Here is a 72,089-nt window from a genome sequence, read left to right as displayed (position 1 = left end):
TCTTGCTTTAGGTGTAAGGTCCATAAAACTGCCTCCAATTATAAGATTCATAAGATATCTCCCTACATTTTCCTCTAACTGTTTTATGGTCTTAGACCTAATGTTTAGGTCTTTGATCGATTTTGAGTTAACTTTTGTATAGGGTGTGAAATTCGGGTCCTCTTTCATTCTTTTGCATATAGATATCCAGTTCTCTAGGCACCATTTATTGAAGAGACTGTTCTGTCACAAATCAGTTGGCTTGATTGCCTTTTCAAAGATCAAATGTCCATAGATGAGAGGGTCTATATCTGAACACTCTATTCTTTTCCATTGGTTAATATATCTATCTTTATGCCAGCACCATGCTGTTTTGACCACTGTGGCTTCATATTATGCCTTAAAGTCAGGCAGCGTGAGACTTCCAGCTTCGTTTTTTTCCCTCAAGATACTTTTAGCAATTCGGGGCACCCTGCCCTTCCAGATAAATTTGCTTATTCGTTTTTCTATTTCTGAGAAGTAGGTTGTTGGGATTTTGATTGGTATTGCATTGAATCTGTAAATTAATTTGGGTAGAATTGACATCTTAACTATATTTAGTCTTCCAATCCATGAACATGGTATGCCCTTCCATCTATTTAGGTCTTCTGTGATTTCTTGTAACATTTATTGTATTTTTCTTATATAGGACTTTTTTCTCTTTAGTTAAATTTATTCCTAAGTATTTTAGTCTTTTAGTTGCAATTGTAAATGGAATTCATTTCTTGATTTCCCCCTCAGCTTGTTCATTGCTAGTGTATAGAAACACTACAGATTTTCGAATGTTGATTTTGTAACCTGTCACTTTGCTGTACTCGTTTATTAGCTCTAGTAGTTTTGCTGAGGATTTTTCAGGGTTTTCGATGTATAGTATCATATCATCTGCAAACAGTGATAGTTTTACGTCTTCTTTTCCAATTTTGATGCCTTGTATTTCTTTTTCTTCCCTAATTTCTCTGGCTAGAACTTCCAACATGATGTTGAATAACAGTGGTCATAGTGGACATCCTTGTCTTGTTCCTGATCTTAGGGGGAAAGTTTTCAATTTTCCCCATTGAGGATGATATTAGCTGTGGGTGTTTCATATATTCCCTTTATCCTATGAAGGAAGTTCCCTTGTATTCCTATTCTTTGAAGTGTTTTCAACAGGAAAGGGTGTTGAATCTTGTCAAGTGCCTCCTCTGCATCAATTGATATGATCATGTGATTTTCTGCTTTGATTTGTTGATATGGTGTATTACATTAATTGATTTTCTTATGTTGAATCATCCTTGTATAACTGGGATGAATCCTACCTGGTCATGATGTATAATTCTTTTAATGTGTTGCTGGATTTGATTTGCTAGAATTTTGTTGAGGATTTTTTCATCTGTATTCATTAGAGAGATTGGTCTGTAGTTTTATTTTTTTGCAACATCTTTGCCTGGTTTTGGTATGAGGGTGATGTTGGCTTCATAGAATGAATTAGGTATCTTTCCCCCCACTTCAATTTTTTGAAGAGTTTGAGCAGGGTTCATACTAATTCTTTCTGGAATGTTTGGTAGAATTCACATGTGGAGCCATCTGTTCCTGGCCTTTTCTTTTTGGGAAGCTTTTTAATGACTGATTCAATTTCTTTACTTGTGATTGGTTTGTTGAGGTCATCTCTTTCTTCTTGAGTCAAAGTTGGTTGTTCATGCCTTGCTAGGAACTTGTCCATTTCATCTACATTGTTGTATTTATTAGCATAAAGTTGTTCATATTATCCTGTTATTACCACCTTTATTTCTGTGAGGTCAGTGATTATGTCTCCTCTTCCATTTCTGATCTTTTTTATTTGCATCCTCTCTCTTCTTCTTTTTGTCAGTCTTGCTAAGGGCCCATCAATCTTATTGATTTTCTCATAGAACCAACTTCCGGTCTTATTGATTTTCTCAATTGTTTTCATGTTCTCAATTTCATTTATTTCTGCTCTAATCTTTGTTATTTCTTTCCTTTTGCTTGCTTTGGGGTTAGTTTACTGTTCATTCTCCAGTTCCTCCGTGTGGACAGTTAATTCCCGAATTTTTGCCTTTTCTTCTTTTTTGATATAGGCATTTAGGGCAATAAATTTCACTCTTAGCACTGCCTTTGCTGCATCCCATAAGTTTTGATATGTTGTGTTTTCATTTTCATTTGCATTGAGATATTTACTGATTTCTCTTGTAATTTCTTCCTTGATCCACTGGTTGTTTAAGAGTGTGTTGTTCAGCCTCCATGTATTTGTGAATTTTCTGGCACTCTGCCTATTATTGATTTCCAACTTCATTCCTTTATGATCTGAGAAAGTGTTGTGTATGATTTCAATCTTTCTAAATTTGTTGAGACTTGCTTTGTGACCCAGCATATGGTCTATCTTTGAGAATGATCATGAGCACTTGAGAAAAAGGTGTATCCTGCTGTTGTGGGGTGTAATGTCCTATAAATGTCTGTTAAGTCTAGCTCATTTATTGTATTATTCAAATTCCCTGTTTCTTTATTGATCCTCTCTCTAGATGCTCTGTCCATTGATGAGAGTGGGGAACTGAAGTCTCCAACTATTATGGTAGGTGTGTCTATTTCCCTTTTTAGTATTTGCAGTGTTTGCCTCATGTATTTTGGGGCATTGTGGTTCGGTGCATAAATATTTATGATTGTTATGTCTTCTTGTTGAATTGTTCCTTTTATTAGTAGATAGTATCCTTCTTTGTCTCTTTTAACTGTTTTACATTTGAAGTCTAATTTGTTGGATATTAGTATAGCTACTCCTGCTCTTTTCTGGTTGTTATTTTCATGGAATATCTTTTCCCAACCTTTCACTTTCAACCTATGTTTATCTTTGGGTCTAAGATGTGTTTCCTGTAGACAGCATGTAGAAGGATCCTGTTTTTTAATCCATTCTGCCCGTCTATGTCTTTTGATTGAGGAGTTCAGTCCATTAACATTTAGTGTTATTACTGTTTGGGTAGTACTTTCCTCTACCATTTTGCCTTTTGTATTTTATATATCATATCTAATTTTCCTGCTTTCTACACTCCTCTCCACACCTCTCTCTTCTGTCTTTTCATATCTGTCTCTAGTGCTCCCTTTAGTATTTCTTGCAGAGCTGGTCTCTTGGTCACAAATTCTCTCAGTGACTTTTTGTCTGAAAATGTTTTAATTTCTCCCTCAGTTTTGAAGGACAATTTTGCTGGATATAGAATTTTTGGTTGGCAGTTTTTCTCTTTTAGTAATTTAAATATATGATCCCACTGTCTTCTTACCTCCATGGTTTCTGCTGAGAAATCTACACATAGTCTTATTGGGTTTCCCTTGGATGTGATGGATTGCTTTTCTCTTGCTGCTTTCAAGATCCTCTCTTTCTCTTTGACCTCTGACATTCTGACTAGTAAGTGTCTTGGAGAACGTCTATTTGGATCTATTCTCTTTGGGGTGCATTGCACTTGTTGGATCTGTAATTTAGGTCTTTCATGACAGTTGGGAAATTTTCAGTGATAATTTCTTACACTAGTTTTTGTCCTCCTTTTCCCTTCTCTTCTCCTTCCAGGACACCCACAACATGTATTTTTGTGCGCTTCATATTATCATCCAATTCCCTGAGCCCCTGCTCATATTTTTCCGTTCTTTTCCCTTTAGTTTCTGGGGTTTTTTTTGTTTTTTGTTTTTTTGGATTTCAGATTTTCCATCCCCCAGTTCACTAATTCTAACCTCTGTCTTTTGAAATCTACCATTGTAGGTTTCCATTGTTTTTTTCATCTCTTCTACTGTATCTTTCATTCCCATAATTTCTGTGATTTGTTTTTTCAGACTTTTCATTTCTTCTTTTTGTTCATTTCTTTCCTTCTTCATGTCCTCCCTCAATTCATTGATTTGGCTTTTGATGAGGTTTTCCATTTCTGTTCACATATTCTGAATGAATTGTTTCAGCTCCTGTATCTCATTTGAACTATTGGTTTGTTCCTTTGATTGGGCCATATCTCAACTTTCCTAGTGTGATTTGTTTTTTTTTTGCTGGCGTCTGGACATTTAATTACCTTAATTAGTTTATTCTGGAGATTGCTTTCACTTATCTTACTTAGGGTTTTCTTGCTAGATGAGTTTGTTGTCTATCTGTTCTTTGACCTTCAGTTCAGCTTTTTCTGGGCCTCTTGCTTAATTTTGTTTAACAGAGGGTAATTTTTCAGTTCTTGTTTTCTTGTTTCTTGTCCTGCTTCTAAGGTGCTTTTCCCTCCCCACCCTTAAGAGGGTCTACATAGGTATTACAGACTCCAGCCGGGTTTTTCTGGATTAAACTGGCCTCCTTTCAGGGGGAAGGAGTCACCTGGGTCAGTTTTCCCTGAGGGTGAGACCCAGCAGTTTGAAAGGTTTTCCTGTGAAGTCTCTGGGCTCTGATTTCTTGTCCTGCCCAGTATGTGGCACTTGCCTGTCTGCGGGTCCCACCAGCAAAAGATGTTGTGGCTCCTTTAACTTTGGAAGGCTCTCCCTGCTGGGGGCATGGTGGAGACAGAGGAAAGGTTGTAGGCTGGTTTTAATGGCTTCAAATTGCCAAGCCCTGGAGTCTGAATTCCTTGAGAGAGGGATTCCTCCTGAGTTGCATTTCACCCCTCTCCTGGGGAAGGCTCAAGTGGGAGACAGCCCTGAAAGCAGCCTGTTTCTGTGTATGCCTGGGGCAGTTGCAGCCTGTGTAATCCTGCCACTGAAACCAGAGGCAGCCAAGCGTCCAAAGAAACAGTCAAAAAAGCCTCTATTTCATCCCCTTTCCTCTTTTTCGGTTAGCCCAATAGGAGACCTCCACCTTGACCAGTTTTGCCTGAGCTGGGGGCCTATTTTTAGTAGTCAGAATTTGTTTATTAATTCCAAAATTGGTGTTTGGTTGGACTCAGTCCCTGCTACTGTTAGAGTCTCTTTCCTTTCCCTCTGGGAAGCCGCCTGTGGGAGAGGGGCACCAGGCACCATCTGCCACAGCTTGGGGAAATGCCCTGGCTTGGGGAACTCACTGTTCCAGAGGCTTGCAGCCAGTCCAGCTGGTCCAGACTGGGGTATGCTGTGTGTCCGGTCACTATTGTGGCTCCTGGAGCTGTTCTGTACTGTTTCTGATTATTTAGTAGTTGTTCTGGAGGACGAACTAAAATGTGCACATTACTAAGCCACAATCTTGGCCTCCCTAGGCCTACATTTTAAGTAGACTTGACCTATCCTTTGTGGGGTTAAGTTCCATATGAACAAACCTGAAAACTAGGGGCTCAGCCTATATAGAAGTAAACAGTTTCACCAACGTGAACAATCATGATGGGAAGCATGCAATGGGGGATGATGCTCAGTTTGAGATGGACATCTGACAAGATCAAAGGAAAGCAGCAACATCGACACATGTGTACATGATGTGGTCAACAAGCTCAACATTGAAAGGAAGAAGACCCAGGACCAGCAGCACCCTGCATCTCCTCCTCCTCCTCTTCCACTCTGTGCCAAATGATGAGATGACTTTCATCTGACTATATCTTCTCCCTGTTTCCTGTTCCCCTTCCCAGTTAAACAGATGAGATGGAAGGCCCTAAGCATCTTTTCCTAAGCAGCCCACAGAGGAAACAACTAAATTCTGGCTTCCCTGGTCATTTTTTTTGGGGTGCCCCCAAGCCAACCCCCTCTTTTTATTTTTATTTTTAAATTTTTTGGTATCAAATCATAATCACAACCTACCAATAACTAAAGTGGCAGGGAAATCTGGGAACGCATACAGAAGTTTGATGGGTTGAGCATTATTCATGTTCCTTGCCACTTGTCTCACTTCCCTGTATCCCACTTGTAGCTCAGTTTTGCAAGAGTCTGGGTTTGGAGTCTTTAAAACTATTGAAGGAAATGATAGAGATGGAAAAGAAGAGCTGTTTTCCTTCTGATTTTGTATTTGTCCTTGGGGACAGAGCACAGTTTGTGCAGCTTTGGTAGCATTCTCTCTGACTTTTTTTTAAGGTCTGCTCCTCCTCCTTCCTCTGGAGGGAGGAGTGTTTTGTGTCTTTGGTATTAGAGTTCATACTTCCATTTCTTAGCACATTTGTGCAGAAAAAGTTTAAACTGTATACATCAAAGGGAAGCTCTTTAGTAACTGTCATGGTTAGGAACAGGTGTCAATTTGGCCAAGTTGTGGTACCTGTTCATCTGATTGGGCAAGCACTGGCCTGTCTGTTGCAATGAGGACATTTCATAGGATTAGGTCATGATCACGTCAGCTACATCCACAGCTGATTCCATTTGTAATCAGCCAAAGGGGAGTGTCTTCTGCAATTAGTGATGCTAAATGCAATCATGGGAAGCCTTTTAAGGAGGACTCAGAGGAGACAGGTTCCATTCCTGCTTTGGCTGGTGAGCCTCTCCTGTGGAGTTCGCCCAGGCTATCCATTGGAGTCATCGGCTTCGCAGCCTGCCCTGTGGATTTTGGACTCTGCGTTCCTACGGTCACATGAGACACTTTCATAAATTTTATATTTGCAAGTGTTCCCTGTTGATTCTGTGTCTCTAGAGAACCCTAACTAATACATCTTGGTACCAGGAGTGGTTCTTAAGGAACACAATCTTAAAAATGGGTTTTTATGAATGGTTTGCTACTCTGACTGGCCTCAGAGACACTAAGGACTCTGATTCCCATAATCAGAATGACACTCCCAATCCATGGACTGAGTTGGCAAAGGAGATAGTCAAAATATCATCATTCGATTCTCCTAATGCTTCGCTTGTACGAAGCCAGACTCTGGGGGATAATTTTTTGACACCTTTACAGAGTTTTGTAGAAATAAGAGTTATAGAGATGTTGGTTGGTTGTTGTTAGATACACTGTCTACATTAAAGGGTGAAAGGGATGGGCTTAAGGCTTCAAACAAGAAGCTTAAGTGCCATCTGAAAGATGTAGAGGTTTCTATGAGTATCCTGAAGGAAAATTTTATTTCCTTTAGCCGTAGACTTGAGATCTCTGAAAATCAGACTCAGAATCTTATTGTTAGAGTAGCAACTTTACAACGTAAACTGAAATCTCAGTCTTGCATGGTGTCTGCCATTAAAGTGAGGGCATTGATTGGAAAGGAGTGGGACCCTGAAAAATGGGATGGTGACATATGGATTGATAATGATGTTGGGGGTGAGGTTGAAACCCTAGACCATGCTGAGCTTTCTTTAGATAAGCCTGTAATAGTCTGCCCTGAGGACATAGCCGCCCCACCTCCAGCCTGCCTTGAGGAATTGGCCACCCAACCTCCTCCTGAAGGGATTAGCCCTAGAGTTATTAATCCTGTTTCACCAGATGAAACTGCAAATGAAAGCCCTGAAGCAAATGGCTTGGAAGATATTTCTAATTCTTTTCATGATCCACCCCCACCACCCCTCATTTCTTCTAGACCTACAACTAGATTAAAGTCCCAACAGGCCCCTAAAGGTGAGGTACTAAGTATCACACATGAGGAGGTACATTATACTCCAAAAGAACTGTGTGAGTTTTCCAATTTATATAGACAGAAATCAGGGGAATATATGTGGCAATGGATTTTAAGAGTGTGGGATAATGGTGGGAGGAATATAAGGCTGGATCAAGCTGAATTTATTGATATGGGCCCACTAAGCAGAGATTCTGCATTCAATGTTATAGCTAGAGCAGTTAGAAAAGGTGTTAACAGCTTGTTTGGGTGGTTGGTTGAAACATGGATCAAAAGGTGGCCAACATTACCTGAGGTTGAAATGCCAGAACTGCCCTGGTATAATGTAGATGAGGGGATCCAGAGGCTTAGAGAGATTGGGATGTTAGAGTGGATTTATCATGCAAAGCCTGCTCTTACACCCCAGGAATGTCCAGAGGATGCACCTTTTACCAGAACAGTGAGAAATAAGTTTGTGAGACTAGCACCATCATCCCTCAAGAGCTCTGTGGTTGCACTTCTCTGTAGGTCAGATATTACTGTAGGAACTGCTGTCACTGAGCTGCAATCCTTAAACACAATGGGGATGACAGGATCCCGAGTTGGCAGAAGCCAGGTGGCAGCACTTAATCACCAAAGACAGGGTAGACGCGGGTATTATAATAGACAACACACTCAAAGGAAGCATCAAAATTATATGACACACAGAGATTTGTGGCATTGGCTAGTAAACCATGGGGTGCCTAGAAATACAATAGAAGGGCAGTCTACTAAATTCTTGTTGGAGCTGTATAAACAAAAGTGTTCTAGGTCAAGGGAACAGAAGTTTAACCTGAATTACAAAAACACAGAGTCACGGCCCCTCAATCAATTTCCAGACTTGAAACAGTTTACAGACCCTGAGCCCCTTGAATGAAGGGGAGGCCAGGTCCCTATGGGGGAGAAACCTGTTACACTGCCACAAATTTATACTGTTAACCTTCCTCTAAGTCTTCCCCAAGGAGACCGACGGCCTTTTACCAGGGTAACTGTGCATTGGGGAAAAGGAAATGATCAGATATTTCGGGGATTATTAGACACTGGTTCAGAAGTGACATTAATTCCAGGGGACCCAAAACGTCACTCTGGACCACCAGTCAAAGTGGGGGCTTATGGAGGCCAGGTGATCAATGGAGTTTTAGCTCAGGTCTGCCTCACAGTGGGTCCAGTGGGCCCCCGGACCCATCCTGTAGTTATTTCCCCAGTTCCGGAATGTATAATTGGCATAGACATACTGAGCAACTGGCAGAATCCCCACACTGGTTCTCTAACTCGCGCAGTGAGGGCTATTATGGTGGGAAAGGCCAAGTGGAAACCACTAGAACTACCCCTACCAAGCAAAATAGTAAATCAAAAGCAATACCGTATTCCTGGAGGGATTGCAGAGATTACTGCCACTCTTAAGGACTTGAAAGATGCAGGGGTGGTGATTCCCACCACATCCCCTTTAAACTCTCCTATTTGGCCTGTGCAGAAAACAGATGGGTCTTGGAGAATAACAGTGGATTATTGTAAACTCAACCAGGCAGTAACTCCAATTGCAGCTGCTGTTCCAGATGTAGTATCATTGCTTGAGCAAATCAATACATCCCCTGGTACCTGGTATGCAGCTATTGATCTGGCAAATGCTTTTTTCTCAATAGCCATTAGTAAGGACCACCAGAAACAGTTTGCATTCAGCTGGCAAGGTCAGCAATATACTTTCACTGTCCTACCTCAGGGGTATATCAACTCTCCAGCCCTATGTCATAATCTTGTTCGCAGAGACCTTGATCGTTTCTGCCTCCCACAAGACATCACACTGGTCCATTATATTGATGATATCATGTTGATTGGACCTAGTGAGCAACAAGTAGCAACTACTCTAGATTTACCGGTAAGGCATTTGCGTGTCAGAGGATGGGAGATAAATCCAACAAAAATACAGGGGCCTTCCACCTCAGTAAAATTTCTAGGTGTCCAGTGGTGTGGGGAATGTCGAGATATCCCTTCTAAGGTGAAGGATAAATTGCTGCATCTGGTCCCTCCCACAAGCAAAAAAGAGGCACAACGCCTAGTTGGTCCTTTTGGATTTTGGCGACAACATATTCCTCATTTGGGTGTGCTACTCCGGCCCATTTATTGAGTGACCAGAAAAGATGCTAATTTTGAGTGGGGACCTGAACAAGAGGAGGCTCTGCGACAGGTCCAGGCTGCTGTGCAAGCTGCTCTGCCACTTGGGCCGTATGATCCAGCAGATCCAATGGTGCTGGAAGTGTCAGTGGCAAATAGAGATGCTGTCTGGAGCCTTTGGCAGGCCCCTATAGGAGAATCACAATGCAGACCCTTAGGATTTTGGAGCAAAGCCTTACCATCTGCTGCAGATAACTAGTCTCCTTCTGAGAAACAGCTTTTGGCCTGCTACTGGGCCTTAGTAGAGACTGAACGCTTAACCATGGGCCACCAAGTTACCATGAGACCTGAGTTGCCTATCATGAGTTGGGTGTTGTCTGACCCACCAAGCCATAAAGTTGGGTGTGCACAGCAGCACTCTATTGTAAAGTGGAAATGGTATATACGAGATAGAGCCAGAGCAGGTCCTGAAGGCACAAGTAAGTTACATGAAGAAGTGGCACAAATGCCCATGGTTTCCACTCCTGCTGCCACATTACCTTCTCTTTCCCAGACCAGAGCTATGGCCTCTTGGGGTGTTCCTTACAGTAAATTGACTGAGGAAGAGAAAACTCGGGCCTGGTTTACAGATGGTTCAGCACGATATGCAGGTACCACCTGAAAGTGGACAGCTGCAGCATTACAACCCCTTTCTGGGGTGTCCTTGAAGGACAGTGGTGAGAGGAAATCCTCCCAGTGGGCAGAACTTCGAGCAGTGCACCTGGTTGTTCATTTTGCTTGGAAAGAAAACTGGCCAGAGGTGCGTTTGTATACTGACTCATGGGCTGTTGCTAATGGTTTGGCTGGATGGTCAGGGAATTGGAAAGACCATAATTGGAAAATTGGTGACAAAGAGGTCTGGGGAAGAAGTATGTGGATAGACCTTTCTGAGTGGGCTAAAAACATGAAGATATTTGTGTCCCATGTGAATGCACACCAGAGGGTGACTTCAGCAGAGGAAGATTTTAATAATCAAGTGGATAAGATGACCCGTTCTATGGATACCAGTCAGCATCTTTCCCCAGCAACTCCTGTTATTGCCCAATGGGCTCATGAACAAAGTGGTCATGGTGGTAGGGATGGAGGTTATGCATGGGCTCAGCAACATGGGCTTCCACTCATCAAGGCTGACCTGGCTACAGCCACTGCTGAGTGCCCAATCTGCCAGCAGCAGAGACCCACACTCAGCCCCCGATATGGCACCATTCCCCGAGGTGACCAGCCAGCTACATGGTGGCAGGTTGATTACATTGGACCACTCCCTTCATGGAAGGGGCAGCGATTTGTTCTAACTGGAATAGACACATACTCTGGATATGGGTTTGCTTTCCCTGCACGCAATGCTTCTGCCAAAACTACTATCCGTGGGCTTACAGAATGCCTTATCCATCGTCATGGTATTCCACATAGCATTGCTTCGGATTAAGGAACACACTTCACAGCAAATGAAGTGCGGGAATGGGCACATGCTCATGGAATTCTCTGGTCTTAGCATGTTCCCCATCATCCAGAAGCAGCTGGATTGATAGAACAGTGGAATGGCCTTTTGAAAACTCAATTATGGTGCCAACTAGGTGGCAAAAACTTGAAAGGCTGGGGTAATGTTCTCCAGGAAGCTGTGTATGCTCTGAATCAGCATCCGGTGTATGGTACTGTTTCTCCCATAGCCAGGATCCATGGGTCCAGGAACCAAGGGGTGGAAATGGGTGTGGTGCCACTCACTATTACTCCTAGTGATCCACTAGGAAAATTTTTGCTTCCTGTCCCTGCTACCCTGAGTTCTGCTGGTCTACAGGTTTTAGTTCCAAAATGGGGTGTGCTTTCTCCAGGAGAAACAACAGTGATACCACTGAACTGGAAGTTAAGATTGCCACCTGGCCACTTTGGGCTACTTATGCCTCTGGATCAATACACCAAGAAGGGGATTACATTATTGTCGGGGGTAATTGACCCTGACTATCAGAAGGAAGTAGGACTGCAACTACATAATGGAGGTAAAGAAGAGTTTTCTTGGAATATAGGAGATCCCCTGGGGCGTCTATTAGTACTACCATGCCCTGTGATTAAACTCAATGGAAAACTGCAACAACACAATTCAGGCAGGACCACTAATGGCTCTGAGACTTCAGGAATGAAGGTTTGGGTCACCCCACCAGGCAAAGAACCACGGCCAGCTGAAGTGCTTGCTGAGGGGAAAGGGAACATGGAATGGGTAGTGGAAGAAGGTAGTGATAAATATGAACTTTGACCACGTGATCAGTTACAGAAACGAGGACTGTAATGCTGTTTTGTTTGTGTTATACTATTTAAGTTGTAAGATATCAAGTTTAAGAATGAATGTTGCCCAAGGATTTGCACCCTATTCTGGAGAGATTTAATGTATTTCCAGTTATATGCAGGACAGTTGAGTATTGTCAGGTAAAAGAAAAAATGTGTGCTTATTTGTTTTCATTTGGAAATTAAATATGGTCTAAGGTGATATATATCTATAGGTGCCAAGTTGACAAGGGGTGGACTGTCATGATTAGGGACAGGTATCAACTTGGCCAAGTTGTGGTACCTGTTCATCTGATTGGGCAAGCGCTGGCCTGTCTGTTGCAATGAGGACATTTCATAGGATTAGGTCATGATCACGTCAGCTACATCCACAGCTGATTCCATTTGTAATCAGCCAAAGGGGAGTGTCTTCTGCAATTAGTGATGCTAAATGCAATCATGGGAAGCCTTTTAAGGAGGACTCAGAGGAGACAGGTTCCATTCCTGCTTTGGCTGGTGAGCCTCTCCTGTGGAGTTTGTCCAGGCCATCCATTGGAGTCATCGGCTTCGCAGCCTGCCCTGTGGATTTTGGACTCTGCGTTCCTACGGTCACGTGAGATACTTTCATAAATTTTATATTTGCAAGTGTTCCCTGTTGATTCTGTTTCTCTAGAGAACCCTAACTAATACAGTAACCAACTATTTTTTTCTCCTATCCCTCTCTGCTTGCATCTGATTGCTTACAGGGCCTATTGTACTTGGAATTACCTGGTGATTTTCTCTGCTCCCAGAACTGGTCTACACCAAGTAATAAGATCTGAGATAATGTAATGCCAGATAATACTTAAGAATGACCTCTGAAGAGCATTGAACTGTTTGAGTATCCAGGCTCAGAAGGCTCTATTTTACAATTCAAGGGCATCAGGATATTTATTGCTTTGGATTACAATTTTTTGTACTTTGAATTTGAAGTTGACTTTCAGATTTTTTTTCATTGTGGACTTTGTTTTTCTGCTGGAATAGATCAGCATGGGCTTGTAAACATGCTCTTCCTAGCTTTCTTACCTTCCAAATTGTACTCCCCTTACTTCCCTCCCCCCTCACTTCCTTTTTTTTCTTCTTTTTTCTCTGCCAGCCCATTTTTCAAATTCACATAAAAGGCCCCTCAAGTGTTGGTATATGATATTTGCCACTCAGATCTGAGGAGTGACTGTTTATTTTTAAAATCACTGCAGGCCTATATTTAAGCATGTTTTCTGTACAATTTTGAACAGCAACTTTTTAATTAAACATCTCCAGTGTTAGGGACATGAGAAATGTCTGTGGGGGAGTCTGCAATCTTAGGTCATCAGCGTTTGTCTCTCCAGCCCTTAGGACCTCTATCCTTCCCCTCTAGTTTGGGTTGTGCATGTTTGGAGTTAGTAGTGGGTGGTTTGTTAAAACTGAACTATTCTTCCTGGCTGTGAGCAGATAATGAAAGCCTCATTCTTTTCTTATCCCTTTGCTTTTTCATTCTCCCTCTTCCCTACTCCACTCTCCTATGACTGTCAACTGACAAAATAATCTCAGAGGAGTGACTTCCCTTGTAGAAAGACACATCCATCCCCTCATGAAAAAGATCAGTGAAGTAGCCGCTGGTGTCCTGGAAATTTCTGGTTGAATTTGGCATCCTGAGCCCTTAACTAAGAGATCAGATGCCAGGGTGGGAATAACAGGCCAATTGGTTAAGCAAGAAAGCTGTTTGTTTGTCTTTTGAAGTATGGAAAAGGGCCTATTTGTGAAAATATTTTAGACAGAAGGAAGAAGGATGTCTGAGGAACTTTGTTCTATTTTCTGCTACAGAAATGTGAGTGGTTCAAAGAGTGAAATTTGATCACATACCCTGTGATGATTGATGTCTCTCAGGAATAAGTTGGACCTCCAATGTTTTGGGGATGCTTTGAGTCCCAAAATTTGATAACCAGAAAAGTATTTGTGTTTGTTTAATTTATCTCTGCTTTATTTTAATTAAACTTCAAATTTCACTTAAAAATGAGGAGGGCATATTTATGCGATCTATTTCTGGTTTCTCCATTTTATTTTATTGATCTATCTGTTTATCCCCTACCATTACCACAATGTCTTACTATTGTAGCTATATATTGGATAGAGTTGTTCCTCCCACTTTATTCATTTTTCAATTGTTGTAGCTATTGTAGTTTCTTTGTATTTCCATATATATTTTAGAGTGTTCTTGTCTTTATTTATAAAAAATCTTGCAGAGATGTTGATAGAAATTGTGTAAAAGTATCAATTTGAGACAGCGACATTTTTACTAGATTAGATTGAGCCTTTCAATCCATGAATGCAGTATATGTCTCTATTAATGTAGATATTCTTTGATTTCTTTCATCAGCATTTTGTAATTTTCAGCACTACAACTTCTGTGCATATTTGACTAGATTTATACCTAAGTATTTCACGTTTTTGAGCAATCGTATACAGCATTATATTTTTAATTTCACTTTTCATAAATGAATAGCACTTATACAAAAATTCGATTCATTTTTTTAATTGATCACATATCCTGTGACCTTGCTGAATTCACTTATTAGTTCTAGAAGTTTTTTTGTAGAGTCATTGAGATTCTTATGTAAGCAATCATGTCATCTTCAAATAGAGATGGTTTTATTTCTCTTTCTTTACTGCATGGCTTTTGGTTGTTTTACTTGCCAACTGCAACGGGTAGAACTTCCAATACTAGGTTGAATAGTAGGGGTAAGACTAGACATCCTTGCCTTGTTCTCAACCTTAGGAAGAAAACATTTAGTCTTTCACCTTTAAGTATGATATTAGCTGTAAGATTTTGGTAGATATTCTCTATCAAATTGAGGAAGTTACCGGCTATACCTGTTTTTTTGATGTTTTATAATGGGTGTTGAATTTTTTTCAAATGCTTTTCTGTATCAATTCATATGATCATGTATTTTTTTTCTTTTGTTAATATGGTGGAATACATTAGTTTATTTCCAAATATTGAACCAGCTTTGCATCTCAGAAATAAACCCCACTAGATTATGGTGCATAATTATATGCATATGTGTCTGTATCTGAATTCTATTTGCTAACATTTTGTTAAGGATTATATGCATTTACATTCAAGAATGGTTTTCTATAGTTTTCTTTTTTTGTACTGTTTTTCCTGGTTTTGGTTTCAAGGAAATACTGGCTTATATAAAATGAATTGGCATGTGCTCCCTCTACTTCTATTTTCTGGAAGAGTTCGTGTAGAATTGGTGTTCTTTCTTCAAATCATTGGTAGAGTTCTCCAGAAAAACTATCAAGGCCTGGATATTTCTGTTTTGAAGAGTTTTTAAAATCTTATTCTATTTTACTTTTTATTGACACATAAAAAGATGTCCTTTTATATCATCTTGTTATATGTCAATAAAAACATAGAGAGATAGGCATACAGAGATAGGGAAAACTAACATATTCATCTTGGTGAATTTTCACAAAGTGGATGAACATTGTCACCATTACCCAATCAAGAAACAGAATATTATGAATTTCCAGAAGCCTCTCTTGTCCCCCTTTCCAGTCACTGTTCACATTCTCTCTCTTTTGGGAGTTTTAAACTGTGAATTTGATTTCACATTTCAAATTTGAAAACGTCTAGGGTTTTCAAATTTCATATTGGGTAAACTGTGGCAGTTGATGCTTTTTGAGGAGTTAAAATCTTTCATCTAAGTTGTCAAATTTATGTGACTTTTGTATATTAACTTCATATTTTGTAATCTTACTAAATTCATTTATTAATGCAAATGGTTTACCTGAAGATTATTTTGATTTTTCACACACATAACCATACTGTGTGGAAACAATTATGGCTGTATTTCTTCTTTCCAATCTTTATAAATTTTAGTCTTTTTCTTGTCTTAATGGAAGAACCTCTAGTGTGAGGTTGAATGAAACAATGAAAGTGAATGAAGTACCACAGTTGAGAATGTCAGTTCAAGAGACACAGATTCAAGTGATACAGATTTTAATCTTATACCACATTTTCCGACCTTTATAGGAGGACCCAAATATTGCAAGAGATCCAACAGGAATATCCTTTCCATCTTATTACAACACTCAGCAGCGATCCAGGACCCAATTTCTTTCACTCCAAAAACTCCATAAACCATACAATGAGCATAAGACTGCCCCAAATGAAAGATGAATTGAAACTAACATAGTCAAGTCCAGAGATATAAGAATGACTGACTGTTTATCAATAGTCTAAGGGGGAAATATTAAATTTCCTTTTTAAAACTAAGCAGAAGAAAACTATTGAAACGAGAAAAAAGAAAAATGTGAAGATAACATGAAGAAGATAGAAAGGCTAAATACAAGTGATTTATTTAGTCAGTTGTATGGCATGTTTGCCTGCAATATAAGCACAGCATTTTCTGTTTGGGTACAGTATTTATGGCTAATTCTTGTCATCCATGCCTCTCACACCCTGTGTATTTTATGAGGCTCAGCAAACTGGGACACATCAGGTAAGTGATCCCACCATTTAAACAGAAACTTCTCTGAGATGGCTCTCAACCATGGAGTAACTTTTACTTCTCCTTTAGCCCCTCTTTCCAGTAGCTCTTTTAATTCCTCCTTGCTCATGTAGCAGAAACTTTTTGTTTCACTGGGATCTGGATTTACAGGAACATTCTTTCTTACAAGCAGAAGGTAACAAATTTCATGTTCTCCCCAAATTTTATCTGATTTTGCCTTGTGATGATACATTGTCATAAATGACATGTCCTCTGGAGAAACCTATGACAAAAATTGGTGCCATATTAACAACACTAAAGTAAAAAATATAGAGAATATATAGGCAAATAGAGAAAATAAACACACATTCATTTCCTTCAAAAGAGTTAGTTACCAAAGCTTTAGTTCTATCTAACTAAACTTTTGTAGACTCAAGTCTGAATAGTAATCTGTTTTTGGCCTTTATAGTTTCAGTATATCTGTCTGGGACAGACTTTACAGAGATTCCCACCCTGCAATAGAAACTCCCATAGAAACTGACCAGCTTTGTAAAGAAAATATCCATTTTCTCTCAAAGAGCTTCTTTAATAGATAGAGGCAAAAACGAATGACTGGTTCACAGATGATCCTAGACAGTCTTTTTAGTCTAAAATTTCAATTTCTTCTTCTTTTATAGAAAACCAGATTCCTGTTCAGTTTCAACTCTACCCAGAACAAAAGAGAACGCACAATAGCTCTCTCTGTTGCTTGTTTGTGACTTGCGTTTTCGAAGCCAAGGACACAAATCATCATCAGAACTCACGTTCAACTTGCACCTAATTTTATACACTGGTTTAACTATTGGTACATCAGTTATTGGGCAGATATTAGGTACCTGTTCCTGTGGAATTCCCAACTCACTCTGTAGACGTCTCTGAGCTGCTCTCTTTATTCCAACAGCGTCTTTTTCTTCCAGTTCTTCTGAGTTGCATATTGGATGACTAGAGCAAGAGTCAGTAAAATACCCTGGACAGAATGCACATGGAAAACATTTCCTTTATTTCCTGAAAACAGAATATGCTAAATAAAAACACAAACCCTTTAGGAAACACAAAATGATCTGTAACAAATATAGCCTGGGAGAGCAGAAAGAGCACAGGGTTTGCTGTGAGCATCTGTATAGAGCCTGACTCTGATGCTTTCATGGGCAGTGAGAGACTGGATGGGGTATGTGACAAGGTAATGCATAATGCTGGGTACCTCGTACGGGTATGCCTAAGAATGGGTTGCCTTTATTGCTCACCTAAGGTAGATCCTTGAATTGGAATTTATCATCTCATGTATGTTCTGCTGCACTGAGACAAGGACTCGGTGTCATATATGTTTACACCCCAACAAACTATCTGAATATCATAAGAAAGGAGGAAGAGGAAAGTGTACTTGTGAGATGTGTGTGTTGGGGCAAGTGTTTTGACATGAGATGATACTGAGAAGGCAAGAGTCACATTTGCAAAGTAGGGTGCTCTTGTTTAATGAGTATAGTTTTATAGAAGGAATTGCAGCTATCATATCCTTGACAAAGTTTTCTTAGTGGTAAGCACTTAATTACATAAGTAATGGCAAGAACACGTGGAGTGAGAGGGAACCACTCCCCACATGAAGTCTCTCTCTGTTCCATCTCACTCCTCAGATAGTGAATGCTTTAAGTCACTTTACAAAAGTTTGCTTAAAACTCAATATACAATTACAGAGCTGGAACCCTTGCCTCACGTCTGTATATCCTGAAGGTGGCTTCAATTTTGATGTCTATCTTAAAGCAAGGAGCATTATTGGCATACTGTGGTTATGTGTTCCACAGTTAAACCTTTTTTCTTTTACATAGACAGGCACCTACAATCAAACTCTGCCTGCTGAGCCATCATGGCCCACCCCACAGTTAAGCTTTTAAATTAATAGCCCTAAATTTTTCTTATATAAACTTAATTCAGCTTCACAGATGAGCCAACTGCCTATAGCTTGGCCAGCAAATACAGAAATGAGTTTGGGAATGACTAGGATAAATCCACCGAACTTCAGAGAACAAGAAACTGAGAGGAGAAAGGACTCTCCATGGCCACAGTTTTTTATGCTGGGGGTAAGGGGTCCCATCCAGTTTTGCTTGTGGTAGGCAAGATATGCTTTTGAAAACTGTACAAGTCTCCATGCAAAAAATGTTAAAATGAAAACCAAATGATCCTTGGCCTTCTTTTTTGTTTAACATTTCTTCTTCTTTTACAGAAAACCAGACTCTTGTTCAGTTTCAACTCTACGCAGAACAAAAGAGAATGCACAAGAGCTCTCTCTATTGCTGGTATTCATGCTTTCTCCCCTTAAAGATGTTATCCCTACGTTGGCCACTCATGATTTTGTAAGTGCAAAAAATATACTGATATGAATGAACCATAATGAGCAAACTCGAGAGTCAAATGCTGGAGTATAGTTGATCAGAAGATAGAAAGTGGGTAGAGATTGGACAACTGATGTTTAAGGAGTACAGAATGCTTAATGAGGCTGATTGTAAATGTTTGGAAATGGAAACAGTACTGTGTCCATTATTGTCCATGACCACTATACGTGTGGTGGTGGTAGCACAACACTGAAAGTATAATTAACAAAGCTGAGTGGGAGTATGGTTGAAAGAGGAAGGCTAGTGCTGTGTGTGTATCACCAGAATGAAAGCTAGAGGATAAAAAGAGGGACTGTATAACTTAGCGAAACCTAAAATGGATGATGATGGTGGTTAATTGTGAAAAAATAAGGAAGTTCTTACGTGAACTAGAACAAATGCATGTCATTATTATTAATAATAGGGTGGTATACAGGAAAATATAATTAATGCAAACTATGGTCTATAGTGAACAGTGATACTGTAATATTCTTTCAGTAATTGTAACAAAGGCACTTTACCAAAGCTAAATGTCAATAATAAGGGGATGGGATTATTTTTTCGTAGGAAATGGGAATGTCATTTCGATTATGGTGGTGAATGAATAACTGTGATTATACCAGGAGCCATTGATTGTATACCTAGGATGTATGGGATGGTGTGTGAATAAAACTGACAATAAAATATATATATATAACTCTAAGTCTTGTAAAATAATCATTTCTCTCTTTAATTTTATGCTAAATATTATTTACTTTAATCTCCCAAATCCTTACATCGCCCATTTCTTATGCATTGAAAGACCTTTCCACTACAAAACAAAAATGAACCAAAGACTCACAGAGCTGTATTGTAAAAATCAAATAACCATTAAAAGAAACATCAGCATAATAAGGGTCTGTCAGTACTACCCATTTCCTCAGGGATGAACTAACAGTTGACGAAAGTGAGAGATGGACACTGGAAATCCAAATCATTCATTTCCCAGATACTTTCAGGCCAAACATGAAACCTTCCTCTTAAACTATACATTCAACTGACTCACCAGGAAAAGTAAGTTTAGTGTCTGCTCTCTGCTGTACCAAGAGTTTATTCTCTGTATTGAACAAGGCAACACTGAAGGCTCGGTGCAACAGTCCTGAAAAAATAAATGCCATTCATATGAACATAAAAATATGGTGTCAGTACAATTGTTTGTTTCACTTTTTCCTCAGTCTCTGTCTCACAGAAAAAAAATTAATATCGCAGAAAGTCTATGATTGTGGTGATGACCCAAACTGATGTTTCAGAATTTCCACCTAATTGAAATTTGCTTGACAAATTAAAGCTCCATATAAATGGTTTAAGATTAGCTGTTCCTGAATCTTCTCCTAAAGAAGACAAGCATAAGCTGATTGAGGGGGTCTCCTCATCATGAGAAATGCCTTAATTCTTTCCCCTCTCCTCCTCTTGCCGGCTGGAAAAAATGAGAAAATCTTGCAAAACGGACAAAGAGAACATTCCATACTACCTTTTTCGATGTTTTCATTCAAATGGCAATTCTTCCTAGTGTCTGTACCAATAACCTTATCATTTTCATCAATAATAATCAACTTTTCATCTAAGCGCTGCAATTGCTGCTTATCAAGCCAGTCAAGATTTCCTCCGGATAAAGTTGCTAGTTGTGATCCAACCTAAAACATATGTACACAATTACAGGTTTCTGTGAAAAATACTGTCATATAATTTTCGTTATTTGTTACTTTAGGATTTAGAGTACCTCTTTATTTATAAGTAACAAAAATAGTGTTAAAATAGGGCAGTTGTTAAATGTAGAACATATATGTATTTTTTCCTCAAGCTTCCCAGGAGTCTTTCAGTTAAGATTCAAATAATCAACCCCCACGGACGAAACAAATACTGAGGAAAAGCTCAGGTAGTGCTGTTTGCAAAATATTTGTGGGGAACAGGTCAGAGCCTGGACAAAACAGTGGATTTGGGTCAAAGATGGTGACATTTCACATACTTTAAGGAAAGCTCAATCTTTTTAGCCTATTATTTACCGATAGAAAGCCTTGTGCATCTCTCTAGTGCCAAATACATTCTTATTTGATGACTTTCTTTGAAAATATGTTGAGAGCCACTATTTTTAAATCAAAGAAATTTTTTATCATCACAATCGACTTTTTTTCTTTTTTTGTGAAAAATAACATATATACAAAAAGTAATACATTTCAAAACACATCACAACAATTAGTTGTAGACCATTTTCAAGAGTTTGGTATGGGTCACAATTCCCCATTTTTAGGTTTTTGTTACTAGCTGCTCCCAGACCCTGGGGATTAAAAGAAACATCAATATAACGATTGAGCAATCTACTCATTTGTTAATCTCTACGCTCTCTGTATAGCTTCACCACCACCATCTTCTCCCACTCTTTAGGGGTATTTGGGCTCTGTCCATTCTAAATTTTTCATGTTGGAAGGGGCTGCTGATAATATGAGATGGGGAATGGAACTAGCTGATGGTCTGGAGAGGCTGGCCCCTCTGCATTTCAGGATATATCTGGTCTAAGGACCCATCTGGAGGCTGTTACCCTGGTGCATGGAGCCTTTGTGGAATCTTATATAATGCCCTAGGTGTTCTTTAGGATTGGCAGGAATGAGAATCATCTTTTTTTTTTTTTTTTCCATGGGCAGGCTCCAGGAATCGAACCCAGGTCTCCAGCACAGCAACTGAGAATCTGTCACTGAGCTACCAGGGCACCACCCCAGAACCACTTATTTTTACATAAAATATTTTCATCATCCTTTCCCACTTTATTTTTAAAGAATTATGGTAGACTCCATCCTTTATCATTGCTCTCTTATTTTTAATAATCTACTCAACTTCTTAACAAATACCAAATGAGTAGAGACGGGATAGGTCAGAAACTCAGGCAGAACAATGTTGAACATGTTCAAATTTTTACCAAAAAAAAAAGGAAGAAAATCTCACAAGACAAATAAAACACACTAACCGTTCTTGGAAACTGGAGATTCCTGGATATCAGGCGTGGAAACCTAGAGAATAAAACAAATGCCCAACTTGAGCCAGAGTACTTTATATACCCTTATGATTTGGAAAGATATTAATTAGGATGATCTCAAATCTTTGAATTCTTAAGCACCAGAAATCATACTCCTTCTTTCTCTAGCTCTAGTTCTCATTCTTGCTGTTTCTCTCCTCCCAATTACAATCCAAGGACACTATAAAAATTTTCATTTGACTTGTGGATTGACAGCTTATTCTTAAAAGCACAAAGAAGAGAAAAACTGGAATTTTAAGTTTATTATAATTAAGCCATAAAAATCAGCAGCGAAGATCATATCCTGATTCAAGGTCTCAGAAAGTAGGAAGATACTTTGACCTGACTCCAGGACTCCTCACTAAAATAGAAAAGGTGCAGGGGACTCATCTGGCTGCCCTGGATCCACATTACTAGTAAAAACAGAGAGTGGGTCAGGTGTAATTTTAAATCACTAGGGTGAAATCCAGGAGATAAATCTTGGGACAATATTTATTTTTCCAGAGTGAATTGTATGTTTAAGTTTTCATTCAACATCATATTTTAAAAAAGAAAATTAAAATATTTCTGAAGGAACAATAAGTATCATCACTGAAATATAATGGAAAAAAAATATCCCATTCACAGGACATCTATAAGGAAGAGCAATAAGGAAAAGCCAAGACCTGAATAATACTCTAAACCAACCTAGCATACATAGTATACTTCACCCAATTACAACAGAGTATACGTTCTTCTCAAGAGCACATGGATCATTCTCCAGGATAGACTATATATTACGTCACAAAACAAGCCTCAATAAATTTAAAACATTGAACTCATATGATGTATCTCCTCCAACCACAATGGTTAAAGCTAGAAATGAGGGAGAAATGGAAAATGCACAAATATGTGGAAATTAAACAATATACTCTTAAACAACCCAGTAAGTTAAAGAGAAAATCACAAGAGACCTTCGAAAATACCGTGAAGGGAATGAACATGAAAATAGAGCATACAAAACTTACGGGATGCAAGAAAGGCAGTGCTGAATGGGAAATTTATAGCTCTAAGTGCTTACATTAAAAAAGAAGAAAGATTTCAAAGCAAAGACCTAACATCAAAACTTGAAGAAGTAGAAAAAGAAGAGAAAACTAAACCCAAACCATGCAGAAAAGAAGAAAATTTAAAATGAAATATAAATGAAATAGAGAGTAAAAAAATGACAGAATCACAAAACCAAAAGTTGATTCTTTGAAAAGATCAATAAAACTGATACACCTTTAGATAGACTAATGAAGGAAAAAAAGAGCGAAGACACAAACATTTAAAATCAGAAGTGAAAAGGGGGACAATATTTACCAACCCCACTGAAATAAAAGGAGTATAGAAAACATGATGAATGGCTGCATGCAAACAAATGAGATAACCCAGATGAAATGGACAAATTCCCCTGAACACAAAAACTGCCAACACTTCCTCAGGAAGAAAAACAGAAGATCTCAAAAAACGAATAACTAGTAAAGAAATTGATTAGTAATTAAAAACTTTCCAACAAAGAAAAGCCCAGACCAGATGGCACCACAGAGGAATTTTACCAAACATTCCATGAAGAACTGACATCAATCCAACCAAACTCTTCCAAAAACTTGAAAAAAGGGGTAGCACTCTAAAACAATCTACAAGACCAATCTCACCGTCATATCAAAGCCAGATAAGGATACCACAAGAAAAGAAAATTATAGACCAGTATTTGATGACTATAAGTGCAAGAATCTTCAACAAAATATTAGCAAACTGAATTCAGCAGTACATCACATTAATTTTTAAAAATAATTTTAAAACAATAAAAATAATTAAAATTTAAAAAGTACATGAGGTAGAAAATTCATCAATTCAATACAAATTTACATTTCATACAGTAAATGAATTATCCATATTAACTTCTTTTGTCTTTATTAGAGAAGTTGTGGGTTACAGAACAATCATGCAAAACATACAGATTCTTACATACCATCCTATTATTAACCCCTTGCATTAGTGAGGAACATTTGTTACAACTGATGATAGCACATTTCATAGTTGTACTGTGATCTGTATATAGCCCATGGTTTAACTTTGTGTTATGCAGTTCCATGGATTTTTTTAAAAGATTTTTATTGTTACCATATGTATACTCTAACATTTCCCTTGTAACTACATTCAGATAACTAATCAAGGGTATAAAGAACTTGTACACAGAAAACTACAAAACTTTGTTAGAAGAAATCAAAGACCTAAATAAATAGAAGGACATTCCATGTTCAAGAACTGAAAGACTTAAGATGCCAATCCTACTGGAAACAAGGGCTCTGGTCTGGGAACGCATCTCACTGCCTCCTGCTGGCCGCTACTCTACAATGTGCAGGAACATGGCCATAGCACCGAGACAGACCTTAGTGGCGGGATCCGTGGCAGCGACCGCGGAGTCCCCCAGCGCGCCGAACTCGGGTTCTGGGGGCGTCTCGCCCACCACCTGGGGCCGCTCCAGGCTGCGTGGCTAAAGCTGCCTGCTCCCACCGCTCCTCCGCGCCTCTCCGCGCCCGCCGCCGCGCGCCTTCCCAAGGCGCGTGACCCAGGAACGCGCGCCCAGATGCGCCTCCTTCCCTACCCTCCTGTCCCCCTGCGTTGCGCAGCCAATGAGCTCATCATTCTTACTCAACTTTTCTGGCTCTATCACTCTCCAATTCCTTGTGGTAATATCGTACTACAGTTTTGCAAGATTTTACCATCGGGAGGAACTGTGTAAAGGATAACATGGTCTCCTTCCATAGCATTTCTGTTTTTTTAATTGCATTTTATTTATTTTTTTATTTATTACACATAACAACATACAAACATTCTTACCATATGATCGTTCCATTCTTGGTATATACTCAGTAACTCACAATATCGTCACATAGTTGTATAATCATCATCGTGATCGTTTCTTAGCGTGCTGTTTCTTATACTATGCATGTGAATTTACAATAATTTCAAAATCAAAAGATTAATAAAAATTGTTTTTTGTTTTCTTTGTATCTAGAAATGTAAAGCAACAATGAAATACTTTTGATTTTTTACTTACAGGAACTGTGTCAAGTAGAAAATTACTTTTGATTTTGTCTCCAAACACTCTTTACCTGATTATTGTATATTACTCAAAAAGGCTTAAGATCAGCATGTCTTAAAAGGAAAGCAACAGAGTTATTAAAAGTTAAAGCAAAGTATTCATTTGAACTTGATAATATGTGCCTTAATTTGTTACAAACTAATTCAAGTTAATGCTAACTTAATTCCAGTAAAATACAGAAACTTTGCTCCAGTATAGTTCTTTTTCCTTCTCTCCCTCTGTGCTATAATTGCCATATCCAGTATGTCTATATATGTTATAAATCTGTAACAGCTGCAGAGATTTAATCAATAATCAAACCTCCTGCCAAAGAAAAGTCCAGGATCAGATGGCTTCACCAGTGAATTCTACCAAACATTTAAAGAGCTAACACCAATCCTTCTGAAACTCTTCCTAAGAATTCAAGAGATGGGATGAGGCCAGACTTATCCCGATACCAAGCCTGATAAAGATATCACAAGGAAAGAACATTACAGACCAAAGGTGATATATGAAAAGCCATCAGTGTTATAAACTGCATGTGGTAGCCTGAAGTTATTTGGACCCCAGGAAAGATCACGTACTTTTGGTCCATTCCTGTGAGTGTAGGCCTATTGTTGGGGGGACTTTTGATTGGGTTATTTCAACTGAGATATGACCTATAACGTTCAAGGTGGGTCTTAATCCCACCTTGAAGAAGACCTTCATAAGAAGATAAAGGACACGCAGAAAACAAACAGAAAAGTGAAAAGAGATGAGAAGACACACAGAGGCTCAGAGTAGAGGTCACTGAAGCCAGGAGATGGAATCAACGAAACCCAGGAGAAAAAGGAGAGACCAGCACACATTACCATGTGTGAGGCCATGTGACAGAGGATCTGAGGATCACCAACAGCTGGTCTTTGGGGAGAAGATGCGAGCCTGTTGATGCCCGTATCTGGACATTTTCTCGGCCTCAAAATTGTAAACTTGTAAGCTAAAAATCCTCCCTGTTAAAGGCCAATCCATTTCGGGTATATTGCGTTTCGTCAGCCTTACCAAAGCAAAACACTCCCTAAATAGAATGCAGGGGGAAAGATACCTGAGTATCTCAGTAAAAACAAAGAAGGCATTTGACAAAATCTAGTACACCTTACTGATTAAAAATAAAAACTCAGAAATTATGAATAGAAGGAATTTCTCAACATTTAAGAAAATCCACAACTCACGTCAACTCAATGGTGAAAGACTTAAAGAATTCCCCTAAAGATCAGGAACAAGACAAGGATGACACTTTCACCACTGCTATTCAATATTATACTAGAAGTTCTAGCCAGAACAATTTGTCTAGGTGAGACTAGTTGAGTTTCAATAATCTCAGGAATTAAATTCTGCCTAGTTTAAAACATAGAAAGTAAAACACCTATATAATGATTCAGTAGTCATAAATCATCTGTTAATACTTCATTTCTTTTACTCCCTTTTAATTTTGTCCATTCATAAATCTTGAGGGATATCTGGGTGAGGACTGTTCTAATGTCTTCATGGTGGAAAGGGGCATGTTCATTAAAGGGTAGAGTAATGAAACTAGTTGTTGTTCTTGGAGAGACTTGTCCCTCTGGGTTTCAGGGCTTAACTGGCATAGGAACAATCTGGAGGCCTATGGCTCTGAAAAATAAACTTCATAATTAAATTGAAAATTGTATGCTTTTGAGATTTTGTTGGTTTGTCCAGAGTGATGCCCCGATAAATCCCACAGTGATTTGGCCAGTGAATAAAAAAGTATTTGCAAAGTCCCCTTCAGGGAATGGTGAGAACTGGGGAAAATTCAACCTCCCCAAGTTGACTTCTTGATATTCTCACAAGCAGTGTGGACAACCAAAGCTATAGGCTGAGCCCCCAGTCTTGGGGTTTGTCCATATGAAACTTAACCCCACAAAGGATAGGTCAAGCATGCTTAAAATTAGGCCTAAGAGTCACCCCCAAGAGAACCTCTTTTGTTGCTCAGATGTGGCCTCTCTCTCTCCAGCCAACACAACAAGCAAACTCACCAACCTCCCTCTGTCTATGTGGGACATGACTCCCAGGGGTGTGGACCTTACTGGAAACGTGGGACAGAAATCCTAGAATGAGCTGAGACTCCACATCAAGGGATTGAGAAAACCTTCTCGACCAAAATGGGGAAGAGTGAAATGAGACAAAGGGTCAATGGCTGAGAGATTCCACACAGAGTCGAGAGGTTATCCTGGAGGTTATTCTTACACATTAAGTAGATACCACCTTGTTATTCAAGATGTAATGGAGAGACTGGAGGGAACTGCCTGAAAATGTAGAGCTGTGCTCCAGTAGCCATGTTTCTTGATGATGATTGAATAATTGTATAGCTTTCACAGTGTGACTGGGTGATTGTGAAAACCTTGTGTCTGATGCTCCTTTTATCTACCTTGTCAACAGACGAGAAGAACATATGGAATAAAAGTAAATAATAGTGGGAACAAATGTTAAAATAGATTTAGTTTGAAATGCTTGTGATCAATGAAAGGGAGGGGTAAGGGGTATGGTATGCTGTTCTAGCTTGCTAGCTGTCAGAATGCAACACACCAGAGACGGATTGGCTTTTAATAAAAGGGGATTTATTTTGTTAGTTCTTCAGAAGAAAGGCAGCTAAACTTTCGTCTGAGGTTTTTTCTTATGTGGGAAGACTTAGGGTGATCTGTGCTGGCCTTCTCTCCAGGCCCCTGGGTTCCAACAACTTTCCCCAGGGTGATTCCTTTCCGCATCTCCAAAGGCCTGGGCTGAGCTGCGAGTGCTGTGCTGAGGTATGCTGAGCTGCTCGGGCTGTGCTAGGTTGCGCTCTCTCATTTAAGCACCAGCCAATTAAGTTAAATGCCATTCATTGCAGCGGCATGCCTCCTAGCTGACTGCAGATGTAATCAGCAACAGATGAAGTTCCTGTACCATTGGCTCATGTCCATAGCAACAGAACTAGGTACCTTCACCTGGCCAAGTTGACAATTGAATCTAACTACCACATGTGTATAATTTTTTTTCTGTTTTCGTTTTATTTCTTTTTCTGAATTGATGCAAATGTTCTAAGAAATGATCATGATGATGAATATACAACTAAACAAGCAAACAAACAAAAAGAAAAGTGTAAGTTTTAACAAAAGGGGTAGAAGGTGGTGACATAACCTTGTTACATGGAGAAAAAACATTTTATAGGTTTCAGATAGAACCTGAGGTGTTCCTTAGAGTTTTCAAGAACAAAAACCTGGTGCCTACTTGGGACTTGCACACTGTGGCATTTTGCAATATCTGGCTGAAACTTGCATAAGAGAACCTCTAGAATGATCTCTCAACCATACTTGGATCTCTTAGCCACTGAAACTTTACTTTTATTTCTTTTTCCCCTTTTGGTCCACCAATCCCATGATACTAGTGATGGGCTTATCCCTGAGAGTCATGTCCCACGTTTCCAGGGAGACTTACCCCCTGGATGTCATGTCCTTGTGGAGGAGAAGATAGTGAGTTTATTTGCAGAATTTGGCTTAAAGAGAGAGACCACAACTGATCAAGAAAAGAGTTTCTCTGGGGATACCTCATAGGTATTAGCTATAAGTAGGCTTAGCTTTGTCATTACAAAAAAGAGTCCCATGAGGGCAAGCCTCAAGATCAAGGGCTTGGAGTTATTGCCTTCCCCCTACATGGGACATGACATCCAAGGAAGAAATTCTCCCTGGTGACGTGGGAGATGCATTCCAGGGAAGAAGCAGACCTGGCACCATGGGAACAACAATTCCATCCTGACCTAAGGAGGGAAAGAAGTATAAATAACTAATGAAGTATCAGTGGCAGAGAGAGTTCAAATAGAGTTGAGAGGCTACTCGAGTCTTCTCTTGTGCAAGCTTCAGTTAGACCTTGCTACCTATCATAACCTGCCAACCCCCAACCAGGACCATTCCACCCAATCCTAAAGAACATCTAGGGCAAGATATAAGATTCCACAAGGGTTCCATGCACTAGAGTAACTTTCCAGAAACCTACAACCTCCAGATGAGTTCCAAGACCAGATAAGTTCTGAAACCTAGCCCAGCCTCACCAGAACATCAGATAGTTCCATCTCCCTACCCCATATTAGTGATAGACAATTTCAATATGAAAAATTTAGAATTGCCATAGCCCAAACACCCCTAAAGAGAGGGATGGAAAGACCAAAGGTGATGGTGGAGCTATATGGAGAAGATAGGATTTAACAAATGAATATGAGTGCTGAATCATTAAACTGATATCCATTTTAGTCTCCAGTATTTTAGAGCAGCTAGAAGTAAAAGCCTAAAATTGTGGAATTGTAACGCATGTCAGACTCTGAAATATGTTCACTAATTGTGGTGCTGTGCTTTGAAACTTATAGTTTTTTTGTATATACGTTATTTTTCACAAAAAAAGGCAAAAAGGTTATTGCAATGATAAAAAAAATATTTAAACCCTCTAGCCTCCTATATTCTGGAGCTTCTGGAAGGAAAAATATGAGAGGATCATATGGTAGTCCATGACACACTCTGGGATCTGTTCTTTAACTACTCGTTGACGAGTGCTTTGGAAACTACTGCTTTTTTATTTCCTTGCTTTATATATATGTTATATTACACACAAAAAAGAGTTAAAACTAAAAGAAGAATTATCAATGCTATTAATTTTATCTTTATTTCCTGCTGTGGAAGAATTAGTTTTTCTATGAATGTATTATAACTTCCCTGTTCCTACAGGGGAAATAAAAGATCAAGGGCTTGGCTTATTTAATTGGTAGCCCCGATTACTTATAAGAATAGTAAGAATTCCTCATGTGGGGAAGTTTAATAATTCCACACTTTCTTTTACCAGCCCCTCAAGGGACCTTACAAATACTTTTTCATGTTATACCCAAAACACTCTGAAATGCATAAGAGTATTACATCAAAATTATAGTAAGATATCATTCCATATTCTAGGTTCTCTGCGACATAAAGCTGAATTAAGTTGTTTAAATAAACTGACAAGTAAGTTAAGTTAGTGTGCCACAGAAAATTTAAATTTTGGATAAAATAAATATCTATTCCTTTGTTCTTAAAAAGGAATAAAAGGTCTTAAAATACAGACAATGACATCTTTTATCCTGTATTCTGATTTATTTTATCCCTACCCAGATCAACTTGATTCACATCTCTAATTAAACTCTAATCTCTTTTTCTTTTACTTTAAAAGTGGCTGTATGGAGTCAGGAGGTTAATCTGGAGGTTATTCTTATGCATTAAATAGATATCTCTTTTTAGTTTATTGTGTATTGGAGCAGCTAGAGGGAAGTACCTGAAACTGTTGAACTGTGTTCCAGCAGCCTTGACTCTTGAAGAAGACTGTATAACTATATAGCTTTTACAATATGACTGCATCACTGTGAAAACCTTGTGTCTGATGCTCCTTTAATCCAGAGTATGGATAAATGAGTTAAAAAACGGGGGGGGGGGGATAAAAATAAATAATGGAGAAGATAAAGGGTTAGAACTGGGTAGATTGAAATACTGTGAGTCAATGAGAGGGAGGGGTAAAGGGTATGGAGTATATGAGTTCTTTTTTTTTTCTTTCTTTGTATTCCTCTTTTCTGGAGTGATGCAAACATTCTAAAAATGATCATGGCGAAGAATGCACAACTATGTGATGATAAAAAATGAAAATTAAAAAAAAAATTTTAAGTGGCTGTCTGGAGTAATGCTGAGTTTCAGAGCTTCAATACCTTAATTCTGAGTCTCAGACATCACACAGATACCCCAAATTCCAAAGACCTACCAAGTCATACACAAAGAACAAAGCATCTCAGAACTTAGAGAAAAACAGTTAAAGCTCAGGGATATATGTGACTGCTGTAAGAACTTCTAATATAGGCCTTAATTTTTTATAAGCATTTTCTAAATGAAGCTACTTTCAGAAATAAAAAACGTTTGACTGTTGGCTTATACTGGAAACATCAGCCAGAAACTATTGAAGTTTTGTTCTGTACCACTGTTTTGGTTTGCTAAAGATCCCGGAATGCAATATAGCAGAAATGAATTGGCTTTTGCAAAGAAGATTTATGAGTTTCCAAATTTAGAGTCCCAAGGTCATGAAAATGTCTGAATTAAGGTATCAACAAGATGATAGATTCCTGGACTCTGAAGAAAGGCCACTGGCATCTGGAACACATCTGTCAGCTACAAAGGCACATGGCTGGCATCTGCTGGTCCTTGCTAATGGTTTGTTGCTTTCCACTTCAGATTCCAGGGTCCTCTCTTAGCTTCTGCAGGGAAAATTCTGGATTTCATCTCTTAGCTTAGCATGTTCCTAGGTATTTTCTTTTCTGTCTCATGGTGTCTATGTTTCCTCCAAAATGCCTCTCCCTTAATGGACTCAAGTAAGTGGATTAAAATCCACCTTGAATCGCGGGGGCCATATCTCCGTGGAAACAACCTAATCAAAAGCTCCCTCCAAGTACTAGGTGTGCCATCCCAAGATTGGATTAAAAGAGCATGGCTTTTCTGGAAATCATAACAGCCTCAAGCCAGCACATTCAACCCTCTGGACCCTCAAAAGACATGTTCTTTCCATATACAAAATGCATTCACTCCATTACAATACCACAAAAGCCTTAAACCATTTCAGTATAATACAAAGTCATAAACAGTACAAAATCTCATTAAAATCACTTACAGATGTGGACTATTCTAAGATGAAATTCTCCTCTGGCTGTAAACTTGTGGAACTTAGAACAAGTAATCTGCTTCCAATATAAAAAGGACTGATGGTCATAGCAAAAATGTTTCCATCTCCATAAGGAGAAATTGGAAGGAAAACAGGGGTCACCAGACCCAAACAATTGCGAAAACCTGCAGGGCAAACTCCATTATATTGCAAAGTCTGAGAGTCATTTATAGAATGTTTTATCCCTGGCACTTGAGAGAGTCAGTCTCATCTTTCCAAGGACTTATGCAGTAGACCTGCTCTCTTCCAACACTGGGGAGAAGATTACAAAATTGGGAAGAACACCTTGTTCTTGACTCCACCTCCTCCAGCATCTGGGTGGCATCCAGACTCTCTGCCATCTCTGGAGTACACACTCTACCCCTTCAGAAGAGTGGGATGGTGGCCAGGCTCTCCTGAATTGCCAAGGAATGTGCCCCACTCTTTCTGAGGCCTGAGGTAGCAATCCTCTCTTGAACAGCAAAGCAGTAAGCCTGTCCTCTGCCTCCAGGGCAAACTCACCCTCTCCACATGCATGAGTGAGTCTGTTCTACTGGCCCAAGATTTCCTGGCTCCAGACCTTAGTTTCCATGGTACTGTCTTTGAAGTCCTTTTTCCTTCAATCTGTCTTTTCTCTCCATTTTATTCTAGACTGGCCATGGTTCCATGCATACTGATCTCACAAAAGAAAGTTTGTTGTGTTGGCATGCAGTATAAGGAGTCTCAACTGTCAGACAGTAGGACTTTACACAAATTCTTTCTGGATAATTATATTTCCACTCTTGGCTTTTTCTGAAATGGCTAACTGTTTCCACAGTTGGGTAAATCTTTATATGGGGCATGATTCTCTGGGTTCTCACTTTCTGGAAGCCCAGAATTTTCCAGACATTAATTTCTGGTTGCTTTGTAGCCAAGAGTTCAGTTCTCAATTCATTTCTTTCCTCTCACATTTTACTATAAGTTGTAATGAGAAGCAAGGCTGTATTTTCCAACTTAGTTTGGAAATCTCTTCAGCTTAATGTCCAAGCTTGTTCACTTTCAAATTCTACCTTCCATCCAAAACCAGGGCTCAAATGTGCCACATTCTCTGCCACTTTAAAACAAGGGTTGCCTTTCTTCCAATTTGCAACCAGACCATTTCTAAGATCTCATCAGAAGTATCTTTAGAGTTCATATATCCTAGAACAGTCTCTTCAAGGCAATCTAGGCTTTCTCTATCAAGCTCCTCACAATTCTTCCAGAATCTTCCCCTTGTTCATTTACAAAACTATTCCAGCAGTCTTGGGTTTTGCTAATCACAGAACCCCACTTCTCTAGTACCAAAATCTGTTTTGCTTTTCTAAAGCTGCTGGAATGCAATATAGCAGAAATAGGTTGGCTTTTACAAAGAGGATTTATTATATGACACATTACAGTTCTAAGGCCATGAAACTGCCTGAATCAAGGCATCAAGAAGATGATACCTGGACTCTGAAGAAAGGCCACTGGCATCTGGAACACTTCTGTCAACTCGGAACGCACATGGCTGGCATCTGCTTGTCCTTGCTCCTGCTTCATTGCTCTCAGCTTCTGATTCCAGGGTCCTCTCTTAGCTTCTCCAGGGAAAATTCTGGATTTCTCCTCTTAGCTAGCATCTCCTGGGGTATTCTTTTTTTTTCTGTCTCCAAGTGTCTGTGCTTTCTCCAAAATGTGTCCCTCTTTAATGACTCCAATAAGTGGATCAAGACCCATTTTGAATGGGCAGGATCACATCTCCATGGAAACAGCCTAATTAAATGATCCCACCTAACAACAGGTCTTCCCCCACAAGATCGGATTAAAAGAACCTGACTTTTCCGGGATACATAACAGCTTCCAACCAGCACACTCACCTTTACACATTTTCCAGGATTATGTTAATTAACAGGCAGAACATGATTTATATACTTGCACTGTTTCTCTTTTAAAGTCCCTTTTTGTTGAAGATTTTTTGACTTACAGCTGACTTTCCAGAGATGCATTAGGGCAAAGCTGTGTAACTGACAAGTAGATTTCATTGTTTCCATGGTCTGTAACCTTCATTTTTCTTTTTTCTTTTGCCATGGGCAGGCACTGGGAATTGAACCCGGGTCTCTGGCATGGCATGTGAGAACTCTGCCTGTTAAGCCATCGTGGCCCGTCCTATAATCTTCTTTTAAGAATAACAAAACCATTCCTAACAGTGTCAGTAGACAACAGTAGTTGTCTAACATCATGCAGATCAGTATGAGGATATAATATGGACAGTGAGAACACTGTCTAGTCTTTAGGAAGTTTATATAATCTCTAAATATTTGAATAACATTTCACTCTTAGTTAACAGAAGGATAGAAATCTTTTTTGATTATTGTAATACCTCCAAACACTCCCTATGTAATATCATCTCACTTTTACCAGGTAAGAGAGCACATCCTTTGCAAAGATTAAAATAAAAGATAATCTTTAGAGTTCGATTTTGAAAGGGCAAATGTCTGAAGTTGTCAGGTTTGAACACTATGTTAAAAATGAAAATGGGTTACTGTGAAATAAGATTTGGTCCCTTATTTAACCAAAGTGACAATAAACAGACTTCTAAAATAAATGATGATAATGTCAGCATAAAAATCAACAAGATTATTATTCTGATATGACATAAAATCTGTATCTTCTAGAAAGAATACTCAGATGGTTAAGAAAACTTTTTATAATCTTTCATTAAGAGCAGAACAGCAATCTGCATTATTTTTTCATTGTTTTCATTTTTATTTTTTTATTGTGTAATATAATATATATACGAAAAGCAATAAATTTCAAAGTACATTGTAACAAGTAGTTATAAGACAGATTTCAGAGTTTGATATGGGTTAGAGTTCCACAATTGTAGGTTTTTCCTTTTGGCTGCTCCAAAGACACTGGAGCCTAAAAGAAATATCATTATAATGACTCAGCAGTCATACTCATTTGTAAAACCTTATCTTCTGTTATAACTCTATCTTCTTCTGTGATCTTTCTCCCAATCTTTAGGGGTATATGGGCTAAGGCCATTCCAACTTTTTCATGTTGGAAAGGGCTGTCAATAATATGGGAGGGGGAGATGGAACTAGTTGATATTCTGGAGAGGCTGGCCCCTCTGGGTTTCAGGACTTATCTGGCCAGGAATTCATTTGGAGTGCGTAGTTTTCTGGAACATAATCATAGTGCATTGAACTTTTAAGGAATCTCAGTTAGAGCCCTAGGTGTCTTTGTTTTATATTTATTTTTTTATTGTGAAAAATAGCATATATATAAAAAAGCAATATATTTCAACTCACACTGCAAACAATTAGTTGTAGAGCAGATTTCAGAGTTTGTCATGGGTTACAACTCCACAATTTTAGTTTTTTCTTTCTAACTCACCAAGACAATGGAAACTAAAAAACAAATCAACATAACGGTTCAGCAGCCATATTCATTTGTTAAATCCTATCTTCTCTGTTATAACTCCACCTTCTCCTGTGACCTTTCTCCCAATCTCTAGGGGTATTTTGGCTATGCCCATTATAACTTTATTACATTCAAAAGCACTGTCAATAACATGGGATGAGGGATGGAACTGGTTGATGTTCTGGAGAGGCTGGCCCCTCTGGGTTTCAGGACTTATGTGGCCTAGGAACCCATCTAGAGGTTGTATGTTCCTCGAAAGTAATCATAGTGCATGGAACCTTTGTAGAACCTCAGATAACGCCACGGGTGTTCTTTAGGGTTGGCAGGAATGGTTTTGGTTGGGGTTTGTCAAACCATGGTAAATAGCAATATCTAGGTGAAGCTTGCAGAAGAGTAGCCTCCAGAGTAGCCTCTCAACTCTATTTGAATTCTCTCAGCCACTGATACCTTATTTTGTTACAATTCTTTCCCCCAATTTGGTCAGGCAGGTATTGTCGATTTCACAGTGCTAGAGCCAGGCTCATCCCCGGGATTCATTCCCTAAGTTACCAAGGAGGTTTTCACCCCTGAATGTCAAGTCCTACACAGTGGGAAAGTAATGATTTTTCTTATAGGGTTCAGGTTAGAGACAGAGAGGCCACATCTGAGCAGCAAAAGAAGTCCTCTGCAAGTTACTGTTAGCCATTCCTATAGGTACGTTAAGCTTCTCTGTCACATAAATAAGCTTTGCAAGAGCAAGCCTCAAGATAATGGGCTTGGCCTGTTGACTTGGGAGTCCCTAGTATTTGAGACATTATCAGGGTTTTTCCCAGTGGTAAAGCTTAATAGTACCATTTTTCCTCCTGTCCCTCAAGGGACGTTGCCAGTGCTTTTTAATGATCTGTTCAACATACTCTGGAACGTATCAGGATATTACATTAAACGCTACAGAATTGCAAGCCCTCATTCTCATTCTGGGGTCCATGAGTTTGGGTTGTTTAAATCATCTATCTAGACAGGTTGAATTAGATTATGTGCTACAGAAAATTTAGTTTTTGGATAAAATAAACTTCTCTTCCTTTGGAATCTGCATTATTTTTAAGAGAGACTAAACTCCAATTTTGTGTGACTACACAGTTTGACATGAAAAGCTCTTAAATAATGTTATAAGCAAGACTATCAAATTTTTTATTAGTGTTGAGTAAAAAAAAAAAACAGAACTCACTTTCTCAACTATTCTATGACTTTTCATATCGATTCAGATCCTGTCTCTCACATTAACTAGCCATTTACCAAACGATTTCCTTGTCAAACTTCCCAAATTTCAGTCAGCATTGACCACAACAAACAAAATTCATTTCCACAATTTCCACAACTTTTCATATTCACCCACGCTTTGTCCTATACATTCTCAAGGACAAAACTATGCCCCTTTCTTTAACAAATCACATTCTAAATACTTTACTGCTTTAGTTTGTTCATGCTACCAGAAATGCAAAATACCAGAAATTGATTGGATTTTATAAGGGGCATTTATTAAGTTACAAATTTACATTTCTAAGGCCATTAAAATATCCAAACTAAGGCATCTGGAGAATGACACCTTGACTGATGAAAGGGCCAATGATGTTTGAAGTTTCTCTGTCAGCTGAGAAGGCACAGGGCAACATCTGCTAGCTTTCTCTCCTGTCTTCCTTTTTCCAACAGCTTTCTTTGGGATGTTTTCTTCCTGCACCTATAAAAGTCTTGGCCTGAGTGGGCTCTGCAGGTTTCTTCCAAAACGGTTTACTCTTAAAGGACTCCATAAGTGACCCCACCTTGCATGGGCGGAGACACATCTCCACGGAAACAACCTAATCAAAAAGATCTCACCCAACAATATTGAATCAGGATTAATATGGCTTTTAACCATATGGGGTACACTATGGCTTTTCTGGGGTACACTACAGTTTCAAACTGGCATATTTACATACTCACATACTTTGTCAACAAAAGGATCTTTCATACTGTCTTTAAACTTCCTACAAAGCATAATTACTTTAAAAGTAGTTTGTCAAACTAATAATTTCATTAAACACAAACTTACATTTTCACCATCTTAAAGATCTAATAGATATGATGCTCCTTTTTTCTATTGGAGGTTAAAAAAATCTTTTTGTTTTCATAGTATCCTAAAATAATGAACGTCCTCAAAAGCCTCAAGCTCTGGAAAATATGCAACAGTGGTTTAATTTTCTCCAAGTATAACTCCAGGAAACTTCTCTATATCTTTCAGGGACATTTTCTCTTACTCTCTGAAATTTGGAAATTAGATCTTATTCTATTACCATTATCCTAAAGCTATTTATATTTTAATAATGATTTGTTTGTTGCAGCTACTGTTGCAAAGGTATGATTGGGAATTAAAAAATAATTTTAAATTGGGGAATTCTCTCAGAACAAACATGGCCTACTTCACAATATTTCATCTGTGCCCCTCATTTCTCATCTCCAGACCCAGTAGAAAGAATTCTAAATCAAGCCTACCCTTACCCATCCTTCTGTACCCAACCCCTCCACCATATCTGTCTTAGCTGGTTAGGCTCTAGGGGCAGGGTTAGGTGAGATGGAAAGAATGAGGCTTGGTTTTAAAAAATTTTAATGAAGGATTTAAGACCCTTAAGGTGGTCTTAGTGTTGATGAGAGTTCTTATGCCCTTCTTTTAATTGTTTCTAATTATTAGATAAATTTCTTCTAAAGCTCCTAAAGCAATTGAAAAAGCCTTTGCCTTTTCCAATTGCTTTAGGAGTAAGCATTCCTCTACCGCCTTCAGGAAATTCCACGGGGCTGATTTCTTCCCAATGTTTAGGTTTCTCTACTGTTGTAATAAAAACTAACACTTTGAACCCTGGTGCCTAGATTGTTTCCCCCCTCTGGGACTCCAGGAGTACTACTATATATGTGCTTATTTATCTTTAAGAAATCTGAATACAGCTCTTTTAAGAGCTTTGTTTGCCAATTTGGTATTACCGTTCGGATACAGGAAAATAAACACTGCACAAACAGACAGAAATAGAAGATAACACACACACAAAAACCCACTCAGAAACATAGAGATAGAAAACTCACTGATTGGAACCCTACTTTTCCCGGTGTGCTTGAATATTGTAATTTCTCCTGGGCCTCCCTGTTCATCCACTGCTGTAGGCTCTTGCCAATGAGGTAGAAATTTTGCCAGAGGCTCTGCTGCTGATTTTAGAAAGCATGAGTACACTGCTGTGTATGGGAGGGGGAGATCATTTCTATCTCAGGGTCTTTTGCCTCGATAAAGAGGGATACAGGGGAAGAGGAATAAGGGAGCATCCTCCTTTCCTGATCTATTGGACCCCTGGTTACAGGGTGGAGGTGGTTGTTAATCTTTACAGGTAAATTTTATATTTTTTCAACATTGATTGCTGAGAGAGACAAATAAAGGATTGAACATATATCTTCTTGCTTCATTTCTCCTCTCATTTGCCCAAAGTTTCCCATTTCTCAGAATTTCGATAATCAATAACCAATTAGCAACACTTGAACAATGCAAATACAATAAGACATAATGACTAACAAACTTAAACACTTAACACTTACTATATATGTAACTAACACACAAATTAATAACTAGACCAAACATACTTATTAACATTATTAACATTTAAACAGGTATTAAACATTATCCCTACATAACACACCAGTTAAATAGTTAAGCGGGCATACTCAATTTCATTAAATACCAATTAATTGTTGGACTATTTACTTTCCAGGAGCATACTCCACAGACAAAGTCAGGGTAGGGCCCCAAATCTTGTACTGAATGGTAGCCAGGAAAGAGAAAGGTATAGAGATCAGAGCAAGGGAGAACATTCTGGAAGTGGGACCCAGGGCTTCAAGCCCTAGGTCTAAGGACTCAAAACTGCTGGACTAACTCTGCTTTTAACTTGATGACCCATTCACTCAATCAGACGTCTGACCTGGAACTGGAAACTATTTTCTCTCTTTGAAGCTTTTTAAGATGCCAATGGTCTGGAGTACCAGCAGAGTAGAAAAAATGCAGCTGCCAAGCCTCCAGGCTAAAAGGGTCTAGCAGTTGCCAAAGACTTAAGTACTACATTGATCTGTCCCTTCGGGGTTCCAAAATATCAGGCATTCAGAACCCCTGCTTCTTAGGTATCTTTCTCCCTTTGTAGTCACCAAACTGATACTGGACAAAAGCAGAGGGTTCTCTGCCTGATGTACACAGCAGCCAATCCATGATACTGGGGTTTAAAAGAGAGTAAGCATTCAATGCTACACATGAAGCAGGACAGCAGATGGCCTATCGGCCTCCAGATCTGTCTCTGTGAGTTTAAGGAGTTCAGGGTCCATATGGATTCAGACAAGGTGGGTAGGGTGGATTTTTTACAAAGCATACACAGAGCTGAGACTGGGTTACCATAACCATTACAATAGAAAATACAAACAGGACTAGACTAGGCCAGAATAATCATTACAATAGCAAGTATAAACAATGGTGAAACTAGTTGCGTTTCAGAAGCGTTAGGTATTAACTTCTGTCAATTCTACAATACAGAAAAAAAAGCATTTATATGATGATTCAGTAATCATAATCATTTGTTAATTCTTAATTTCTTGGTTACAAAAAAGCATTTCACAAAACACAGCACCCATCCATGATAATAGCTCTCATCAACCTAGGAATAGAAGGGAATTTTCTCAACACAACAATGGTCATGTGGAAAAAACCTACAGCTAACATCAGGTTTAATGGTGAGACACTGGATACTTTGTCTACAAGACTGAGAACAAGAAAAGGATGTCCTTTCTTACCACTGTTATTCATCATCATACCGGAATGCTTAGCTAAAACAGTAAGACAAGAAAAAGAAGTGAAAACATGCAGTTGAAAAGAAAGAAATATGTCAGTTCAAAGAGACACTAAAGAGATGTCAACCCACTCCAATGCAAGTGCTGGTGTCCCCAGTAAAAGCACAACTCACATAGGCACTGGACAGAACAATGTTTACTCACGTAGAGAAGAGAGAGAGCAGGGCCATTTTCAGTTCAGTGAATGGGTCTCTTCTGATGCTGCAGTGGGGCTACCTCATCCCTTCCCTGCTAGGAGCAGATATATTGGTGAAGTTGGTCAGGTGTCACATGACATACATGATGAAGCAATTCAAAGAACTTGTTGTTCCTATGGGACAAGGGAGGATCACCATACAAGGAAGAATAATTTTGACTGAGTATAATAAGCTCACAGTGTATTCCCCAAAAAAGGGATTGTTCTGGATCAGGGTTCTGACTGGGCAAACCCTGGGAGGCATGGCAAGTCATATAATGGCTGCTTGCCCAACGGTCTACTTCCCTTCACCCATACCAAGCTATAACAAATAAAATTGCAATAGCATGTCACAATCAGTAGGACCAGTAACCACCTCAAATTTGAAGGTGGAGATGGATATGATGAACAGTCCAAATGATGATGATTCATTTGGAAATCTTCCTTATCAGGTTTATATGGGATTTAATTGTGGCTTCCAGGAGGACCATTCCTAGAAATATGGTCAGACCAACTTGGAGTCAAGTTTTCAACCAAGAACCCCAAATACTTAAGTAGTCAGTTACAGAAATTAAAGAAAGAGCTCAAGGGGGATTGCAGCTGTACAGACAACCACCTCACTTGAACATGAATCCTTTTCAGTTCATTTCAAATGGAGACATGTTTAAGAGCATGGCCAGCCAGGGGTGTCATGTCTGATTGACTGCAACTCCCTTCGAGACTGTAGTGCTATAACTGAGAAATTCAGAGTTAACAAATGATTATGATTCCTGAGCCATTATATAGGTGTTTTATTCTTTCTATCCTGTAGAACAGGCAGAAGTTAACATCTGAAATTACTCAAGTTCAACTAATCACAGCCCTGTGTACACTTACTATTGTAAAGGCAACAACCCCACCCCCTCTTGTTTGAATCCGTACAAACTATGAACTTCTCAGACTTGGGGAGACAGATTTGTGGGCTGATAGGCCATCTGCTTTACTGCTTCATCCATAGCAATAAACTCTCTCTTTATGAAACCTTGGGGTTATGGATTGGCTATTGAAGCATCAGGCAGGGAACCCTGCATTTGTTTGGTATCATCACAATGAATGGGCACCAAATCTTTCCCCTGTGAGACATGCCAGACAAAGCCTTAATAATGGCCTACAGTCAGGCCTGAATAATCACACCTAGTTTCTTAGCTAGAAACCAGATTCTTCAACTCCATCCCTTGATTTTTCAGGACCTATGTGAAAAACATAAGCTATCTCATCCTAGACCTGATGAGTTGGATGTGTAGCCAAGAAGTTAGGAATTAACAAATGATTATGATTATTAAATCATTATATAGATGTTTCTTTTTTACTTTCTAAGTGTATTAGAATAGCCAAAAGGAAATACCAGAAATTGTCAAACTAATCTAGTTGCCTTGATCTTAGATGATTGTATACCCTTTACCTTCTGCCCTTGTGATTGTAAAAACTGGTGACTGACCCTCATTTGTACCCATTTTGTTCCAGTTTTGTGACTCTGAAGTCTTGTGTTCACCAAAGACAGCTCCTAATGTTTATTAATGAAGAGTCTTGGGTCAACTCAAAACTAAGGCCCCCAGGTCCAAAGTTATCTTGATAACTGAAGCTGGAGCTAACCAAAATGGGCCCACCTGACATGGGCAGTAGCTCAGACTTTGTGCCAGTTTGAATCTATTATGTACCCCAGAAAAGCTGTGCTTTAATCCTGATCCAATCTTGTGGGGGCAGCTGTTTCTTTTAATCCTGATTCAATATTGCAGGACAGAAACTTTTTATTAGATTATCTCCACGGAGATGTGACACACCCAATTGTAGGTGTGACCTTGTGATTCGCTAGAGATGTGACTTTATCCATTCCAGGCGGGCCCTGATAAGTTTACTAGTCTTTAAAAGGGGAAACATTTTTGGAGAAAAGACAGAAATGACAAAGCTGAAAGAAACTTCAGAGAAGAGCTGACAGGCAGAGAATAGAGACAGGATGTTTGAAGATGTTTGGAGCCCAGCAGGTATATCATTGAGATGGTAAGCAAGCCAGAACCCAAAGAGAGCCAAAGGAAGCCAAGAGATGGAATGCCAACCCTGGTAAAGCAAAGTGAGTTAACCCCACAGGAACAGAGGCTGAAAAAAATGGAGCCAAAGAGCAAGGGACCAACAGATGCCAGTCTCGTGACTACGAGCTGTCAGAGGTGTTCCTGACCCATGGGCCTTTCTTGAATGAAGGTATCTCCCTGGATGCCTTAATCTGGACATTTTCACAGGCCTAGAACTGTAAACTTGTAACCTATTAAATCCCCCCCTTTTAAAAGTCATTCTAATTCTGGTATACTGCATTCTGGTAGCATTTATGAAACTAATGCAGATTTTAACCTATAAGTTATCTATACCTAATTATAATACTAAAAATCATGCCCATCATCATATTAAGACCACCATTTTCTTACATATATTCTGTGACAAAGCATGCTATCAATCTGTGCATGCCCACTAATTAGATCACCTCTAATTACACCATCTGCAGTTATTGTGCTCATTATCCTAAAACCTGCCCTTTTTTGATATTATAAAACTATCAGAATTACTGTACTTATAACAGGGAGATTTTTGCATTGATAGACCATCTGCTTTCCTGCTTCCTGCCTGGCAATAAACTCTATCTCTTTGTGCGACCCTGGGTGTCTCAGGAATTGGTCACTGAGCATGGGCAAGAGAGCTCACCGCCTTTGTCCAATAACAGATGTTGAGGGGCTGTGTCAAAAAGCATGTGTCATAACACGGAGCACAGAAGAAGTGCACTCTCACAGGACATATACAAAACCTATGGAAACAAAGAGTTTCCAATGCTAAGGTATCCCAAGCAGAGCATGCATTCAACAGGCAGTCAGTTTATCGGGGTTGCCAATAGGATCTTTCAGGATGGGACTCTAGCCTTAGGGTTCTCCATCTTGCTGTCTTGAAATCAGTACTGTCAGGTGTTGTGCCAGTTTGAATCTTTTATGTACCCCAGAAAAGACCATGTTCTTTTAATGCATTCTTGTGGGGACAGACCTATAATATGTGGGAATTTCTGGTTAGGCTATTTCAATTGGGATGAGACCCAGCTCACTCAATCTTAATCCTTTATTAGAGTTCTTTGTGCAGAGGATACCTGATAGTAAAAGCCCAGACAGCCTAGAGAGAAATATCGCAGGACAAACAAGGAAGGACTCACAGGATCTGAGAGAGAGAGAGACATTGAAACCAGAATCCAAGAGAAAGGGACCACAGACATTGCTATGTGCCTTTCCCTGTGACAGAGGAACCCTGGATGCAAGCAGCCTTTCTTCAGAGAAGGTATCTTCCTCTTGATGCCTTAATTGGGATATTTTCATGGCCTCAGAACTGTAAATTTGTAAACTAATCATACCCCATTGAAAAATCCAACCCATTTCTGGCATTCTGACAGCTTTATCAAACTGAAACAAGTGTGATTATGGATCAGCACTAGGTTGAACTGTAAGGGCTCACAGCAATTTGAAAAGGAAGCATGGAGTTTTTCTTCAGGAGGAGGGAACAAATTTAGAAGCATTTCTGAAACACAAAATCATTAATACGTCCCCTCCCCCATGCCTCCCTAGGTACCTGATTTGGTTATCAAACATACGGTACAAATGGAAACCATCCTTTCCTGGAACTGCCGCATTGAGACTTCTCACCTGAGATTTGTCATCCAGGGAGGAGTTATTTTGTCTTCTCCTACAGCCACTTAAACCTCTTCTTTAGTTGTCCATCAAAATGTTCAGTTACCCACCCTATGACTTCATGGTGTAATAAGCCATGGAAAGTTTATCATATGCCCCTTGATGGGCTACAAAACTGGTGTCACCATCAGATGCAACGTGTTCAGGAAATAGCTGAACGGGAAACACATGGTGTATTGTAGGGCCTGGACAGGGTATTGTGGGGCCTGAGTCAGTGGAATGCATGGGAATGGCGAGGCCAAACCTGCAGACTGTGTCCCAGCCATAGTCAGGATCCAGTAAAATGAGAGTCCCTATGATCTACCTGCTCAGAAGACGCTGGCCTGAGACTCAAGAGTCTGTCACTAGGACAGCTTTCATGTTGTTCTGAAGTCTTCTGTTGACAGTGACAGTCCATATGTGAAAGCCCTGTCCAGGATGGAGGTTTGTCCCTCATGGGCTGTCTTATCATGGGTCAAGGAGGTAGATGGTCAGGCATCTGCTGGCTGTGGAGGTAAGACACCTCAGCCTCTACATTCAGCTGACAAGCCTGGTCTGCTGTTGGTTCTGATGCTCTCACCAGGCAGAGGTGTGGGAAAAAAGCTCTTTAGGAGCAGAATTGATATTTAGCCCATTGACTTATCCCCACAGAGTTCTTATTCATATGCCACTTTGGCTTGCCAGTGGCTTCATCAAATTGCAGGCTACTAGCCATAGCTCATGAGTCACTGAAGTTCAGTCTTTCATATGCCCCATTAAAGAGGGACAATTTCCATTCCCAATGCAATTTCCACTGCAGCAATTCCCATCAGGGATTGGGCACTAGTGCACATAGAAACACATCTCCACCAAAAATACATTATATAGTGGGGCCACACAGTGAGGTGTGTTGGCAGCTTGTAGAAGAATCACACTGGTGGTGGCCTCAGACCCCAAACTGGAGGGCATTATTTGTTTCCCCCTCTTCCCAATGTCAGTATCCTTTTAGCATCCAGTGACCACAGAATCACAACACTCTGAAATCTTCCCACCCAACACTGCCCCTCCAGGCTTCCTTCTCTCCTGGGGACACAGGCACTTCAACAGAGATGATGGGGTAAAAAGCCTGTGAGGCCCTGAGACCCATCCTGAGGCACACAGGGGGGCAAGGGAACAGCATCCCAATGGTCACTACACCGCCAGGGTGCAGACTGCAGCAAGGCCTCCCGTTTGTTTGCGGGATTAGCAAAGATCCCAGCAGAGCCGCTGTTCTTTGGGTGAGTCTCAGAGCAGCGCAAAGTAGCCCTCCTGGGTGTGGGCCGAGCTCAGGCGTCCCGAAAGGGGGAGGGTGCGCTTGGAGAGCTGCAATGAGGTGACATGCACCCCTCCTGTGCCAGTTTCACGGACACAGTGACCTCGAGTAGGGGTGAGGTTAATTACCATCTTTCCTCCCTGTCTTTCTGCCTCCCCATTTTCCCGCCCCACTTTCTCCCTCCCCCTCTCTTTAGTCTTGGAGGCAGAGGCGCCTGCTTCTCTAAAGCCCAGTGCCTGTGGTGCGGTCCACAGAGCACTCGGTCATTTGGCCACTGCCACGAAGGTCGTCCCTGCCTCCTGCGGTCATTGCTCAAGTGAATGCTGCCGGGGTCCCACAGCAGCAGGACGACGTGGGTAGGGGGCAGGGCCACCCCACCTTCATTACAGCTACCACTACTGTCTGGGCGGAGGTTGCAGGTTGTGCTCTGGGCTTTGAAGGTGGGTGGGTGTATAATCCGACACTCTCAAGGCTTTAACCAGACTGCTTCCATTATCATGGAAGCAAATCTACCAAGTCTCAAAGGTCATTTTAAGGCCTCTCGGTAATGAGATTCCAAAAAGTATACATTCTTTTCTTCTTCTTTCTTCCTTTCTCCAGTTTCAACAGCTGCAGGAATGTCTAGGTGTCTGTTGGTGCCAAGGACCTGCTTGTGGACAGACACTTAGCTCCTGAGTTACCCTCAGGCTTGGTCTGGTGCCATTGTTGAAAGGCCATAAGCAGTAGCTGCAGAACTGCTCCCCAGACTTCCTGGAACCCATCTGTTACACCTCTAATCTTGCCCTCAGCTCTGCAGGGGAGTTGGGGTGGGACCAGGGGCTAAAGAGAATGATCAATACCTCTTACCCTCCCACCTCCCACCTCCCTCACCCCCACCTTTGGAACCTCAAAGCTTATAGAAAGCAATCTACTAGCATTCTCCAAGAAAGCCTCGTGGCCTCTGCTATCACCCCTAGCTGACACTTCGGGGTCTGCAACTAGCCAAACCTGGTGAAACTCCAGTACCCCATCCCGGGCCCACCTCCAGAGCTTGTGGCCCAGTAGACAATGTGGTATCTACAGAACATTTGCCTCCCTGTAGCCACAAGAAGGCCATCATCTCAATCTGTCACCCTGCAGGCAGCTGGTACCCTAGTGGAACACTGGGTTCCTTAAGTCACCACCATGCCATGGCTCTTTAATTGGAGATGCCCACTACAGCAGACTGCCAGCCAGAAGAGACACCAAGGAGATGTCAACCAACTCCCGAACAAGAGTGTGGCCAGATACTAAAAATGGGAGTCACACAGGCACTGGAATGAACAGCGTGTACTCACATAGGAAAGAGACAGAGTAAGGTCATTTTCAGCCAGCAGATAGCCACAGTCCAGCTGTTATATGATGTACATGTGTAAGTAAGGGTTTGCTGTGCACCTGGAACAGGGGAGGATTACCTTATAAGGAAGAATCTGGGCTGAGTATGAGCTCACTGTCTAGTCTCTGAATAAGGGTATGTTCCAGGCTCAAGGCTCTTATTGGGCCAGCTAGGGAGGGGCAGCTGTTTGCACAATGGCTGCTTCTCCAACAAAATAAGACTATCTTTATTTCATGATACCTTCTGTAAATAAGTATCAAAAAAATCTACAAAAATATCTCCTATGATTAATAAGTTAGTACAGCAAGGTCACAGTATACAAGATAAATATACACCTCAATTACCTTCTTATGTCAGCCATGTGCGAATTATCAATCAGAATTTGAAATTTCAAAATAATACCACCAAAACAATAACATCAAAAGTGAAGTACTTGGGGACAGTGCGACGACGGTTCAGTGGCAGAATTCTCACTTGTCGTGCTGGAGATCCTGATTCAATTCCTGGTGTCTGCAAAAAAAAAAAAAAATTTAAAAAAAAGTGAAGTGCTCAGGTGGTGCAATGGTGGCTCAGTGACAGAATTCTTGCCTGCCATATTGGAGACCCAGGTTCGATTCCTGGAACCCATGCCAATAAAAAGAAAAAAAAGGGAATTGCTTAGGTAAGTAAGAAAATACATAGAAGATATGTATGCAGCAAAGTATAAAATACAAATGAAAAAAGATCTAAGTAAATGAAGCAATAATCCACATTCTGGATGTTAAAACCCCATATTGTTAAGATATTTTGTCTTGATAATTTGATCTATAGATTAAACATAATCCCAATTTAAATTCCAGCAAGCTGTTTTATATACATGGAAAACTGATTCTAAACTTTATACAGAAAAGCAAAAGACCGATTAACTAATAAAGGACTAAAGAGGAATGAAGTTGGCAAAATTGCACTGTTAGATTTCAAGACTTATTATAAAGCTACAGTAATCAAGACAGGATGGGGAAAGATTAGACACATTGATCAGTGGAATAGAATAGACAGCCTAGAAATAGAGCCTAGAATAGAATATAAATACAATCAACTGACCTTGACTAAGGTACAAAAGCTAATTAATGGAAAAAGAATAGTCTTTTCAAGAAATGATGCTGGAATAATCGGACATATATATATGTAAATAAACAAGCCTGGACAAAAACCTTGCCCTTTTCACCAAAAAGCTGTTCAAAATGGATCATGTACGCTAAATATAAAATGCAAAACTATAAACTGTCAGAAGAATACATAAAGAAAAATATATGTGACCTTGGGTTTGGTGATGAGTTTTTAGGAAAGACTGAAATTATACAAAACACTTTCTCAAATCATAAAGGAATGAAGTTGAAATCAATAATAGGAAGAGTGCCAGAAAATTCACAAATATGTGGAGGCTCAACAACACACTCTTAAACAACCAGTGGGTCAAGGAAGAAATTACAAGAGAAATCAGTAAGTATCTCGAGGCATAAGGAAATGAAAACACAACATATCAAAACTTATGGGATGCAGCAAAGGCAGTGTTAAGAGGGAAATTTATTGCCCTAAATGCCTATATCAAAGAGGAATAAAGGCCAAAAATTGAGGAATTAACTGTCCACTTGGAAAAACTAGAGAAAGAACAGCAAACTAACCCTAAAGCAAGCAAAAGGAAAGAAATAAGAAAGATTAGAGCGGAAATAAATGAAATTGAGAACATGAAAACTATTGAGAAAATCAATAAAACCAGAATTGGTTCTATGAGAAAATCAATAAGATTTATGAACCCTTAGCAAGATTTACAAAAAGAAGAAGATAGGGGATGCAAATAAATAAGATCAGAAATGGAAGAGGAGACATAACCACTGACCCCACAAAAATAAAGGAAGTAATGACAGGATACTATGAACAACTTTGTGCTAATAAATACAACAATGTAGATGAAATGGACAACTTATTAGAACTGCATGAACAACCAACTTTGACTCAAGAAGAAATAGATGACCTCAGCAAACCAATCACAGATAAAGAAATCAAATCAGTCATAAAGAAGCTTCCCAAAAAGAAAAGTCCAGGGCCAGATGGTTTCACATGTGAATTCTACCAAACAGTCCAGAAAGAATTGGTACCAATCCTGCTCAAAGTCTTCCAAAAAACTGAAGAGGAGGGAAAGTTACCTAATTCATTCTATGAAGCCAACATTACCCTCATATCAAAGCCAAAGATATTACAAAAAAGAAAACTTGAGACCAATCTCTCTAATGAATATGGATGCAAAAATCCTCAATAAAATTCTAGCAAATCAAATCCAGCAACACATTAAAAGAATTATACATCATGACCAAGTAGGATTCATCCCAGTTATGCAAAGATGGTTCAACTAAGAAAACAAATTAATGTAGTACACCATATCAACAAAATAAAGCAGAAAAACCACATGATTATCTCGATTGATGCAGAAAAGGCATTTGACAAAATTCAACATCCTTTCCTGTAGAAAACACTTCAAAGGATAGGAATAGATGGGAACTTCCTTAAAATGATAAAGGGAATATATGAAAAACCCACAGCTAATATCATCCTCAATGGGGAAAAACTGAAAAATTCCCCCCTAAGATCAGTAACAAGACAAGGATGTCCACTATCACCACTGTTATTCAACATTGTTTAGGAAGTTCTAGCCAGAGCAATTAGACAAGAAAAAGAAATACAAGGCATCAAAATTGGAAAGGAAGAAGTAAAACTCACTGCTTACAGATGATATGATACCATATTTTGAAAACCATGAAAAATCCATAGCAAAAGTACTAGAGGTAATTAACGAGTACAGCAAAGTGGCAGGGTACAAGTTCAACACTCAAAAATCTGTACTGTTTCTATATACTAGTAATGAACAATCTGAGGGGGAAATCAAGAAACAAATTCCATTTACAACTGCAACCAAAGGAATAAATATTTAGGAATAAATTTAACTAAGGAGACAAAAGACCTATACAAAGAAAACTACAAGAAACTGTTAAAGAAATCACAGAAGACCTAAATAGATGGAAGGGCATACCGTGGTCATGGATTGGAAGACTAAATATAGTTAAGATGTCAGTTCTATCTAAATTGATTTACAGATTCAATGCAATACCAATTAAAATCCCAACAACTTACTTTTCAGAAATAGAAAAATCAATAAGCAAATTTATCTAGAAGGGCAGGGTGCCCTAAATATCTAAAAGTATACTGAGGAAAACAAATGAAGTCAGAGGTCTCATGATGCCTGACTTTAAGGCATATTATGAAGCCACAGTGGTCAAAACAGCATTGTACTGGAATAAAGATAGATATATTGACCAATGGAATTGAATAGAATGTTCAGATATAGACCATCTCATCTACAGACAATTGATCTTTGGTAAGGCAGTCAAGCCAACTCATCTGGGACAGAACAATCTCTTCAATAAATGGTGCCTAGAGAACTGGATATGCATATGCAAAAGAATGAAAGAGAACCCATATCTCACACCCTATACAAAAGTTAACTCAAAATGGATCAAAGACCTAAACATTAGGTCTAAGACCATAAAACAGTTAGAGGAAAATGTAGGGAGATATCTTATAAATCTTATACTTGGAGGTGATTTCATAGACCTTGCACCCAAAGCAAGAGCACCAAAGAAAGAAATAAAAAATGGAAACTCCTCAAAATTAAACACTTTTGTGCATCAAAGAATTTCATCAAGAAAGTAAAAAGACAGCCTACATAATGAGAGACAATATTTGGAAATGACATATTAGATAAAATCTAGTATCCAGAATTTATAAAGAGATTGTTCAATTCAACAACAAAAAGACAGCCAACCCCATTACAAAATGGGAAAAAGACTTGAACAGACACTTCTCAGAGGAGGAAATACAAATGGCCAAAAGGCACACGAAGAGATGCTCAACGTCCCTGTCCATTAGAGAAATGCAAATCAAAACCACAATGAGATATCATCTCACACCCACCAGAATGGCCATTATCAACAAAACAGAAAATGACAAGCGCTGGGGAGGATGTGGAGAAAGAAGCACACTTATTCACTGTTGGTGGGAATGTCAAATGGTGCAACCGCTGTGGAAGGCAATTTGACAGTTCCTCAAAAAGCTGAATATAGAATTGCCATATGACCCGGCAATACCATAGGTATTGAATAGATAGGTATCTACTCAAAGGACATAAGGGCAAAGACACAAACAGACATTTGCACACCATGTTTATAGCAGCATTATTTACAACAGCAAAGAGATGGAAACAGCCAAAATGTCCATCAATAGATGAGTGGCTAAACAAACTGAGGTATATACATATGCAGGAATATTATGGAGATTAAAGGCAGAATAAAGTTATGAAGTATGTAACAACATCGATGGACCCTGAGGATATTATGCTGAGTGAGATTAGCCAAAAACAAAAGGACAAATACTGTATGGTATCACTGATATGAACTGACATTAGTGAATAAACTTGTAATATTTCATTGGTAACAGAGACCACAAGGAGATAGAAATAGGGTAAGATATTAGGTAATTGGAGCTGAAGGGATACAGATTGTGCAACAAGACTGCCGGGTGTAATTTCGGCCCCGTTCCTCTAGCTCTCTGCCTAGCAACATATTCAAGCTATCCCATTGGGTCTTTCTGCTCTCAGCATACCCAATCCCTCGCTGCCACCCCTTAGCCTCCTCACCAATCACGCAGCGCGCCTCCCCTGGCCCCTCCCTATTTCCGCCTCGCCACTATATAAAGCTCTGTACTTCCTGTAATAAACATTCTGGTGCACACGCCTTGCCAGCTCCTCCAGTTCCCGCAAGTCGTTCTTCCTCTCGCGCGCCCTCCAGACCTTCGAGCCCCCCGGACTGGTCGGCTACCGAGCTCCCCCGTCTCGCTGCGAGGAAGACCCCAGGCAGGAGCTAGGGAAAGCTCCTGCAATTGGCGCCCGAACAGGGACCTCCCCGCCGCTCATCTTCTCTCCAGCCCCATTTGCCACTCTCGACAGGTAAGGGCCCCCACCGTTGGCAACGGCCCCCGTCCCACTGCGCCCCGCGGGGGGCCTTGTCTGCGCGGCACCCCCATGGCGCAGAGGACTTTCCCATCAGCTCCAGTTCGGATGCCGGGTCCTTGTTCGGGCGGCTGGATGGTGCGCTCGAGCTCGGCCCCCCTGGGCTGAGCAGTGTCGAGGCCGAACAAGATGGCGAACTTCCGCCTTCTTCCCCGGGTAAAAGCAGGAACTGCCTCTACCCCTCCCCTGCCGCCATTTTCCGTCGCTGCCCCACCCTGTCCACCATCTTATGATCCCACTGTCCCGCCCCATCCGCCATCTTGTGATGGCACCATGCCCATTAACCCAGCCCCTTGGCCGTCCGCTACACTGGCAGCAATCTCGGCCGACCCCTGGCACCCCCCCCCGGCAATTCTGCCTGCAATATAAGCCCCAAGCCCCTCTCTCACACTAACCCCTTTGTGCATGCGCTGCCTCCTCTCCAGCAGCCAGTTTCGTGTTTCCCCATGGGTGTCCGGCCCGCTCCTCAGCGCCCTCTCCCCTGGTGCCCCTTCCATGCCAACGGGGTTGGGCGCCTTCGCGGGGCGGTTGAGGAGGATGGCCTTGGTAGCCCTTATGCCGCCTGTCTCGTTGGGGAACTGTCCCAGCGGCTGTGCACTCCCTTTGACTGGATCTCTGGCGGGAGCTATCCTCACCCCGGTCAATGTATTAACTGGCGGGCTCATTTCCATGCAAAAATAGAAAACAAGTTATCACTGACCATGCCTCCGGCATTGACCTCCCAGCTGAGGCCTTCACCGGGACACACCCCTTCACCCTTCCTGCGCACTACGCGCAAGCCCCACCGGGCTTCTGGCTTCAGCTGAGGGAAGTAGCTCTGCGAGCCTTCCGTACATGCTCGGCCGCTGGGCCGGAGGGATTCGCCAAACTCGCTCAGGGCCGAGGCGGGGATTTCACCTCCTTTGTCTCACGGGTCCGCCGACACCTGCGAGCACAGAGTTGCCGGCGAGCAAGCTCAGCTGGCACTCGCCGGGGAGCTTGTTTTCGAGGGAGCGAACCCCGCTTGTGGACAGGCGCTCATTCCGGTAAAGGAGGGGGGGTTGCATGACTGGGTTCTAGCTTGCACAAATGTGGACTTCCAAACCTCCTCCCTGGCCCAGGCCTCGGGCTGTTTTAGGTGCGGCCAGGCTGGCCATTTTGCAAAGGAGTGTCCAACAGTAGACTCCCACTTAAATAGACCCCAGGGCAAGCCTCCCACACCCTGCCCACGCTGTAACAAGGGCTACCATTGGGCCCGAGACTGCCGCTCAACCACCATACAGCAGCCTTTAAACTCCAGGAGGGGCATGCCCCAGCCCCACTCCCAAGGGGCACCGGCCCGAGCCGGACCCGTTCCCAAACCATAATGTGAACAGTCCCCATAACACCCAACAAGCCCACCCACTCACTTACAATAGATCAGTGCTGGTATATGGGCACCCTAAATTCTGGAGTGGAAATATCATGCCTGCCAGCACGCTTAAATCGGTGAAACGCAAAAGAAGGGCCCTCTGTCGTCGGGACCACAGGCTCCGCCCCCTCCTTGCGATCTGCCTTTCCCTTAAAATGGGAAAATAATGAGGGCCAATCGGGCACCTTCAGACCCCTCTTCCTAACCACAATCGATCAAATCCTATGGGGCTGAGACATTCTTACAGCAGCAGGGGCTAGCATTACCACTCAGCCCCCCTAATAATTTGCGCCACTGCTCGCTTAATACCTCCGGCACCCACTCCTCTTCAGTGGGACACAGAGGAGCCCATCTGGGTGGAGCAGTGGCCTTTACCTTCCCATAAATTAGAAATACTTAAAACCCTCGTCTTAGAGCAGTTAGAAGCTGGTCACATTAAACCTTCCACTAGCCCCTAATTAGAATTCAAATACAAAAGGAGAAGACTAACAGCCCTTGAGCACCCCCTAGCAACCTTGTCACAGCTACTCTCATACATCTAAATCTCCTCACATTCGATCAAGAGGGCCTATCTCCCCTACGTAAACACTGGGGACCCTCTCACAGGCCCACGCCAGCCCCACTGGTTTGCTGGCGTGACCCAGCCACCAATACGTGGCAAGGGCCCACCCCTCTCCTTGCCCAGGGGCGTGGTTTTGCTTGTGTCTTTCCAGAAAATGGACCACAGCCAATTTGGATCCCCAGAAGGAACATCCGTCCAGCCACGGCGACCAAGCAGACGCCACCGACGCAAAATGCGAGCCCTAAAAAAAAAGTTGAAGAAAATGCACCTTGAACAGCCCTCAAAAAAGAAGAGTTCACAACCGTCACTGCCGTCATCGACCACCAAACGCCTGCGCCGTCGGGCAAGGTGCCTGGTTTGGCAAATAATGCAAGCAGTCCTTGAAGAAGACGACCCGAAAAATAGCCCTCGAGCTCAAAAAAGGCAACTCCTGCACCTATATAATGGAGCTCGAGAGCGTTGCAGTAACCCCTCCCCTAGCTTAAAGCAAATTCTTCTAATAATGCTTACGCTTCTCCCCGCAACATCTGCAACAGCACCCAAAAAACTTTGGGCAGCAGTGCAGAACCCCCCTGGAGTCCTTTTCATCACCCCCGATAGCCCCCTTTTTCCCTCATTATAGCTTAACAACTGCTCACTCCGCCTCCCTTGTAACCCCTATCTTCTGCCCAGTCAAGCCCCACTTAATGTCTCTCTTTCTCCGCCCCACTCAGCGCTCCTTTTCATTCTCAAGGACAAGGACTCCCAGGTGGATATCTGCCCTCCTTCCTTCCCTAACTGCCTTTTTTTTTTACAGGAAATTACCATCGTGGACTACGTCAAAAACAAAACGTGTAATTCCAAAACATGTCGAACGTGTACTTCTAAAACATGTCCTTACTCCTGCTATGTCCTCATTCTTCCGCCACAAGCGAGACTTCGGGATTTCTGCCGCGATCGCTGCCGCTGTCATCGCATCTCTAGCTGCCGCTACTACAGCTGCTGTCGCCCTCACCCGAACCTCCACCACCGCGGAAGTCATCAACAACCTCACTCGTACCGCTGCCGGTGCACTTGGCAATCAAGAGGACCTAAACCTTCTAATGCACCACTCCATCTTCAATCTACAGCAGCAGATGGACCTAATTGCCCAAGACATCGAAGCCCTCTACGACATAGCTTCTTCCACATGTGATGGACAGTACCCCTTTTCCAGCCTCTGTGTTACCCCTGTCCTCGTTAATCACTCCCAACCCCACCTCACTTTGCGTGACTGGATCTTTACGGCTTATAATGAATCTTTCTGGAATCATACCCACCAACTCCAAGCTCACATACTTGCTCTAGAAAAAACAATTATCCCTAAAGTCTCTGCCTCCATTCTCTCTGACCTAACGAAAAAATTCTCTTCTTTCTTCAAACCCTCTAACCTCATCTTCTATGGAATCCTATTACTTGCCCTAATTGTCATTCTTATTATATTCAAATGCATATATAGACAACTCTCCCACCATAGACAACAAACTAAACTTCTTGCTCTAGCAGCTCTCGAACTTCAAAACCCCTTCGCGGGCGCAGGCCATCACCAGCAGGCACAGGTATAGTTAGCGAGTGTTGCCCACCCTAAGAACTGATCACCCTTTGGGAGCGTGGCTCATGCACATGCTGGCTCATCCGCATGAGCCCCATGGGCGCCCACGGGCCACCTGCACCTGCAGCCGGCCTCGCTTCTCCCCTTTTTCTTTTTTACTCTCTCTTTCTCTCCTATTAAACAAAAGGGAGGAATTGCCAGATGTAATTTCGGCCCCGTTCCTCTAGCTCTCTGCCTAGCAACATATTCAAGCTATCCCATTGGGCCTTTCTGCTCCCAGCACACCCAATCCCTCGCTGCCACCCCTTAGCCTGCTCACCAATCACGCAGCGCACCTCCCCTGGCCCCTCCCTATTTCCACCTCGCCACTATATAAAGCTCTGTACTTCCTGTAATAAACGTTCTGGTGCACACGCTTTGCCAGCTCCTCCAGTTCCCGCGAGTTGTTCTTCGTCTCGCGCACCCTCCAGACCTTCGAGCCCCCGGGACCGGTCGGCTACCGAGCTCCCCCATCTCACTGCGAGGAAGACCCCAGGCGGGAGCTAGGGAAAGCTCCTGCACAAGACTGAAAAGAAAAACTCAGAAACGGACAGCACAATACTATCTAACTGTACCACATTATGTTAAAACACTTAATGAAGCTGCATGTGAGAATGATAGAGGGAGGAGGGCTGGGGGTATAAATGAAATCAGAGAGAAAGATAGATGTTAAAGATTGAGTTGGTATAATCTAGGAATGTCTAGAGTGTATAATAATAGTGAATAAATGTACAAACTTTAAAAATGTTTGTATATGAAGAAGAACAAAGGAATGTCATTACTGCAGGGTGGTGAAAATTGATGGTAATTAATATTTTAAAATTTCACCTTATGTGTGAGACTAAAGCAAAAAAATGTTTATTTCATACAAAATTTATATTTTGACTAGGGCATTTCCTAATATAACTTATGTAGATAGCTTGATTGAACACCATAAGTACTTGGAATCCAAGTGGGTCATGTGATTTTGTTGGTTTGTCCAGAGTGATGCCCCGATGAATCCCAGAGTGATTCAATCAGTGAGTGGAAAAGTATTGCTTAAGTCTCCTTCAGGGAATGGTGACAACGGGGAGAAATTCAACTTCCCCAAGTTGAATTCTTGATATTCTCACAAGCAGTGTGGACAACCAAAGCTATGGCTGAGCCCCAGTCTTGGGGTTTGTTCATATGAAACATAACCCCACAAAGGATAGGTCAAGTCTACTTGAAATTTAGGCCTGAGAGTCAGCCCCAAGACAGCCTCATTTGTTGTTCAGATGTGGCCTCTCTCTCCAGCCAACACAACAAGCACCCTCCCCCTGTCTACGTGAGAGAAGACTCCAGGGGTGTGGACCTTCCTGGCAACGTGGAACAGAAATCTTAGAATCTCTCAGCATCAAGGGATTGAGAAAACCTTCTCGACCAAAATGAGGAAGAGTGAAATGAGATAAAGTGTCAAAGCTGAGAGATTCCAAACAGAGATGAGAGGTTATGTGGGAGGTTATTCTTATGCATTAAGTGGATATCACCTTGTTATTCAAAATGTAATGGAGAGGCTGGAGGGAACGGCCTGAAAATGTAGAGCTGTGTTCAGGTAGCCATGTTTCTTGATGATGATTGAATAATAATATGGCTTTCACAGTGTGACTATGTGATTGTGAAAACTTTTGTGTGTGATGCTCCTTTTACTTACCTTGTCAACAGATGAGTAGAACATATGAAATAAAAATAAGTAATAGAGGGAACAAATGTTGAAATAAATTTAGTTTGAAATGCTAGTGATAAGTGAAAGCGAGGAGTAAGGGGTATGGTATGTATAAAGTGGGGTTTTTTTGTCTTTTTTCTGTTTTATATTTTTTCTGTTGTCTTTTTATTTCTTTTTCTGAACTGATGCAAATGATAATTAATATATTTAAACTTTAACTTAAAGCAAAAAGTGTCAATTTGGTACAAAATTTATATTTTGACTAGTGCATTTCCTAATATAGCTTATGTGGACAACTTAATTGAACATCATAAGTGTATGGAACCTTGAGTAGGGCATGAGATTTTGTAGGTTTGTCCAGAGTGATACCTCAATAAATCCCAGAAGGATTTGAAGAGTGAATATAAAAGTATTTGCAAAATCCCCTTGGGGGAATGGTGAAAAAGGGGGAAAATTCAACTTCCCCAAGTGCAGAATTCTTGATATTCTTACAAGCAGTGGGGACAACGAAAGCAATAGGCTGAGACCCCAATCTTGGGGTTTGTTCATAAGAAACTTAACCCTACAAAGGATAGTCTAAGCCTACTTAAAATTAGGCCTAAGAGTCACCACCAAGAGAACCCCTTTTGTTGCTCACATGTGACCTCTCTCTCTCAGCCAATATGACAAGCAAACTCACTGCCCTCTCCATCTCTATGTGGGACATGACTCTCAGGGCATGGCAATGTGGAACAGAAATCCTAGAATGAGCTGGGACTCAGCACCAAGGGATTGAGAAAGCCTTCACCACCAAAAGGGGGAAGAGAGAAATGAGACAAAATTAAGTGTCAAGGGCTCAGAGATCCCAAACAGGGTTGAGAGGTTATCCTGGATGTTATTCTTACACATTAAATAGATATCACCTTTTTAGTTAAGGCATAACAGAGAGGCTGGAGGGAACTGCCTGAAAATGTAGAGCCATGTTCCACAAGCCATGTTTCTTGAATATAATTCTTTATGATATAACTTTTGCAATATGACTGTGTGATTGTGAAAAGCTTGTGTCTGATGCTTCTTTTAGCTACCTTATGGACAGATGAGTAAAGCATATGGTTAAAAATGAATAAATAGTAGGGGGAACAAATGTTGAAATAAATTGAGTAGATTGAAGTGCTAGCGATCAATGAAAGAGAGGGATAAGGGATCTGGTATGGATGAATTTTTTTCTGTTTTCTTTTTATTTCTTTTTCTGAATTGATGCATATGTTCTAAGAAATGATCATGATGATGAATATACAACTATGTGATAATATAGTGAGTTATTGATTATATAACAAGAATGGAATGATCTTATGGTAAAAAGAAAGAAAGAACTTCAGTTGGAAGTTAGCTACCTTTCCTCTGAAAAACTATACATTTTAAAGTAAAAGCCAAATAAATAATAGGAGGAACAAATATTAAAATAACTTTAGTAGCTTGAAATACTAGTGATCAATGAAAGGGAGGGGTAAGGGGTATGGTATGTATGACTTTTTTTCTGTTTTCTTTCTTTTTCTGAATTGACGTAAATGTTTTAAGAGATGATCATGATGATGAATATACAACTATGTGATGAAAAAAAGAATGTTCATATGGTATGTTGATTGGTTTTATTAATAAAAATTAAAAATGCAAAAAATTAGGTAGACTACAATACTCATGGTCAATGAGAGGAAAGGGTAAGGGATATGGAATGTATGTGGTTTTTCTTTTTTCTTCTTAGTTCCTTTTCTGGAGTGATGCAAACTTTCTAAAAATGATTATGATGATGAATTCACAATCGTGTGGTAATATTGTGAGCCATTGATTGTATACTTTGGATGAACTGTATAGTGTGTGAAGATATCTTAATAAAAATACTTTTGAAAAAGAAAAAAAAAGAAGAAGAAATAGCAGACCTCAACAAAGTAAATACAAGTAAAGAGATTCAATCAGTTTTCGAGATGCTACAAAAAAAGAAAAGTCCAGGACCAGATGACTTCACATGTGACTTCAACTCAAGAAAGTACCAATTCTGCTCAAAGTCTTCAAAAAAAAATTGAAGAGAAGGGAAAGCTACCTAAGCCATACTATGAAGCCAAAATGTTCCTAATACCAAAGCCAGATAAAGATACTACATAAAAAGAAGAAATAAAACTATAAACCAATCACTTTAATGACAATAGATGCAAAAATCCTCAACAAATACTTGCAAATTGAATCTAACAGCACATTCAAAGAATTATACACCATGACCAAGTGGGATTTATTCCAGGTATGCAAGGCTGGTTCAACACAAAAAAACTAATGTAATACATCATATTAATAAGTCAAAGCAGAAAAATCACATGGCCATCTCCACTGATGCAGAAAGGCATTTGACAAAATTCAACATCCTTTCTTGATGAAAACATTTCAAACGATAGGAATTGAGGGAAATTTCCTCAAGACAACAAAGGGAATATGTGAAAAACACCCAGTTAACATTGTCCTCAATAGAGAAAGACTGAAAGCTTTCCCTCTAAGATCAGGAACAAGACAAGGATGCTCACTGTCACTATCGCTATTCAATATTGTGCTGGAAGTTCTAACCAGAGTAATTAGAAAAGAAAAATGAATAAAAGTCATCCAAATTAGAAAGGAAGAAGTAGAATTCTCACTGTTTGTAGATGACAGGATACTATATGTCAAAAATCACCCCCAAATTTTAGCAAAGCTACTAGAGCTAATGAATGAGTATAGCAATGTGGCAAGGTACAAGATCAACACCCACAAATCAGCACTGTTTCTATACACTAGTGCTGAGCAATTTGAAGTGGAAATCAAAAATTCCATTTACAATAGAAACCAAAACAATCAAATATTTAGGAATAAATTTAATTAAGGATACAAAAACCTACACACAAAAGCCTATAAGAAATTGCTAAAAGAAATCATGGAAGACCTAAATAATAGAAGAGTGTACTATGTTCATGGATAGGAACACTAAAAATAGTTCAGTTATCAATTCTACCCAAGTTGATTTATAGATTTAATGCAATACCAGTTAAAAGTACATATTATTTGCAGAAATAGAAAAACCAATAGCCAAAATTATTTGGAAGGATAGGGTGCCACGAATAACTAAAAATATGCTTAAAAAGAAAAATTAAGTGGGAGGTCTCACATTACTTGACTTAAAAGCATATTAAAGCTACAGGGTCAATGCCACATGGCACTGGCAGAAAAACAGATATACTGACCAAGGGATATAGATATAAAACAGATATAATGACTGAATTGAGTGTTTCAAAATAGATCCTCTCATCTATGGACAATTGATCTTTCATAAGGCAGTCAAGCCAATCCACCTGGGATAGAGCAGCCTCTTCAATAAATGTTATTTGGAGAACTGAATATCTATATGCAAAAGAATGAAAGAGGATCCATACCTCACACTCTTTATAAAAATTCACTCAAAAGGGATCAAAGACTACTAAAGATCAGAGTTAAGTACACAAAACTTCTAGAAGAAAATGTAGGGAAATATCTTATAAATCATGTGACAGGGGGTGATTTCCTAGAGCTTATACCCAAAGGATGAGCAATGAAAAAAAAAATAGACAAATGAGATCTCCTGAAAACTAACCACTTTTGCACATCAAAGAACTATGACCGGAAAGTAAAAAGGCAGCCTACACAATGGGAGACAATATTTGGAAACCACATATCCAATAAGGGTTTAATATCCAGAATATATAAAGAGATTCTGCAATTCAACAACAAAAAGAAAAACACCCAACTTAAAAATGGGCAGAGGATATGAATAGACAACTTTTTGAAGAGCAAATACCAATGGGTAAAAAATCAAGAGGACGATGAGATTTCACCTCATACCTTTAAGAATGGCTGTTATTAAATAAACAGAAAACTACAAATGTTGGAGAGGATGTGGAGAAATTGGAATACTTACTCTCTGCTGGTGGGAATGTGTAATGGAACAGCTGTTGTGGAAAACTGCTTGCAATTATTCAGAAAACTAAATACTGAATTGCCTTATGACCTGGCAATGCCAATACTCAGTATATACCCAGAAAAGCTGAAAACAGTGACACGAATGGACATTTGCACGCTGATGTTCATAGCAGCAATATTCACAATTGCCAAAAGATGGGAAAAATCAAAGTACCCATCAATAAACAAGTCAATAAACAAAATGTGGTATATATATATGTATATACACACATATCTACGATGAACTATAATGCAGCAGTAAAGATGAAATGAGGTCTTAGAACATATGACAACGTGGAGGAATCTGGAGGACATAATGCTGAGTGAAATGAATCAGACACAAAAGGATAGATATTGTAAGATTTCACTATTATGACTCTGGTAAAAGCTATCTCAGAGGTTACACTATAGAATATAGCAGACCTAGAGGTACTCAGAAGTTAGAAATTGAGGAAAGGCTACTCAATGAGGTTGAACCTAAATGCAAGGGAACGGATAGAAATGACTGTAACTAATTAGTGGGGTTATAAGTAACATTGTCATATTGAAGGTGAATGTGATTGAAAGGGGATGTATAGTGCCATGTATCCCGCTGATTAAATCTACAATGATAATTTTAAAAATGTTTATATACATCCAAATCATGGTTTCTAAACACCATTCTCCAATGAAAGGAACCAGGAATCCTTGGGGAAATGGCTGCTTGTAGGGCTGGAGCATCTTATAGTGCCAAAAGGTAAGGAAGGGCTCAAAATAGGAAGTGGATGGGGGCATGTCATTGGGGCACAGGAGCTAACTGAAAAAGCACCAATGGTCAAAGCTGGAAGAATCTGAGCTGATCTTTGAAGCAATAATAATGATGATGATAAAATGCTTATTATGCTCACATATTGGTTTCTAAATATGATGACATATAACTAAATGTAATGTGGTATAGTGGATGGAATCCTGGAACAGGAAAAGGTCACTAAGAAAAAACTGCAAGTCTGAATAAGGCATCAAGTTTAGTTAATAATAATGTACCAATGTTGGTTTCTTTTTTTTGACAAATGTACCCTGGTGAGGTAAGGGATTAACAAGAGGGGAAACTGGGTGAGGTATATATATATGAAATTTGGGTATTATTTTTGCAAACTTTTCTGTAAATCTAAAATTATGCCAGAACAAAAAGTTTATTTGAAACAAGTTTAGTAAAAAAGGAATCCTTCAGTGTAATCATTTGCTAAAGGAGATGACATTTTCATGCACCTTTCTGTGATGAGCAAAGTTCCTATCAAGTTCATTTGCCTTTTCTTCAGTTGTCAGGGTACTTCCTCACCCCATCCCTACCCCTTTCTCTCTGCTCCTGTCATGGCCAAATCCAGCTTCCTTTTCTTTTCAACCCATTAATTACATAAATCCATTCAAACCTGGAGATGAAGCTCTCTCTCTCTAACATTTTTTGTTGTGAAATGTATATACAAAAAAAGAAAATGAAAAAAAGGAAAAGCAGTAAGTTTTAAATACACCCCAACAAGCAGCTACAGATCAGATTTCATAGTTTCATATGGGTTACCATTCCACAGTTCAAGGTTTTCCCTTCTAGCTGCTTCAAAATGCTGGAGGCTAAAAGAAATATCAGTATAGTGATAAAGCAGTCATACTCATTGTTAAATCCTATCATCTCTGTTATAACCTCTGCTTTGATCCTTCTCCCACTCTATAAGGGTCTTTGGGCTATGCCATTTCTAACTTTTTCATGTTGAAAAGGGGTGTTTTAGTAACATAGTATAGGGGATGGAATTAGATGATATTCTTTAAGAGGCTGGCTGCTCTTTTTGCACTGCCTATCTAGCCTAGGAAGCCTCTGGAAGCAATCGGTTTCAGGAAAGTAAACTCAGTGCAAGAAATTTTATAGAGTTTCAGGTACAGCTCTAGGTGTTCTTTAGTGTTAATAGGCATGAAATTGGTTGGGGGTTAGCAAGCCATGACAACTGCAAATATCTAGCTGAAGCTTGTGTAAGAGTAGCCTCCAGAATAGCTTCTCTCCTCTATTTGAACTCCCTTAGTTCAAATATCAGATACCACTGATATCCTCTTTTATTTATTTATTTATTTATTTATTTATTTATGAATTTCTAAAAAATTATCAAACAAAAAACATTAATATATGATCATTCCATTCTACATATATAATCAGTAATTCACAATATCATCACTTAGTTGCATATTCATCATTTCTTAGAACATTTGCATCAATTCAGAAAAAGAAATAAAAAGAAAACAGAAAAAGAAAAAAAATTTTCCATGCCATACCCCTTACCCCCCCTTTCATTGATCACTAGCATTTCAAACTGAATTTATTTTAACATTTGTTCCCTCTATTATTTATTTTTATTCTGTATGTTCTACTCATTTCTTGACAAGGTAGACAGAAGGTTTTCACAATCACACAATCACACTGTGAAAGCTATATCATTATTCAATCAACATCAAGAAACATGGCTACTGGAACACAGCTCTACATTTTCAGGCAGTTTCCTCCAGCCTCTCCTTTACATCTTGGATAACAAGGTGATATCTACTTAATGCAAAAGAATAACCTCCAGGATAACCTTTGGACTCTGTTTGGAATCTCTCAGCCATTGACACTTTGTCTCATTTCACTCTTCCCCCTTTTGGTCGATAAGGTTTTCTCAATTCCTTGATGTTGAGTCTCAGCGCATTCTAGGGTTTTTCTCTATCCCTTGATCCTGAGTCTCAGCTCATTCCAGGATTTGTATCCCACGTTTCCAGGAAGGTCCACACCCCTGGGAGTCATGTCCCACACAGACAGAGGGAGGGTGGTGAGTTTGCTTGTTGTGTTGGTTGGAGAGAGAGGCTACATCTGAGCAACAAAAGAGGCTCTCTTGGGGGTGACTCTTAGGCCTAATTTTAAGTAGGCTTGACCTATCATTTGTGGGGTTAAGTTTCACATGAGCAAACCACAAGACTGTGGGCTCAGCCTATAACTTTGGTTCTCCACACTGCTCGTGAGAATATCAAGAATTCAACTTGGGGAAGTTGAATTTCTCCCCATTCTCACCCCTTCAGAGACTCTGCAAATACTGTTCCACTCACTGATCCAATCACTCTGGGATTCATTGGGGCATCACTCTGGGCAAACCAACAAAATCTCATGTCCCACCTGAGATTCCAAGTACTTATGGTGTTCAATCAAGCTATCTACATAAGTTATATTATGAAATACACTAGTCAAAATACAAATTTTGTACCAAACATTTTTTGTTTTAATCTCACACATAAGGTGTTCTAGTTTGCTAGCTGCCAGAATGCAACACACCAGAGATGGATTGGCTTTAGTAAAAGGGGATTTATTTTGTTGGTTCTTCAGAGGAAAGGCAGCTAACTTTCCACTGAGGTTCTTTCTTATGTGTAAGGCACAGGATGGTCTCTTCTGGTCTTCTCTCCAGGCCCCTGGGTTCCAACAACTTTCCCCAGGGTGACTTCTTTCTGCATCTTCAAAGGCCTGGGCTGAGCTGTGAGTGCTGAGATGAGGAATGCCGAGCTGCTTAGCAGTGCTACGTTGCAATCTCTCATTTAAACACCAGCCAATTAAGTCAAATGTCATTCATTGAAGCAGACATGCCTCCTAGCTGACTGCAGATGTAATTGGCAACAGATGAGGTTCATGTACTGTTGGCTTATGTCCGCAGCAACAAGACTAGGTATGCTCACCTGGCCAAGTTGACAACTGAATCTAACTAACACATAAGGTGTAATTTGAAAATATTAATTACCATCTATTTTCAGCACCCTGCAGTAATGACATTCCTTTATTCTTCCTCATGCAAAAACATTTTTAAAATTTGTACATGTAGTCACTATTATAATACACTCTAGGCATTCTTAGATTACACCATCTCAGTCTTGATCATCTATCTTTCTTTCTGATATCATTTATAGCCCCAGCCCTCCTCTCTCTATCATTCTCACATGCAGCTTCGTTCACTTTTTTTTAAATATAATTGTATTACAGTTAGGTAGTATTGTGCTGTCCATTTCTGAGTTTTTATATTCAGTCCTGTTGTACAATCTGTAGCCCTTCAGCTCCAATTACCCAATATCTTACCCCATTTCTATCTCCTGATGGTCTCTGTTACCAATGAAATATTCCTAGTTTATTCACTAATGTCAGTTCATATCAGTGAGACCATACAGTATTTGTCCATTTGTTTTTGGCTAATCACACTCAGCATAATGTCCTTAAGGTCCATCCATGTTGTTACATACTTCATAACTTTATTCTGTCTTAAACCTGAATAATATTCTAGCATACGTATATGCCACAGTTTGTTTAACCACCCATCTGTTGATGGACATTTTGGCTGTTTGCATCTTTTGGTAACTGTAAATAATGCTGCTATAAACATTGGTGTGCAAATATCCATTTGTGTCCTTGCCTTCATGTCCTTTGCGTAGAGACAGCATATAGATGGCTCCTGTCTTTTAATCCATTCTGCCAGTCTATGTCTTTTGATTGGGGAGTTTAATCCATTAACATTTAGTGTTATTCCTGCATGGGTAGTACTTTTTTCTACTATTTTGCCTTCTGGATTTTATATGTCATATCTAATTTTCCTTCTTTTTTACCTTTACTCATAGTCTTCCTTTCTACACTCTTTTCCACACCTCTCTCTTCTGTCTTTTTGTATCTGTCTCTAATGCTCCCTTTAGTATTTCTTGCAGAGCTGGTCTCTTGGTCATAAATTCTCTCAGTGATTTTTTGTCTGAAAATGTTTTGATTTCTCCCTCATTTTTGAAGGACAATTTTGCTGGATATAGAATTCTTGGTTGGCAGTTTTTCTCTTTTAATAATTTAAATATATCATCCCACTGTCTTCTCACCTCTATGGTTTCTGCTGAGAAATCTATGCACAGTCTTTCTGGGTTTCCCTTGTGTGTGATGGATTGCTTTTCTCTTGCTGCTTTCAAGATTCTCTCTTTCTCTTTGACCTCTGACATATTGATTAGTAAATGTCTTGGAGTACTTCTATTTGGATCTGTTCTCTTTGGGGTATGCTGTACTTCTTGGATCTGTAATTTTAAGTCTTTTGTAAGAGTTGGGAAATTTTCAGTGATAATTTCCTCCATTAGTTTTTCTCCTCCTTTTCCCTTCTCTTCTCCTTCTGGGACACCCACAACACGTATATTCATGCTCTTCGTATTGTCATTCAATTCCCTGTGTCCCTGCTCATATTTTTCCATCTTTTTCCTAAAGTTTCTGTTTCTTGTCAGATTTCAGATGTTCCATCCTCCAGCTCACTAATCATATCTCTCGAAATCTACCATTGTAGGTTTCCATGGTCTTTTTCATCTCTTCTACTGTGCCTTTCATTCTCATAAGTTCTGTCATTTGTTTTTTCAGACTTTCCATTTCTTCCTTTTGGTTCGTTCCTTGCCTTCTTTATATCCTCCCTCAATTCATTGATTTGGTTTTTGATGAGGTTTTCCATGTCTGTTCATATATTCTGATTTGTTTCAACTCCTGTATCTCCTTTGAATTGTTGGTTCATTCCTTTGAGTGGGCCATATCTTCAACTTTCCTGGTGTGATTTGTTGTCTTTTTCTGGCATCTAGACATTTAATTACCTTAACTAGTTTATTCTCGAGATTGCTTTCACTTCTTTTGCCTAGGGTTTTCTTGCTGGATGAATTTGTTGTCTATCTGTTCTTTGACATTCAGTTCAGCAGTTTCTGGATCTTTAGCTTAGGTTTTGTTTACAGAGGAGAATTTTTCAGTTCTGTTTTTCTTGTTTCTCACCCTGCTTGTATTGTACTTTTTCCCCCCAGTAGGGGGGTCTACTTAGGTTTTATAGACCGCAGCCGGATTTTCCCAGATCAAACTGACCTCCTATCAGGGGGAAAGAGTCACCTGTGTCAGTTTTCCCGGACGGTGAGACCCAGCAGGTTGAAAGACTTTCCTGTGATGTCTCTGGACTCTGTTTTTCTTATCCTGCCCTTTATGTGGCGCTTATCTGCCTGCAGGTCCCACCAGCATAAGATGATGTGGTACCTTTAACTTTGGCAGTCTCTTCCTGCTGGGAACATGGTGGAGACAGAGGAGAGGTTGCAGGCTGGTTTATTAGTTTCAAATTACCAAGCCCTGGTGTCTGAATTTCTTGAGTGAAGGATTCCACCTGCGTTGGACTTAAGCCCTTCCCTGGGGAATGCATAGGCTCCAGACAAGCCCTCAAACGGGCTTGTTTCTGCCTATGCCTGGGGCAGTTGCACCCTGAGAACCCCTCCCACTGTATCCAAATGCAGTCAAGCATTTGTAGAAACACAGCCACAAAAATCTCTATTTCTTTGGTTTTATTCTTTTTCCGTCAGCCCAGTCAGTGACCTCTGCTTTGTCCAGGTTCACCTTAGCTGGGGGCCTATTTTTAGTAGTCAGAATTTGTTAATTAATGCCACAATTGGTGTCTGGTTCGGCTCAGCCCCTGCTGCTGTTAAAGTCTCTTTAATTTCCCCTCTGGGAAGCAGCCTGTTGGGGAGGGGCGCTGGCCACTGCAGCTTGGGGAACTCATGGTTCCAGGGAGGTTCATAGCTCTCCAACTGCTGTACACTGGGGTACACTGTGACCCCAGGAGCTGTTCTGTACTGTTTCTGGTTATTTAGTAGTTGTTCTGGAGGACAAACTAAAACTTTAGCACACATTGCTAAGCTGCCATCTTGGCCCCTCCCCTTGGTTCACCCTTCTGCTTGGATCTTTTGACTATGTTTTAATTGGGTTGTTTATATTCCTATTGTTGAGTTTTATGAATTCTTTTTATATTTTGGATATGAGTTCTTTATCAGACATGTCTTTCCCAAATATTTTCTCTCTGTTTGTGCCTTCTCTTTTCATTCTATCTTTCACACACTAAAAGTTTTTAATTTTAATAAATTGCAACTTATCAATTTTTCTTTCATAGATTATTCATTTGGTATTATTCCTAAAAACTCATCACCAAACCCAAGGTCACATATATTTTTCTTCTATGCATATTTCTAGTAGTTTATAGTTTTGCATTTTATATTTAAGTACATGATCCATTTTGAATAGCTTTTTGGTGAAAAGGGCAAGGTTTTTATCTAGGCTTGTTTATTTACATATATATGTCCGATTAGTCCAGCATCATTTCTTGAAAAGACTATTCTTTTTCCATTAATTAGCCTTTGTACCTTAGTCAAGGTCAGTTGATTGTATTTATATGGGTTCTATTTCTAGGCTGTCTATTCTATTCCATTGATCTATGTGTCTAATCTTTCCCTATACTGTCTTGATTCTGTAGTTTTATAATAAGTCTTGAAATCTAACAGCACAAGTTGCCAACTTCATTCCTCTTTAATCTTTCATTAGTTAGTCTGTCTTTTGCCATTCTGTATAAAGTTTAGAATCAGTTTTCCATGTATATAAAACAGATTGCTGGGATTTAAATTGGGATTATGTTTAGTCTATAGATCAAATTATCAAGACAAAATATTTTAACAATATGGGGTTTTACCATCCAGAATGTGCATTATTGCTTCATTTATTTAGATCTTCTCTCATTTGTATTTTACACTTTGCTGCATACATATCTTATATGTATTTTCTTACTTATACGTAAGCACTTCCCTTTATTTTTCTTTTTATTGTCATGGGTTCCAGGAATCAAACCTGGGTCTCCAACATGGCAGGCAAGAATTCTGTCATTGAGCCACCATTGCACCACCAGAGCACTTCAATTTTTTTTTTTTTGCAGACACCAGAAATTGAATCAGGATCTCCACCACGACAGGGAAGTTCTGCCACTGAACCACCGTCGCACTGTCCCCAAGTACTTCACTTTTGATGCTGTTGTTTTGAGTGGTATTGTTTGAAATTTCAAATTCTGATTGAAAATTCACACATGGCTGACATAAGAAGGTAATTGACTTGTATATTTATCTTGTATACTGTGACCTTGCTATACTAACTTATTAATCATAGGAGATATTTTCATAGATTTTTTTTGATACTTATTTACAGAAGATATCATGAAATAAAGATAGTCCAATTTTGTTGAGGAGGCAGTCATTGTGCAAACAGCTGCCCCTCTCTAGCTGGCCCAATAAGAGCCTTGAGCCTGGAACATTACCTTTTTCAGAGACTAGACAGTGAGCTCATACTCAGCCCAGATTCTTCCTTATAAGGAAATCCTCCCCTGTTCCAGGTGCACAACAAACCCTTACTTACACATGTGCGTCATATGACAGCTGGACTCTGGCTATCTGCTGGCTGAAAATGACCTTACTCTGTCTCTGTCCTATGTGAGTACATGATGTTCATTCCAGTGCCTGCGTGAGTTTTTAGTATCTGGCAACACTCTTGTTCTGGAGTGGGTTGACATCTCCTTGGTGTCTCTTCTGGCTGGCAGTCTGCTGCAGTGGACATCTCCAATTAAAGAGCCATGGCATGGTGGTGACTTAAGGAACCCAATGTTCCACTAGGGTACCAGCTGCCTGCAGGGTGACAGATTGAGATGATGGCCTTCCTGTGGCTACAGGGAGGCAAGTGTTCTGTAGATACCACATTGTCTAGAGGTCCACAAACTCCGGAGGTGGGCCTGGGATGGGGTACTGGAGTTTCACCAGGTCTGGCTAGTTGCAGGCCCCAAATGCCCGAAACGTCAGCTAGGGGTGATAGCAGAGGCCACTAGGCTTTCTTGGAGAATGCTCGTAGATTGCTTTCTATAAGCTTTGAGGTTCCAAAGGTGGGGATGGGGGAGGTGGGAGGGTGGGAGGAATTGATCATTCTCTTTAGCCCCTGGTCCCACCCCAACTCCCCTGCAGAGCTGAGTGGGAAAGATTAGAGATCTAACAGAGGGGTTCCAGGAAGACTGAGGAGCAGTTCTGCTACCACTGCTTATGGCCATCCAACAGTGGCACCAGATCAAGCCTGAGGGTTACTCAGGAGCTAAGTATCTATCCACAAGCAAGTCCTTGGCACCAACAGACACCTAGACATTCCTGCAGCTGTTGAAACTGGAGAAAGGAAGAAAGAAGAAGAAAAGAATGTAGGCTGTTTGGGATCTCATTGCCAAGAGGCCTTAAAAAGACCTTTGAGACTTGGTATATTTGCTTCCACAATAATGGAGGCAATCTGGTGAAAGCCTTGAGAGTGTCGGATTACACCCCCACCCACCTTCAAAGCCCAGAGCACAAGCTGCAACCTCAGCCCAGACAGTAGTGGTAGCTGTAGGGAAGGTGGGGTGGTCCTGCCCCCCACCCGTTTCGTCCTGTAGCTGTGGGGCCCCTGCAACATTCACTTGGGAAATGATGGCAGCAGGCAGGGACAGCCCTCATGCCAGTGGCCAAATGACCAAGTGCCCTGTGGACCTGCACCATGGGCACTGGGCTTCAGAGCAGCATGCACCTCAGCCTCCAAGACTAAAAAGAGGGAAAGGGAGAAAGTGCGGTGGGGAAATGGGGAGGTGGAAAGACAGGGAGGAAAGATGGTAACCAACCTCACCCCTACTCAAGGTCCCTGAGTCCGCGAAACTGGCACAGGAGGGGTGCATGTCACCTGATTACAGCTCTCCAAGAGCACCCTCTCCCTTTCAGGACGCCTGAGCAGGGCCCACACCCAGGAGGGCTGCTTTGTGCTGCTCTGGGACCTACCCAAGGAACAGCGGCTCTGCAGGGCTCTTTACTGTCCCCGTGAAAAAACGGGAGGCCTTGCTGCAGTCTGCACCCTGGCGGTGCAGTGACCGACAGGGTGCTGTTCCCTTGCCCCCTTATGAACATCGGGATGGGTCACAGGGCCTCACAGGCTTTTTACCCCATCATCTTTGCTGAAGTGCCTTTGTCCCCAGGAGAGAAGGAAGTCTGGGGGAGTGGGGGCTTGGGAGGGAAGATTTCAGAGTGTTGTGATTTTGGGGTCACTGGATGCTAAAAGGATACTGGCATTGGGAAGAGGGGAGAACAAATAATGCCCTCCGGTTTGGGGTCTGAGGCCGCCACCAGTGTGATTCTTCTACAAGCTGCCCACACACCTCACTGTGTGGCCCCATTATATAATATATTATTGGTGGAGATGTGTTTCTATGTGTACTAGGGCCCAATCCCTGATGGGAATTGCTGCAGTGGGAATTGCATTGGGAATGGAAATTGTCCCACTTTAGTGGGGTATATATGAAAGACTGTATTTCAGTAACTCATGACCTATGACTAACAGCCTGCTATTTGATGAGACCCCTGGCAAGCCAAAGTGGCATATGAAATAAGACCACTGTGGGTATAAGTCAATGGGCTAAATATCAATTCTGCTCCTAATGAGCTTTTTTCCCACACCTCTGCCTGGTGAGAGCATCAGAGCCAACAGCAGACCAGGCTTGTCAGCTGAATGTAGAGGCTGAGGTGTCTTACCTCCACAGCCAGCAGATGCCTGACCATCTACCTCCTGGACCCACGATAAGACAGCCCATGAGGGTTCAACCTCCATCCTGGACAGGGCTTTCACGTATGGACTGTCACTGTCAACAGAAGACTTCAGAACAACATGAAAGCTGTCCTAGTGACAGACTCCTGAGTCTCAGGCCAGCATCTTCTGAGCAGGTAGATCATAGGGACTCTCATTTTACTGGATCCTGACTATGGCTGGGACACAGTCTGCAGGTTTGGCCTCGCCATTCCCATGCATTCCCTCCCCACAATACCCTGTCCAGGCCCTACAATACACCATGTGTTTCCCGTTCAGCTATTTCCTGAACACGTTGCATCTGATGGTGACACCAGTTTTGTAGCCCATCAAGGGGCATATGATAAACTTTCCATGGCTTATTACACCATGAAGTCATAGGGTGGGTAACTGAACATTTTGATGGACAACTAAAAAAGAGGTTTAAGTGGCTGTAGGAGAAGACAAAATAACTCCTCCCTGGATGACAAATCTCAGGTGAGAAGTCTCAATGCGGCAGTTCCAGGAAAGGATGGTTTCCATTTGTACCGTATGTTTGATAACCAAATCAGGTACCTAGGGAGGCATGGGGGAGGGGACGTATTAATGATTTTGTGTTTCAGAAATGCTTCTAAATTTGTTCCCTCCTCCTGAAGAAAAACTCCATGCTTCCTTTTCAAATTGCTGTGAGCCCTTACAGTTCAACCTAGTGCTGATCCATAATCATACTTGTTTCAGTTTGATAAAGCTGTCAGAATGCCAGAAATGGGTTGGATTTTTCAATGGGGTATGATTA

At 40.4% G+C, this 72,089-nt stretch overlaps 1 protein-coding gene across 1 annotated transcript; it reads right to left on the bottom strand.

Moving 5' to 3' along the window:
* Positions 1-15,868: 15,868 nt before the first annotated feature.
* On the bottom strand, positions 15,869-40,194 carry LOC143675701 (isopentenyl-diphosphate delta-isomerase 2-like). The gene is made up of 6 exons (XM_077151757.1): positions 40,107-40,194; positions 21,779-21,821; positions 20,291-20,453; positions 19,826-19,918; positions 17,251-17,381; positions 15,869-16,658 (listed from the first exon to the last, which is right to left on the bottom strand). The coding sequence occupies exons 1-6, from the start codon at positions 40,130-40,132 to the stop codon at positions 16,341-16,343; spliced, it is 774 nt and encodes a 257-aa protein (XP_077007872.1). The 5' UTR covers positions 40,133-40,194; the 3' UTR covers positions 15,869-16,340.
* Positions 40,195-72,089: the final 31,895 nt, after the last annotated feature.

This window comes from Tamandua tetradactyla, chromosome 1, assembly GCF_023851605.1.
Source record: "Tamandua tetradactyla isolate mTamTet1 chromosome 1, mTamTet1.pri, whole genome shotgun sequence".
NCBI classification, from domain to species: Eukaryota; Metazoa; Chordata; class Mammalia; order Pilosa; family Myrmecophagidae; genus Tamandua; species Tamandua tetradactyla.
This window is presented reverse-complemented; position numbering and strand designations above follow the sequence as displayed.

What these genes read in the sequence shown, in the direction of transcription:
- LOC143675701 (XM_077151757.1), bottom strand. Translation starts at nt 40,132, where the DNA reads ATGGCCCTGCTCTCTCTCTTCTCTAC. An exon ending in CTGCTCTCTCTCTTCTCTAC is followed by an intron (nt 21,822 to 40,106) that starts GTGAGTAAACAT and finishes TTTATTCTCTAG; the next exon opens with GTTTCCACGCCTGATATCCA. An exon ending in CACTAAACTTACTTTTCCTG is followed by an intron (nt 17,382 to 19,825) that starts GTGAGTCAGTTG and finishes CATTCTGTCCAG; the next exon opens with GGTATTTTACTGACTCTTGC.